Consider the following 71,516-nt stretch of genomic DNA (forward strand, 5'->3'; position numbering starts at 1 on the left):
ACCCACAAAATGAAACAAAAAGTAGAACTACACCAAGTCCACAGGATATAAGATCAATATAGAAAACTAATTGCATTTCTGTCCAAAAGCAACAAACAATCCAAAACTCAAATTAAGGATGCAATTTCATTTATAATAGTATCAAAATAATGAAATACATAGAAATAACTTTAATAAGCAAAGCAAAATCTTGTAAACTAATAATTTAAAAACTTTACTGAGGGAAGTTGAAAGGGATACAAATAAATGGACAAGCAGTCCATGTTCTTAGACTGGAAGACTCAATATTGTTAAGATAGTAATTTCCCCCAAATTGAAGTATAGATTCAACACAATTTCAGCAGGACTTTTGCAGAAACTGATGAAGAGGTCTCAGAGTTCATATGGAAATGGAAGAAATCCAGGATAGCTAACTCAATCTTAAAAAAAAAGAAAAAAAAAAGGTTGGCGGACTCTAACTTTCCAATTTCAAAAGTTACAAAAAACCTATATTTATCAAGAAAGATAGTGTGGGGGAAAAGAATGTTCACTAAATGATGTTGGGATAACTGGATATGCACATGTAACAAGATAATCTTAGACCCTTGTCTCACACCATACACAAAAATTTACTCTAAATTTTCCACTTATATATAAGAGCTAAAAACATAACACTTTTAGAAAAACATATAAAAGAATGTATGGAACCTTAGGTTAGGCTGAGATAGAACACCAAAATCATGGTCTACAAAAGAAGAAAATTGGATAAATGGAACCTCACCAAAATTCAAATTTTTGTATTTTAAAAGACACCATTAAGATATTGAAAGACAAAACTGGGAGAAAATATTTACTAAGCACACACCTGATAAAGGTCTTGTATCCAGAATACACAAAGAACTCTTATAAATTGATTTTAAAAAATAACCAAGCTTTTCAAAGGGGCAAAAGACATGAGCAGACTTTCCACCAAAGAAGATTTACAAATGCCTAAGAAGCACATGGAAATATGCTTAACATCAATCTTCAGTCATTAGGGAAATGCAAATTAAAGCCATAATGACATACAATTTTGTGCTCAGTAGAAGAGTGTAAGTAAGACAGACAATTTCAAATGTCAGTGAGAATATGGAGAAACAGGGACCTTTATTGGATGCTGATGGGAATGTAAAATGGCACTTTGAAAACAACTTGGCAGTTCATCAAAATGTTAAATATAAAACTACCATATAACCCAGCAATTCCACTCCTAGGTACTTATTCAAAAGAAATGAAAACACATGCCCACACAATGATGCATAGAAATATTCACTACAACATTGTCCAGAATGGCCAAAAATTGGAAACAACCAAAATGTCTACCAACTGGATAGACAAAGATGGTATATTTATACAATGGAATGTTATTCATCAATAAAAGGAAATGAACTACTGATATCATTAATGAACCTCCAAAACATTTCATAAAGCAAAATAAGCCAAGCACAAGAGCCCACATATTATATGATTCCAGTTAATATTAAATGTCTAGGAAAGCCAAATCTACAGAAACACAAAGTAAATTAGTGGTTGCCTAGGGTTAAGGTTAAGACCAGAGTTTACTATAAATGAGCATGAGTGACCTCATTGTGGGGATGAAAATGTTCATCATAGATTCAAATCATTGTGTTGTATACTTGAAATGGGGGAACTTTAGGATACATAAAATAGATCTCAATAAAGTTATTTTTTAAATTATAGCTAATATTTGTATAGCACTTAGTATGTACCATGCATTGTGTTGTGCTTAGCATGCAACATCTCATTTAATCTTTATAATAGCCTTATAAAATAGGCAATATTTATCCCTCCTTCATGAATTAAGAAACTGAGGCACAGAGAGATGAGGTAGCTTGCTAAAGAGCACGCAACCTGTATTAGTAGAGGTGGGATCCAAAGCCAGTTGGTCTGGCTCCACTGCCTATGATCTTAGCCATGGCTTCCATTTGTGGAAGAGAAAAAAAATATGCACATATACTTGTATATGGCAGTATGTGGAAGGATTCACAAGGAACTTTTATCAGTAATTAATTCCCTTTGGGAAGTGGGAATGAGGGTGGGTAGGAGAGGGAAGCAAATTTATTACATTACATCACTTTGAATTTCTTATACATTTTAGAATTCATGCCCTCATTTTGTAGATAAGAAACATCATTTTTAAATCAAAACATTGGATACCTTTGATTTGTCAGATTTTTGCATTTTTAATGTTTCCTAAACTTTCCAATATTTTCTAAATTCTTCGGGGTAAATCTTCAGGCCATGTTCCCAAATAATTACCATAACATGTTTTCTGTTACATTTCTCTCTGCCAATGTCAGAGCCCCAGGATGGGGTTGAGGCCAAGAAGGGTAGGGATGGGAGCTGAGGAAGACTTGATGAAAGAAGGGCCTGTGTTGCTTGCTTCCCTGTGAGGGCCAGGTTGTGACTGGGCTGGATTCCAGACTGCACTGAGCTGTGGTGTGTAGCTCTGAACTGCAGAGATCCACTGAGGCATACCCTGGGGACTGGCTGCTTCAGAAATTGCTGCTATCCTGTAAGGGATAGATTACCTGCATGCATACAAACCTATTCAACAAAAGCACTTGTTTGGATTTGTGCCTACAGGATGAGAGTGATTCTGCCTCAAGCCTATGTGTGTGTCTATGTAACAGAGGTTTGGTTTTTTTGGGGGGTGGTTTTCCACTCAATATTTAAAGATATTCACAAGAGATTACATTATGAAAACAGCTAAGTATTTGCGGATTATCTTTACTAACATAGGAAATATTAGCTTGTGAGGTTTAGGAAGGATTTACTGTGTGACAAGACACTTAAAAGAAAGTAGACAGTAAAGACTAATTAAAAGATATTTGAAGAGGAGGCGCCGGGGGGTGGGGGTAGGGAGGGGTTCAGTAGGTTAAGTGTCTTGCCCTTGATTTCAGCTCAGGTCATGATCTCACAGTTTGTGAGATGGAGCCCCGTGTCAGGCTCTGTCTGCTTGGAATTCTCTCTCTTTCTCTCTGCCCCTCCCCTGCTCACAAGTGCATGTTCTCTCCCTCTCAAAAACAAAACAAAACAAAACAAAACAAAACAAAACAAAAAAAACACACACATTTAAAAAAGATATTTGAAAAATAATATTTTTTTGTACTTCTCTTCTCTGGCTATGGACTAGAATCACATAATCCCCAGAGCCTTTTTGCTATTGAGACACAGAAAAATCCAATGAAAGAAGCATGGGGCATCAGAGTCAGACAGATTGAAGTTCAAATCACAAATCTGTCTATTACTTGCTTGTGTGATCTTGGGCAGGTTAATTAACCTATCTTTAGGTTTTTTTGTGATTTTTCTGAAAACATGGGATAACATTATCTCCCCACACAGGTTAGTCGATTGCAGCACCTTACACAGTGTCTGGCAATTAGTAAGTGTTCAATAAACATTAGTTCTCTTATCTCCCCTGAGTAGGAAAAAAAAATAAAGACTTTGTGCAAAAACTCTACCTTCTCGTATATACTATTTTCCTGCTAAGGAAGTGTATGACAGAGTGAAAATGTGTGGATACCGTCCCTCATCTCTCAAAATCTCTTATACCCCAGGTGTGTTTCCCTATGTCAACAGTGTAGCTACTCGTCCTTTCCAGCGATGATTCTGAGCAGTTGTGTCACCTACTTAGATGCTGCATACTCTCATTTGTGAACTGATCGTGTGTATCCAGCAAGTACCATCATGGTTTGTTTTGTTTTGAGGATGTTGCTACCACTTTCCCAGAAAAAGGTGGTGAGAAACTTATGGGAAGACAGAAAAGTCTTGACAAGTTACTACTTCAGTCATCTTTATTTTTTAAATAAAAATTTTGAGGACATGGTAATGAGAACACCACCAGATGGAGTATGACAATTTTACACAAAGAACTTCCATTCACGTGATAAATAAATCCATGCGGCAGAGACCATGATAATGAACTCTTAGAGCAACTGACTTATTTCCCCCAATTCCCATAAACCGTGTTATTCCTGGTGAAGGCAACATCAGTTGACGGCTTACTATGCATGGACTAGATGTTATAGGAGGAGTTTTTGACTTTTGAAGTGCTCTGAATGCTGAGCTTTTGGGTGTTGTAGCAGGGAGGAGGGTACAAACAAGCTGCTATGACCAGCACACAACTAAAGTACAATCAGAGGGGTGACTGGGTGGCTCAACTGGTCAAGCATTTGACTTCGGCTCAGGTCATGACATGATCTCACAGTCTGCGAGTTTGAGCCCAGCATTAGGCTCTGTGCTTACAGCTCAGATGGAGCTTCAGATTCTGTGGCTCTTTCTCTGGCCCTCCCTGGCTCATTTCTCTCTCTTCCTCTCTCTCATGCGTGCTCTTTCTCAAAAATAAACATTAAAAAATTAAAGTATACAACCAGAGAGCAAAGGGTTAGTTAGGTCTGATGACCCTCTATATTTAATCCCTCCAAGGTCAGCATAATCTAAGAGCAGAAACTTGAATGCAAGCCTTTGGGGGGAAGCCACACTTGAAAGCAGGAGGAAATTCAAACAGTAAAGTAAACTACAAAGAGTAATAAAAAGGAAAGATAGCAGGATATTACGAGTTCAAGCCAAATAACATAACAAGAATCTTCAGCAGCATTGAATGTAGCAACAAGTTCAAAAAAGAGAAGCAGCAAAAAGTGATTTGACCAAGAGGAAGTTAGCAGTGGTTTCCGAGGTTAAGCGGTTCCTGATGGGGCAGGCGATTTCTATTATATAAACAATGGTTTATATGGAGTGAGGTATTTAGATCAACTGGTTATTTCTCACAGAACATTAGAGGGCCATTAGAATTAGATTCAGTCACTCATTCATTTATTTCATTAACATTTGCTGTGCTCTTACTGAAGAACCAAACCAGCGCCATGACAGGCTTCAGAAGGCCCCAGAGATTAGAAGACCCAAGTCTCTGAGGCCTGACTCAGCAGGCTTGAGCCACCGCCCTTCCCTGTGTCCGAACCAATCACTGGAGGTTGGGAGGTACCGGACGTTCCGGCTACTATTCTGGCCCACCTTGCTCTAAACTCACCAATCCCTCTGTGCCATAACAACCTCTGCCGTCACCTTGTCCTATCACGTTGTAGTCCCTGTCCATCACCCCTTTCCTGCCCTAGAGTTAATAAAAACCCTACTCCTTCTTTGTTCGGGGCTCTCAACATGGATTCATTGCGTTGGTGAGGTCTGGGAGCCCGAGCTTAAGCCCGCAATAAAGCCCTCTGCCTTTGCATACGTTACTCGGACTCCTTGGTGGTCTTGGGATTTTTGGGGAGATCGCAATCTGGGCATAACATTACAAGTGCCTAATTCTACTAAACTCCATGGGGTAGGGGTACCTAATAGAAAAGCCATGATTAAATCATGATGGCTTTTCTCTCACAAGGAATCTGGGTGAAGTTTTAGACCTATGACTTAAAAATGAAAGTCTCATTTCCCATAACTGTTTCAGTTTATGCATTCTTTTCTGATATATTAGCCTTTTGTTTTCCTTTTTGATTTCAAAAAGTTTGGTTTGCCACATCAGAGGCAAAGTGTCAACCTTGAAGGCAGCAAGTGTAAAACAAAAATCAAATTTCAATGTATCTTTTTAAAAAAAATGTTTTTTAATGTTTATGTTTGAGAGAGACAAAGTGTTTTATGTTTGAGAGGGCAAAGAGAAAGGGAGACACAGATCTGAAGCACAGATCTTGTCAGCACGGACCCCAACGCAGGGCTTGAACTCACAAACCACGAGATCATAACCTGAGCTGAAGTCAAACGCTTAACAAAATGAGCCACCCGGGTGCCTCTCAAATTTCAGTGTATCTTATGTACACGGTGAGGAAAAGCAGAAATGGTATTTATACTTTGTGTTAGGTTTTTTTCTACAAATACAAAAGCCCTCACAAAGGAACCAAAGTTTTCTCAGTTTCACAAAAAATGCATAAATAGCTTTGCCTTTCATAGTTTAATCAGTTTTGTTGACTGTATCATTGGCGAAGGACCAACTTGGATTCTGACAAGAGGTTAAAAACATCAAGTCTCTGAGGCGCCTGGGTGGCTTAGTCGGTTAAGCGTCCGACTTTCGCTTAGGTCATGATCTCGCGGTTTGTGGGTTCGGCCCCGCGTCGGGCTCTGTGCTGACTGCCAGCTCAGAGCCTGGAGCCTATTTCAGAGTCTATGTCTCCCTCTCTCTCTGACCCTCCCCTGCTCGCACTCTCTCTCTCTCTCTCCTAGAAATAAATAAAAATATTAAAAAAAAAAAACTGAAAAAAAAATCAAGTCTCAAAGAATCCTGTGTGAGCTCTGAGGAGAAACAGAAATGGCATTTATACCTTGCATTAGGTATTTGTTTCCATAAAAATTTAATGCCTACAACATAAACCTAACCCCCCACAGGAACAGGCAAAAGTTGCCAGGCTTTACACACGTTCAGAAAATATGCCTGTAGAGCTTTGCTTCTCAAGGTGGAGTTCAGAGCCATTCTGCAGTAAGTAACCTGGTGCCTGGAAGTGAGACAACCCACAGGATGCCTTTGGCACATTGAAGCCAGAGGTGAATTTTACAGTCTGGTATGCGCAGGCACACATTAGCTATAAGGGACTTTTGTAACTGGCCATCCAAAATAAACCCACCTTAAAATAAATACACCAGCCCATCTACAGAGTGATGTGTGGTGTTTTTTCTTTCTACATTCTGTACCTCCTGTTTCTTTTTCTTTTTAACAATGAGGGGAAACTTTTAAGAAAAAACTACCTAGACAACTTGAGGTTCTTCTAGGCCATCTAGTGAAATACACCTATTTGAAAACTGCTTGGATTATCCTTTAAATATTTTCTTCTTTAGGTTCTCTGATTTCAATAGCCAAAAATCTGATCTACTACATTTGGAAAGCCACTATTTTTCAACTGTTTTATCATTCTTTTTTTTTTTTTTTTTTTTTAAAAGAGAGCATGCAAGTGAGGGGTAGAGGGAGAGGATCTTAAACAGGCTCCATACCTAGCATGGAGCCCAATGCTGAGCTTGATCCCACAACTCTTATCATGACCTAAGCCTAAATCAACAGTCAGATGTTCAATGACTGAGACACCCAGGTGCCCCTATCACTCCATCTTCCTATGTCAAAAGCCCTGTCAAGGGGCTCCTGGGTGGCTCAGTCAGTTAAGCAATCGACTTCAGATCAGGTCATGATCTCACAGTTCTTGGTTCTTGCCCTGCGTTGGGTTCTGTGCTGACAGTTCAGAGCCTCGAAAGTGCTTCAGATTCTATGCCTCCCTCTCTCTCTGCCCCTCCACCACTCACATTCTGTGTCTCTCTCTCTCAAAAATAAATAAACATTAAAAAAATTTTAAAGCCATGGCGCCTGGGTGGCTTAGTCGGTTAAGCCTCCGACTTTCGCTTAGGTCATGATCTCACGGTTCGTGGGTTCAAGCCCCGCGTTGGGCTCTGTGCTGACTGCCAGCTCAGAGCCTGGAGCCTGTTTCAGTCTGTGACTCCTTCTCTCTCTGACCCTCCCCTGCTCACGCTGTCTCTCTCTCTCTCTCCTAGAAATAAATAAAACATTTAAAAAAAATTTTAAAGCCCTGTCAAACGTTTTCATGGAGAATGTTCTTTGTGCAGTAACTCCAAGCATATAAAGACATGTACCCAAGACACTATGAATCTTAGCTAGTACTTTTTGTCAAACTTTTTGTCAAACTTATAACTGTCATTGACTCCCCCTTATATCAAATTCAAGAATAGTGTGGATGCATGGCATAGAAGAGCTACGTTCTACCAACGGATGTGTAAAGAAACAAAACCAAGGGAAGAATTTCCCCATATTAGCTCAAATTTTAATTATTAATTCCCTTATTAATCTGAAAGTACAGGTTACAACTGGCCCTAACTTCTTTTTTTTTTTATAGTTTATTGTCAAGTTGGTTTCCATATAACACCCAGTGCTCATCCCCACAAGTGCCCTCCTCCATGCCTATCACCCCCCTTCCCCTCTCCCCCCCATATCCATCAGTCCTCAGTTTGTTCTCAACATTCAAGAGAATGGTTTGCCTCCCTCCCTATCCCCCCTTATTTCCCCCCTTCTTCTCCCCCACGGTCCTCCGTTAAGTTCCTCCTAATCCTCCTATACATGCAAACATATGGTAGCTGTCCTTCTCTGCCTGACTTATTTCGCTCAGCATAACACCCTCAAGTTCCATCCATGTTGGCCCTAACTTCTTAATGTAAGCTCTACTGTCAAAATAGTCGATCTTCAGGAGAATGCTAAGCATATGCTATTTCATAATACAGAAGGTAATCCTTTCACAAAGAATACTTTTCGCAAGCAAATACTTTTATGAAAATGACCAGAGTCAAGACTGCAGTTTTAAATTTCATATCTGAAACCATACCCAAGTAGAAATGTGGGGCTTAGCTTTTTCAGCAAAAACAACATCCCGGGAGATTTTTAAAAAGTTAATTTAAAAATGATGGTTGTAGAGGAAAACAATATTTATCGTGTAAAAGATTTATATTTAGCCAAAGGCACAAACTGAAACTAAGACTATGAAAGGTGACCATAATGTTGACAATTAAGTCATATCAACCTGAAAAATACCAGCTAAAGCTAATAAAGATGAATTGCTTTAAATTCCTAAGGAAAATATAGTAATTCCAACACCATTAATAATTAGAACCTTTCAAACAGTAGGGGGAAATATAAAGACATCAGTATAAACACCTTAATTTGGAGGCAAAGAAATGTGAAGTGTAACATAACATTTGGTAGTGCTTTTAGTCTTGAATGCCTCAGGTTAGAGACGATTCCCAGCATCTGGCAACTCTGATGCTGAGTACTATCCAAATACTGGCCAGAATTAAATTATACAGTGTGACTCTCCATCAGCAAAACAGAGATTAATGAAAATATTTTAACTTGATACAAGTTGTACAATAATTTAAACTTGTCTGGGAAGTGGCCAGTTCAGAAGGGTCAATTTTCTATCACACTACATCAGTAAGCAAATTCAGATGGGTCACTCTAATGCTACATCAAAAAAAAAATTCACAGTATCTTTCAAAAGCCCCACATTGTGAGGCGCCTGGGTCCCTTGGTTTTGTTTCTTTACACATTCGTTGGTAGAACCTAGCTCTTCTATGCCGTGTCGTAAGCATACGACTCTTGATTTAGGTTCAGGTCATGATGTCACAGTCAGTAAGATTAAGCTCTAAGGCAGGCTCTGGAGCCTGCTTAAGATTCTCTCTCCTCCTGCCCCTTCCCTGTTCTCTCTCTCTAAAAATAAATAAATGGCCCCACATTGAGCAAAATAAAAGTCAAGAGGAACACAACATTAGTTCATTTACAATTTACTAGCTCTTCCAGTGTTTCACAGTGATACAGGGGTTTCAATGATCTAACATGAATGGGCCAGGTGAACCTATATTGAACAAATGTCTTGACTGAATCAGCCTATTGATGTAATTTTTTGGTCTATTTGGTAAGAAGTGTTAAACTGTCTTCCATCCAGGCAATCTCATAGTTCACAGGAGGGAATGTAAATGTCCTAAAATTGAAGAAAAAAAGTTAATTTACTTGTCACCCAAATTTCAATATCTGTATTCACTTGCACATGTTTAGTATCTACTCTGCTAATGAAGACCTTCATGTGTTCCCAGTCAGTGGTTCAATTAAAATGTGAAGGACACCTTAGGGGATTAATTCAGCCAGAAACAGTTCTCATGGTTTACCATTCAAATACTGAAGTTATTGAAACACATATTTCCCCCTAATCGGGTTCTAAGTTGGGCTAGGTCTGTTTATAGCTCTAAGAATAGTTCACCAGGGAAGTGTGATAAATGAAAACTCGATAAAAGACCAGGGAAAATGCCAATATTGGGTCAAGAGCAGAGTGTACTTGCCAGGGAACCTCACAACTAAGGTCATAACTGGGATTCTTCATTTCTTTTCTGTGTAGGTACAAATTTGTCAGAAAGGGGACCACTTAGGTTCCTTAGATTGATGTGTAGGTAAACTCCCAAAAGCCCTTCTGCCCTTTGTGGCCATGCCTTGTATTTAGAGACATGACCTGCCTATGTAGGGCTAACACAGTACCAACAAGACTTGAATGCACCACTCAACAAGACTTTGGCAAACTCAGTACATCCATCACACGAGCAGGCTGAAGGAAACACCAAGACAGAGCTGAGAACTAAAATGAACATACCTTAAAGTTGGAGAGGAGTAAGCCCATGATTTGCTGATTACACTATCTCATACTGGTTATTTGTTATGGCCCTAGAGAGGCAGTAGGCTAGAAAGATTCCAATCAGCTAAAAACAAAATAAGAACAAAATTAAACACACACACACACACACACACACACACACACACGAGTTTAAAGACCTCAGGATATAGGTTTATTTTCCTTTCTCTTCTAATTCACTAATAATTTCCTGAAGTTTTTCTCAACAGCTGTGTTTGATACTCGGCAGCATCTAAATCACACTCAAAGAATATAAGGGAAGTTTTACTACTACTATGACCTGGAATTTCACAACAGTCACTGACAAAAGTCCTAAATGTCATTAAGTTTTGGGGAAACTTAACAGATAACTTATCAGCTATCAGAACAAAAAGGATATGGTTTAGCATAAGCATCTCATCACATAAAATCTCCATCTGTGAAGGCTGTGCCATAAGCTAACCACTAGCCACACACAGGTGGCTTTTGAGCACTTCAAAGAGGGCTAGGCTAAATGAGGTGTTAAATTTTTTATTTTATTTAACTAGACCCTTTCTTTTTTTAAATGTTTATTCATTTTTGGAGAGAGAGACAGAGCATTAACAGAGGAAGGGCAGAGAGAGAGGGAGACACAGAATCTGAAGCAGGCTCCAGGCTCTGAGCTATCAGCACGAAGCCCAACACAGGGCTTAAACTCACGAACCATGAGATCATGATCTGAGCTGAAATTGGACGCTTAACCAACTGAGCCACCCAGGGGTCCCAAATTAGAACCTTTCAAACGTGCTAGTGGTTATTCTATTAATGCAGATTGAGACACAGTTACACCAGCTGCTTTAGAAATGCGTTAAGATTAGGCTTCCAAAACCAAGTGTATTGATTCTTTCAGTTTTGTCTCCACGATGTTTAATATAGGAAAAACTCCCATCCCCTAAAAAAATTGTTTAAAACCACAACACAGCCGGTACCCAACATAACAGGCACATATTGAATGTGGGGTCATATGATCTAAATTTTTTAAGTCAGACCTTACATGCAACTAATCAGGCAGTTGCAGCCCAGGAAAGAAAAATATGAATCACATTGTAGAATCTTGACTACACCGAAAAACACTGTTCTCATCTATCTGATGTTTTTGTTTAGTTAATAAACTATGATGCTGGAAAGCTGCCATTCCCAAAAGGGTGCCAGGTATGTACTACTAGGAGTTAATTCTAAGTCTTGCTTTTTGTAGTTTCAAGGCATGACAGGCTATGGGGTCAAAAGAGCTGGTAAATCAGGAATAAAATTTAGAGAATTCTAATTGTGGAAAACAGTGCAGGAAAACAGAAGATCCAAGGCATCAAAAACTGGAATGAAAATAGCAAAATATCCCTCCAAAATAAAACAAAGCTATTGTTTTATTTATTCGGTCTATTTAAGACCCAAATGCAAATAACTGACTACATAAGTTTCTAATACAAAATAAAAGTAGTTCAATACTGTGATGAGAAACTGAGACTCTGTGAAAACGTGACTTCTATGGAAGTGCCCTGACGCCTTCACAGCGGATAACTTCTAGTTTACACCTAACAAGAGTGATGAAATATTCCTAACTACAAGGACTTACCTGGAAGCAAGAAACTCCAAAGGAAATTCCCGCAACCACTCCCATTTCTGACTCTATAATGGTCATCACCTTTATAAAACAACCCTAATGGGAGCAGGGGAAAAAAATATTAAGTACAGCACAAGCAATAAGGAACACTTCTGCCAAGAGAGGAGCTTTAGCTACCACAGCCTTTGATTATCATTTTTATTAAAATTTACTCTTTTATATAACAAATCTTATCTCCTCTCAAGCACAATGCTCTCGACAGAAGTTTGAAGAGCAGAAGTTCCACCTCTTGGATTAGGCATTTAAAAGTGTTATTTGCTCGTGGTCTGAACTCAAGTCAAATTGTCTGAGCTTCAGTTTCCTCATTTACTCATTGAGACTAATAGTTGTCCTATTTCTGATTATATTTATTGTGACTAAAAATTAAAGATGGAGTCAACTCTGTATTCAGTTAATATTTTCAAATAAAAATATTGTAAAGACTCCTTACTTCATTGTTTACTTTATCAGCATCTCTCTGTGGAGAACAATTTTCAAGTTTGCAGCAACTCTTGGGAAATCCTTTTTCTGAGTAATAATTAGTATCCTTCCAATCTCTATAGTCGGTGACACCACAACAATGCAACTGAAAAAAAAAAAACATTTATAGTTTACATCATAACTTTGTAGTCAAACATTTAACCTATCATTTTAGAGTGCAATTTGTACTCAAAACAATATTATACTTAGTGATCCATATCCTAATATTTTTAAGTGGCTGTCCTCAATCGGCATTGTAATTCAACAGATTAGCACCTTTTTCCCCCTAATACTAAATGTAACATTTTTGCACTGGGCTTCCTTTCCTGCTGTAGTTGGTACTAACAGTACTTGGTCTGTGATGTGAGGACAATGATTAGGAGAAAATGGAGATCTATCACTTAGTATCATCCCACCCTTCTTTCCAGGGACATATTTTCTCCTGATCTAAGATTGTAACGAGAAAATCATACAAGTGGATAACATCTAGTAGCCAGGGGCCTATTCCTCTTCTCTAAGGGGATAAGAAATGTGTTCCCCTCTTGAGAAGCCACCACCTATGACTACTTACCGTATTTTGAATCTTGTCTACGGCATCACTTCTATAATCTCCCGTAGAGTTATACTGCTTTATAGTTTTCTCATAATTATTCTTAAAACTGTTCTTAATCTACAGCAAAGAAACACAATGCCAGTAAATAAAGATTCTAGAAAGTTTCTTTGGTTTCCAGGTCAGATAAAAAATCCCCACATCTGTCATGTCTTTGACAACAGCAACGTGTATGGTAATTATTTCTATGGTCCAATCCTGTCCTCTATGGGATATAGTCTAACTGAGAGGATTACTAAGCAAAACATTACAATAAAAGATAACCACTCAAGTTAAAGTGTTATGGGAGCATTTATTCAAGTGGTAGCTCTGTACTCTTATATCCCTCGCCCAGTTTTTCTCTACTTCAAGTACAAATTTGATGCTTATAGAATTTTTAAGCTACAAAACCTTACTTTGGTAGACTGTACTACCACACTTTGTAAAACACTCTCACTGAGGAACCTTCACTACTCACCAAATGATTTCCCAACCCCAGGTTTAACAGTGGAACCATGATTTCTAATTCAATATTAAAGTTTTGATGATTTCCACTAAGTATATCTAATCTCTTAAAAATGTGTGGCATAATGGGGCACCTGGGTGGCTCAGTTGGTTAAGTATCCGACTTCTGACTTTGGCTCAGGTCATGATCTCACAGTTCGTGAGTTCCAGCCCCACATCAGGCTCTGTACTGACAGCTGGAGCCTGCTTTGGATTCTGTGTCTCCCTCCTTCTCTGCCCCTCCCCTGCTCATGCTCTGTATCTTAATAAAAAATAAATAAATAAATAAATAAATAAATAAATAAAATGTGTGGCATAAGTGGAGAAGGTATTAAATTTGTGTTATCAATTTTGTGATTTAAATATTTTCCTATCAGTAAAGTTATAAATTGTACTATCTCCACTTTAGTAGGTATTTGCACACAGAAAAAGAACTGGAAATACATGTCATTATGGGTACCTGTAATTTCCTTCTGGTGATTGTCAGTCTTTACAATTTTCTAATTTTTTTTATTAAAAATGGGTTAGAATTTTTACAAGAAATCCATTATTGTCAGCTACAGGCTGAAAAAATTAGCATTAAACAAAAGTAAGCTTTAAGAGTGAATTTTGAACTTTTAAAAATTGCCTTTAACTCTTTTTTCCTCTGGAACAATAAATTTTAACATATTAATAGGTTCCCAAATTCAGGCTTACCTCATGTCTAAAAACAAATCCTACGATGGCAGCAATCAGTTCAACCAAAAAAATGAGAGTCAGAAACATTGCATACTATGGGATAAAAAGAAAGTCCAAGTCAGCATAAAGAAGATACATCACAGCCACAAAGGGAGTCAAAGAAAAATATAGTCTGCTCAATCAGTTCAGCATGTTTTTATTAAAAAGGAAGGGAAAACACAACAAAAGTGGGAACTGGCAGCTGAAATGTTACTTGGGAAGTAACGGAAAAAATCCTAAATGGCCATGGCCAGTTTTAAGAAACAAAGCCTACACCACATAAGACTATTCCAAAACCAAGAATCAATTCTAAGGAAAACAAGGACTCACCAGTTTTAGCATCCATGCAGAAGCTCGGCAGGTAGCAAAACAGCCAAAGGTGCCCAAAAGAATAATGACAGTGCCGGTGCCAATGAGCACGAAGGGGACATTGGTGGCCTTCTCATTTAAAAGGGAAAAATAATTCTCCAGGCTCACCTTGCCCCAAATGCCAATGGCAAGAAGGATAACACCAGTGATCTATGTGGGAAACCAGAGAATGGAAAGTTACACACTGTACACAGCAGCACCTTCAAACCACAAACTACTGGATATTTAAGATACAATAGGTGTACTAATTTAGCAGTCTGTGGCCACAGAGCTGTGGCTGGGATATGGGAGACAAGGGATAGGAAGGGGATCTGCACAAAAGGACAGGCCTTGATAAATCCACCCTGGATCACCAAGTAACCCAGGTAACCAGGGCGAAACCAGGGAGCAGCTGGAGAAGGCATCTTAACAAACTTCTTGAACTTTTTTTTTTTTTTTGGTATAAACAGAAATCCGTGGGATATCTGTCCTAGGGATCACAATTCCATAACTGCTTTACTCCCGCCATAGGAAGAACACCTTCCTGGAGGAGGGAAAAAAGTGTTTCTAGAGTTCCTGAAACTTCCCCCTCCCCCAAGCGCAGTTCAGAGTTGAGCGCTGCGTACAAAAGGATAGTACACAAAAGGAAGCCCGACGATAGGTTGGCGGGAGGGCAGCCATTACCATACTTACCGGTGAAATACTCCCCTTTTTCGAAGCAGTGAAAAGAAACAGACTATTATGCGAGTGAGCTCTTAGAGGGGCGGGGCAAGGCTTGCCTCTTGCAATGGTTCGGGGACACCCTCTGAGAGCTCTGGGGTGTTAACTCCATTCCTCGACTCTCGCCTCGAATTCGAACCCTAAGCGTGTCTGTGTCTTAACACAGCCTATTGGCTGCCACCATCCAGCACTCCGATGCCGGCGCAGGCAAGATGCCCGAGCAAGACCCCGGCAACTCATTGCCACCGTCGGGGTCCGGCGGCAACAGCCGGCCAAACCCTTCGGTCGCATCCCTCCCCACTTCAGACCTGAGCGCCCTCCGCTCAGCGTCACACCTCCCACCAAAGCCCGCGACCCCACCCGCCCCCGGGCTCCTAGGTTTCTCACCCAGAAGATGAAAGTGTAGATCAAGAGGACGCTCTTGAAACAAGTAATGACTGGTTTAGTCTGCAGTCTCCGAGAGGGGGACGCCATGACTAGCTCAGCACCCTGCCCCGCCGCACCAGGCGAGCGGAAAAGAGCGAGAGAGACGCAGAGTCCCCGAGTCTCCCCGGAAACTGCCGGAAACTTACGAGCTTCTACAACTGAGAAGAGCCGGAAACACTGTACAATTTCTAGAGGGTAAAGTCCGGGAGGCTATCCGAAAAATGTCGACAATTTCCGAGCGCCCCCTGCTGAAGGTTACCGAAAACTATATACAAAGTTCTATTGTCGGGAATTTCCTAGATCTGCAAGTGGAGCTTTCTTATTTTTTTTCCTCTCAAGGAATCTTTCCCGCCCCCCCCCCGCCCTTATAATTTGATCATATTGTTCTATCACCAACAGCGCCAGCAGCGCTCTGAGATTCGGCCTCGCCAGCCCCTGGTGCCCTAAAGGGAAAAAAAAGGAATGAAAAGAGGTTAAAAATGACCTAAGAATCTGTATTACATGACTAAATATCCTCAAGAAATATATTTCCAATGAAAAAGCATATTCCAAAGCGACACGTACAGTCATATGTTTTTAGACAAAAAATGAGGAAAAGTGACATTTTCCTGAGTGGTGGAATTAAGCTTATTTCTTTTTCACTTGTTCTGTGCTTTTCAATTTTTGAACATTGTTTCATGCAGTGGAGAGGGGGGCATTAAGAGTGAATAGATTGTGGGAAATAATCACTTGCTGAAAGAATTCCAAAGCTAGGTATGAGAGATTGTTAATGAATTTGACAATTTCCCTACAGACGTTTGCAAAATCCATTATCTTTCTCCTCTATTATCCTCTAAACAATTGGAAAGTTGAGGGAAAATGTTCTGAAGTGATTAATACTGAAATGTAAGTTGAACTATCAGCTACAAAGTTTTTTTTTTAATGTTTTTATTTATTTCTGAGAGAGAGAGACAGCATGAGCAAGGGAGGGTCAGAGAGAGAGAGAGACAGCATGAGCAGGGGAGGGTCAGAGAGAGAGACATAGAAGCTGAAACAGGCTCCAGGCTAGTGGTCCGCACAGAGCCAGACATGGGGCACGAACCGTGAGATCATGACGGGAGCCGTCAGACGCCTAACTGACTGAGCCACCCAGGCGCCCCATCAGCTGCAAAGTTTTAAAAAGGGAAAGTGCTATAGAGAATGTCAGGTAAATGTGACCTTCACTCCACATTTAAAATATTAAAACTGAATGGCACTGTATATTTCAGCACCCTGGGTTTTTCAGATCAAGAACCAGCTTATCACAAAGAGGCTGAAACACCCAAAGTCACACAACTAACAGTAAAGCTAAAACTAGAGCTCACTGTGCTTACAAAATGGGAATAAATCACCAGAGTTTTCTGTCCCATATGTCCAGAGGCAATCAATCTAACGGGTAAAGTGGAACAAAAACATAGCCCTCTTCAGGGTCTCCTGAACAAAATTTATTGTGCTCTATTGGTGACAAAAGCTGAGGCTCTTTTTGTTTGGGGCTTAAGTTCAGGAATGGCTAAATGTAAAGACAAGTCTCCAGATAGTTGAAAGGCCTAGAAAATTTGGATTATGCAAATCAGCAGAGCCCTAAAGGGTATTTAAAGTTCCTTGATACATCTGTGAAATGGGGAATGTCTCTGTTTCATAAAGGATACATATACATATGCTTTGCTCAGCACACAAGAATAAGTGCATATATTTGAGCTACAAATACAATGGGTTAATTCTATGCCTATAGTTACAGGGGAGAAAAGAAATGAGTCTAGACATTACAGATACTCACTGTTTCCTGCTTTCTGGTAACTTTTAGGCTTCAAGAGTGACTAGTGACTGAATGAGCCATTCAAATTGCCCTCAATTTAAATAGGTCATTTACTTTTCATGAGAAACTGAGAATAGGTAGGTCTTTTTTATCTAGTCAGGTTCAAAGCAATTCACAAAATGAGTTAAATACTAATGAATTAATTCAGTGCTATAGGCATCCTGGTCTCCCATTTTGTTCAGGAACATTAGTGCAGTCCCTAGCATTCATCTATCTAGAAATTCAGGACAGGTGTAATCAAGGAGAAAAGAAAGATTACTATTGGGTGTCAAGACTCAAGTTTCTGTTTAGTGGAAAATACATACTTTGTGAAACTTTCTCTGGCCTTCTTGCTCCCTCCATAAAAATATAAACTTGTGAGAAAAAAATAGTTACTTCTAAGAAATCTGAGTTGATACCTAACACCAACAATGCCATAGATCTGTATGCACCTTTAATCCATATGGTAAGACACAGAACATTGAAGTTTAAACCAAAAACAACTTAACTCTTAAGGGAAGTTTATAATTGTACATTCCTATTAAATCATGTATGCAGAAAGCTCCACATTTCCATGTTATGTATCATGAACCAGTTGATCTAATTATTGCACAGAGTTATGTATTAAGATCTGGTTTCTTAACTAAAGTGTAAGCTCTTCAAGGGCAAAGACTGAGTGCCCAGTGAGTGTGTGCTGTTTCTTGAAGGATGGGAGTAAAAGACAATATCAGTTCCCTATGCAATCCATGACATCATCTTGACACAAGCTTAACATCACAAAGTGGGCACTTACTGTAGTGCTATTATATTGTATAGTGAAAGGAGAGGTGATGCCCAAACTTTTATGCTTGAAAATTTGCTTTAAATATATACCACAGAACCAGAAAACAAGAAAGCTCCATTGACTTGGTCACACACAGCTTCCCTGTACTTTGAATATTGTCTTAGGACCAGCTCCTATAGCATCATGCCAGATGTCTGAGATCCAAGAGAGTGACTACTAAAGAACAAATATTGCACCAACGGTCTTTAGACTAAAATTTTAAAAGCCTAACATATAAACACATGGAGGGAATGGGTAAAGGATACATCTCTGCAGCTATAAACACTGAGAGAAGGTTATCAGGAAAGATAACAGATGTCAATTTTAAAAGAAACACGTGCCATAAGTACAGGAAATGAGGTTGAGGAGCTCTAAGTAAATGCAAAGCTTTCTCCCTAGGCCAAATAACGCTATGTGAGGAGTTCTCATATTGGAACAAACAAGTATCAAGGGAAGTCTTGCTAACTCCTTGTCATCTTAAATGGAAGCTTCCTCTGAAACTTAGGCTTGTACCACGTTCTGAAAAGGATTTTCATTTTGAGCCCCAACAGCAAAGAAACATTTTTGTGGCTGAAGAGAAAACAAAATAGTCAAAGCAAAATCCACACATTATTTCCAAGAATGTGTTGATTTTCCGCCTCTCCCTTCCTCTGCTGCTTACAACGCTGCGTTGTTTGAATAACAGTCGGTGCCAAGTTAAACCAAAGGCTGACACAGAATTTAATATTCCTATGGGCACAACACCTTGCACCATCGCGTCTCACTCTGCTACACCCTCTTACCCTGCTGCCATGCCACGAAACCCAGAAGTTCAGTTTACTTCAAATTTAGGCCTGGGTCTGGGCACAAACCCAGGCCAAAGGGACATCTAATCCCACCTAAGGCAATGTAAGTAGTAATTCTATAGGTCAGAAAATACATTTATTCTTTAAAGTATTAATATTGTAACACTTAATTGTATTAGTGATATTACATTCTATTATATATAGTATTATCAATATTATTCTATTATATATTATATATAGTAACTGTAATATTGAGCATTGACTATGTACCAACCACTGTTGCTAAGCGCTTGACAGGCAGTACCTCATGCATACATCACAAGAGCCCTTATTGTGAGGTAAAAACTACCACTGCCTTCATTTTACAGATGAGGAAACAGGTTCAAAGGGGCTAACTTGCCTAGGACTAAGCCCAATGAACTTCTGTTTCTCTCATCAGAAATAGGGTCCACTCTATGATGAGACATGGCTGCCATTGTATAAATAGCTGTCTTGGCTAGGAATAACCAAAGACTGCTATAATCAGACATTTAACCACAAACAAGGGCTCTTAGAAATCCCTGAAGCATAAAAACCTCAATGCCTTCCCCAATTCTGCCTTGTACTTGGGGTTATTGTTGAGTTTTACTTTTGCCTTCATTCCAATAGGGCAATCCCCTAAGGAACCCTTTGCCATCCCAGAGTGGCAAAGTACAGAGTTCAGTACATTTTCTGGCTCAATCTATCTTTCTCCCTCTTTCTGACCACAAAAACACATGTTTGATGCTGAAAATGTAGGAAAAAGGCAAATATTTCCTTTAAGTATTGTTGCTGTTTGTTTTACATTCCATATTCAGTAGGGATTTGTGTCCCTTTCCTATTAACTTCCTGTAACCTTCAAGATTAAGTTTAAGTGTTGTTCTTTGGCATTTAAAATATGTCTCCACCAGCAAATATGGTATCAGCTTATTTCCTACTGCGTTTTCAACGTGAATTTTCTGTTCCACAATAAGACAATATGATTATCTCCCAATAAACAATATCTGTTCCCTGTTCCCTTCCCATTCTCCAACCTCACTCAAAATTCCTACTCCCTACTTAAGGTATATCCCAACCCCACTCGATGAGAATGTTAATCTGCCCCCTTTATCCATCCCCTCACCCCTGCCCACACACACCTCTTTTTCTAGCATCAGAGCTCATAGTCTGAGCACTCACATTAACTCAGATCCTTAGTCAATTACTACAGTACCTGCTTGCTTCTCTACTGACCTGTCTTATATCCTGCTGTCTACATGTTCAGAAACTACTGAAGAGCCAGTGTGTCAGGGCTCTTGCACCCCCTTTTATTCTCTCCCCAGCACCCTAGGACACAATGCTCAATTGATGACCTCATTTGGTTTCAGCCAATCTCTGTTGAGCCCTTTGGTCACAGCTGGTCTCTGAGACTAACCACTTAGTAGTGACTTAAGGTTTGATCAATTAAATTAAATAAACTAAATAAATGCCTAAGCCATCCTAGTATCACACTATCACAAGCAAAACAATTAAGTTGAGCTGCTGGATAATGTCTTGGAACAATACTACCCTTTATCTTAGGAACCAGTAAAAAGATATCAACTGTTTCACTCAGAATACATCTTATCTCTTATTCACATAATGACCTTACCATTTTCATTTTCTAATACCTTTTATAAAATTCCTTCAAATACCTTTGGCTAAGTGCCCATCATAAAAATTAAAAAGCACCTCCTGGGGGCGCCTGGGGGGCTCAGTTGCTTAAGCATCTGACTTTGGCTCAGGTCATAATCTCATGGTTCGTGGGTTCGAGCCCCTCATTGGGCTCTATGCTGACAGCTAGCTCAGAGCCGGGGGCCTGTCTTCAGATTCTGTATCTCCCTCTCTCTCTGACTCTCCCCTGCTCATGCTCTCTCTCTCAACAATAAAAATAAAAAACATTTAAAAAAAAAGCACCTCCTGTTTATTTTCTTAAAATCTCATGTTACACATTACAGCCATCAGATAAACATCATTTAAACAAGTAAAGTGAACATTATCATTTAAATGGATAATTCATATGTACAGTTTTAAAAATCAGTTTCCGGAATGGGAATATCTTTATTCCTATTATGTCATGTGTATTCTTATCATTTCTTCTCTGAAATTCTTTTCTTTGTCTGTTTTTCATTCACTTTTCTTTTCCATCTACTCCTTTCAGATTCTCCATGAATCATTCCCTCCCTTTGCAGTCTAGATCTTGCCTTCTTTTAAAAAGTTCATAATATACAATTTGGGACACATAGAAATGAGAAATAATATTGAATGATATTAAAATTCACAATTTCATATCAATTTACCTTAGTCAGTGTTCTAATAAAGTTGTTTCTAGGTTAGTTTTGTTATGCTTTGCTGAGATTTTATCTATACAAGTCAGTTTCCATATCTAACATTTCTTAAAATAATACCTTATTGACTGCTGAGGAACTTCATATTAAATGTCTTGATGTTGAAAATGGTACTGAACTTTAAGAACTTTACATTTCTATGTATAGATATTGTCAGTCTCTTTGTGTCTTTGTCTCATTTTCCCAACCAAATCATACAGAGAGGTGATTTATTTAACCTGACACCCAAAGTGTCTGACACAGTGTTATCCACACATAATGGATGTTGAAGAAATGCTGGGTTTTTAAAATGAGCACCCCCCCTTATTTTGCATAAGCTTTTCATATTGCCCATCTTGGTGCTTCACAGAACTGCTGTCTGTCTCTATATACCCTTACATTGATCTCCCTATGCATTCCATATTCTCCTCCTTCACATTCTTCTTTAATTTCTCTCTGCCACCATTCTGTCCTGCTCCCTCGAGCTGTGAGTGGGACATGAGGCCTTACACAGCATCCTCAGCCTAGCATGTGCTAGGCTCTGTGTTGGGTGCTGGGGAAATGAAGGAGACTAAGGCAAGGTTATTGCACCCTAGGCTCTCATGGTCTGGGAGGGGACAAAGATGAGTCTGAGGTGAACAAACTAGTAAGTAGGGAACAGTGATTGTCACGGGTGAACAATGACAATAATTGTGATAAGCCTGTAATTAAGATATTTACAAAGTGATGCGATAGAAAAAGAAGGCAACCCGATCTCTCTGGGATGGGCTAAGGCAAACTTCTCAGCAGCAAAGATGGATACAGTTTCAACAGTCCAGGAAAGGAAGTAAAGGAATACAAGGTAGAGTAAGTATGCCTGGGCAAAGGCACCAAAGTATGAAAGGAAGAGGAAGTAGTTCAGTACAACCTGATTAGGTGAATGTTTAAAACTAGGCTGAGGACATAGATGGGGTTTGCTTGTGAAGGGTATGAATGCTCTACTACTGTACTCTTTGCCAAGAGGGGGGCCAGTAAAAGGTTTTTTTTTTTTTTAGAAAGAAAGAAAACAACCCTAGTAGAATTTATTACTCTGCACTTGCTCGCTCTCTTGCTCTCTCTCTCTCTCTTTCTGTCTCTCTCTGTCTCTCTCTTTCTCATACACACACACACACACTCATACACACACACACACAAACACACTTAATAGATTTACTATATCCTAACACCTGACTTTAGAGTAAATTTTTATATCTGATTTCAAAAACCTCACAATCTGGCCCTACCCTATTTATTCAGTTTTGTTCCCTATCACTCTCTTGATCCCTCTAACCAGTTTGCCCATCCCTCTCTGACCTAACAGTGAGCTATTATTTATTTCCCTTGCCTCAGAACATACCAAGGCCTACCTCTCCCCACAGAGTGTTCACACAGTTCTCAAAGTCTATACCATAACTTTTAGAATTTTATATGGTTTTGTATCATTGTCTAATTGTTTATGTCCCCCTTCTCTCCCCTCCTAAATATAAATCCTCTGGAGTTTATAATTCCAGATTGAAAGATCAAGCACTTCATACTCACCACTGTTCTTTGTTCTTAGCTTACAGTAGATGTCCAATGAAGGCTAATTCCCTAAACACACACAATTGTAATCAAGAACATTTTTGTTGAATGCCTTCTACATTCTATGAGGGCAAGGGTTTTTTTCAGTGTTTATTTGAACATTGAACATTTGAAGGGGGGAACCCTGAGATCACAACCTGAACCAAAGTCAAGAGTCAGTCACTTACCCTACTGAGCCACCAAGGGGCCCCAACGGCAAGGATTTTTGTCTCTTTTGTTCACTGATGTTGCTCAAGTACTTAGAACAGTGTGTGGCACATAATAGATGCTCAGTAAATACTGTTGAACTAATTATGCATTAGGATGTTAGGGATTTTATCTCTCCACCATCCTTAATACAGTAGAAGCATGATAAATTTATTGAATAAATAAGGCCAAGATATCTTCAGTTTTTAAAATTTATTTAATGTTTGTTTATTTTTGAGAGAGAGAGAGCACAAGTTGGGGAGGGGCACAGAGAGAGGGAGACGCAGAATCTAAAGCAGGCTCCAGACTTTGAGCTGTCAGCACAGAGCCTGACAGGGGCCTCGAACCCACTAACTATGAGATCATGACCTGAGCTGAAGTCAGAGGCTTAACCATCTGAGCTTCCCAGACGCCTCTGTCTTCAGTTTTTTTTTTTTTTATACCACTATCACATTGTTGAACACATAGTAGACAGTCAATACATACTTCTGAATGGTGGATTGGAAATGAAACAGGCTTACTATTGAACATTTTATTATCAGAAGCACAATTCTTCCCTTTATAACTGAGAAGAGTTTACTAATTTGCTTGCACACATAAGGAAGAGACCCTTTCTATGGAAGCTAAAAAAAATTCTTCTACAGTCACTTATTTTTCAAGGATGGAAATGTCCACGAGAATGTGTGAAGCTGGTCTGCACTATGTTAGAATACTCTCATTACCAGATACTAAAAAGAAAGTTTGCTTAGTGAAGCATATCCCTTCATCAGAGGCCGCTAGGAAACAGCTTAGCAAGGGCTATAACCTTGCCATGCACACATCATTTGGTGTGCTTGAACAGGCTCCCCCTAAAGCCTCTCTAAGCATGCTTTCCCTGCACTCTTATTACAGGAAATCAGTCTTGATTCTTCAGGCAAAAAGTGCATGGTATTTTTTGTAAACAACATAATCTTATCAGAAACTAAAGTCCAAAGAAGTTAGGTCATCAGTGGGAGAGTTTCAACATGTGTTTGACCTTGTATATATGGATGGCAAGGCAACTGAAGAGCTGGGAAGTCCTCAGGAATTGCAGGGGAAATCTCTAGGGAAAGTCAAAGTCAGCTACACTCTTCCCCTCTCCTTGGAGTTTGTGAAATTCCTTTTCACTCAATCCTCATGTCATGCTGAGTCATAAAAAGAAATGTTCTTCCTACACCACATCTCTGGAGGCCCTTTAGCCAGCCTCTGTTAGTCATTACTATACTCATCGGCTCAGGGCCAGCACCATTCACACTTTCCCCCTGTTCTGTGGCAGATGGACTGTGTTCCTCTATTCCCTGCGTTCTTTCTCTCCCATCTCTCTAAAATCCTTCTCTGAGGGAGGAATAGCTTATAGCTCTGGGGATAATATAGCTTTAAGGAAACTTTTGGCAGATGCAGATATCCTAACATCTGGGCAGTGTTAACAGAATCCCGGAGGCCTGGACAGACCAAGAGTCACTCGTTCTAGGAATGTTAAAATAGAAGTTTTTCTGACTGATGAGAGGAGCAGAGAGGAAGGAGAAAGAGAAGAAGAAAGCAGAAAAAATTTATAAAATAGGTAAGTAAGATCTGCTGCTTAACCCCTCCACATTATACTACCTCATTTCACAACCATGGTGGGTAATGAGACCCAGGACATGGACAACATGGCTGTTGGCGGCGGGTCGGGGGGTGTCTTTTATGAAACTGGATTATATGCTACTTGCCATTTCAACCATGACCCGGCTGCAGATACAGGTTCCCACTACCTTCCTGGCCCACAGCGGAGGGTGGCTGACTCCCGGTAAGTCAGTTTTTCAGTCTCCAATCTGGGAGGAGATGGGCAGGGAGCAGTCACAGATGCAGAAAAGTGGGTTGAAAAGGAAACCCTGTGCTCCAGGACCATGGAACTGGATTGAGACAGCATATGTGAGGGGTTGGTGATTAGTTTATCTAGCCGTTCATTTTCCTAGATCTCTCTTGAATCTTCCCTTCCTTGTCCTTTTGTTCCCTCTTTCTGCTTTTATCTCTTTCTTTCAGCCCTAACAGATTTTCTTTTTCTAGCTTCCTTCCCTCATCTTTCCACTTTCCTTGCCTCCCTCGCTTGTTCTCAATTTTTTTTCTATTCTGCTTCCTTGCCAGTGTCTAGACAAAATCTGAAGCCAAGTAGCAATGAATTGGAAAATGAATTTTTGCTATTCTTGGACTTTTCACGTTCCTTAGGGACTCTGGCCAGAATCTGCCATCTTTTTGTTTCTCCATTTCTGGAACTGACTCCTCCCCTGAGCATAGCATTTCATTGAGAACATGTGGGTGAATGGGTGCCTGCTGAAAAGTTCAGTGACCAGTTTATACCAATAGGCAACAAGTTTTAATACTGTTTTGGATGAAATTTTTGCCAACTGGGAACCCCAATACTCTCATCCCACTAATGTGAGGGCAGGACAGGAAGTGAGAGGGCAATTGAAGCTTGCTCACCCTCTCCTCATGTACCTCAATAGGTTCTTCCCAACCTCACAGACTTCCTGCTGGCTCAGCAGAATAAAACTAGAAGGTTAGGCTGGACTTAAAAGCCAAAAGCCATTACCAAACCACTAAGTCTCAAAACTCAAAACTAAGAAAAGAGCCAGGCCATAGGTAACATATGAGAGACTGGAGAAAGGAAACATCTAGTCCTGTCTAATACAAAGTGGGGAATAATAATATCTAATATATATTGATTGCTTCCCTATGTGCTAGGCAATAATCTATTCTATAATGTAGATACTATTATTATTACTACCATTTTATAGATGAGGAAACTGAGTCTCAGGGAAGTTAAGGAAGTTGTCCAAGACCATATAGCTAATATGGACAGAATTGGATACACATACAGATCTGTGTAACTCCAGAATTCAAGCTCTTAGTCTAATGCTAATGCTTTCCCAGATTAGTGGTTAGGAAATACTAGTTAAATGGATGAAACCATCAACTGGCAGCTTTTAGATCGTAGGATTCCCTCTTGGTTCCATATGACTTTATGTTGCCCCTTCCTGATCTTGGTTCCTCAGTGTCCCTCTCTATAACTTGGACAATGAAACACTTGTATCTGATCTCACCACAGTTAATTGAGAATTGATTCTTTTATACCATCCTCCTCCTGGGAGGAAAAGAGATCAGAAATAACAAATAGAGTCTTGCTATTCTATAAAATGGAAGGTCCTTACAAGGGGGACAATATAACAGGCATTCAATAATCTAAAAATTTCTCTTCTTCCTCACAGATCCTGCATTTCTGCTTCTTCTCACTTTGGGAAGTTCACTGATGGCTGATTTCTGAAAGATATTTTTCTTTTCCCTGGTACTTCTGGTTGCATATCTCTATTCTTGTCTCCCTAACCTCCCCTCAGCCCGACTCCTTTTAAGGATGGCTGGTCAACTAACCCAAAGAGGAGCTCTATCTCTCCTGCTCTTCTTCACTTCAGCAGTGACACCAACATGGTATGCAGGTAAGTTTTAGGATCTGTTGCCCATTATTTCCATGGAAGGCAGGACCTAGGCTAAATCTTGGAGAAGAGAAAGTTAGACTGCAATAAGAGATACTTAAATAAAGAAAAACTGGGGCTCCTGAGTGGCTCAGTTGGTGGAGCATCTGACTTTGGCTCGGGTCATGATCTCGCAGTCTGTGGGTTCAAGCCCTGCTCAGAGACTGGAGCCTGCTTCAAATTTTGTGTCACCCTCTCAGCCCCTTCTCCACTTATGTGCTCTCTGTCTCAAAAATGAATAAATGTTAAAAAAAATTAAAAAATAAAGAAAAACAAATAAACATTCCAAAAGCTACCAAGGGAGGCTTTTGAGGCAAACTAACAAGGGATATTTGAAAACAGGCTGCATCAGCATAAAAATGTGAGGATTGGACAACATGGCTTTTGAGGCCATTGTTTCACCTGCTTCAGTAGTCAGTTTCCTCTCTCTTTCCCTCCCTTTCTCTCTCTCTCTCTTTCTCTCTCCATTTCTGTCTATATCTCTCTCTCCTTGTGTGTGTGTGTGTGCGTGTGTGTGTGTATTTGTGTGTGTGTCAGTCTCTCCCTCCCTCTCTCTCCCCTAGATCTTATATGATCAGATTTTTATAGCCCCCTTCTGCCAAAAATGTTAATAACAATATAGATCACATTCTCTTAAACAGAGATTCCCCAGTCTCTTCTGGCTTGTTCCTTACTTCAGAAAGGATGGAGATTTCTGGATTCCTAAATGTTTCATCCTTTGCCTCTGGAGACATAGAGAGCTGAAAAGAACAGACTCAGTGAGGAGAAGTAAAGAGGAAGAGAGAGAAATGAAGGAAGGATAATGAGGTGGCAGACAGAGGTTTTTGATGGGGGCCAACTGGCATTCCAAGTGCTAAGAATATTCTGTGGCCTGCAATGTCTGCCTTCATAGGCACTGGGGGATGTGGGGGAAGAAGTCAGACCAAACCAATAAAGTTAGGAAAATATCCAGAGATGAGTAAATAACAAACTGCTTCCACCACAGCCACACTCATTGCAGCTAAAATTTTCCACATGCCCTTAGCTCCTGGTGGAGTTTGGCAGTAGCACTGTTTGTCTGGAACAGCTGCATCAAGCTTTCAAACAAATATGCAAACTTCTTCCCCTCTTTGGCTTAACCTGGCTTTGTAGGGGGTGAGGTACAAGGGCTGACTTTGAGAAGAAGAAATTCAAGTCAAGTCCTTGGCAGAGTACACACTCTTTGGGGTTAAAGAAGCCCTAAGTCTCCAGGAGATAATATGTTTAGCCATCCTCCCCAACCTCCCCCTAGCCAGCTCAAGTATATAAGACCAAAATCCAGACAAAGACCAGAGGACTAAGGAATGGAGACTAGATGGCTCAAAGCCCAGTTTTGAACACCTGTAAGAAACCTCACGGAGGGGGTGGCTCAGTGGCTCAGTTGGTTAAGCATCCAACTTCAGCTGAGGTCAGGATCTCATGGTTTGTGGGTTCAAGCCCCACATCGGCCTCTGCATTGTTGGTGCAGAGCCTGCTTTAGATTCTCTCTCCCTGTCTCTCTGCCCCTTGCACTCTTGCACTCTCTCTCAAAAATAAATAAACTTAAAAAAAAAAAGAAATCTCATGGAGTGCAAGGGACTTTACCTTTTCTAGAGTGGAAGTCCAAGCTATTGGAGTCTTGAGGGCAGAGCGGTTTATTTTTTTTTCCCCATGGTCTCTTTCTTTTTGTTTTGTTTTAATATAATTTATTGTCAAATTGGTTTCCATACAACACCCAGTGTTCATCCCAACATGTGCCCTCCTCAATGCCCATCACCCGCTTTCCCCTCTTCCCCACCACCCATCAACCCTCAGTTTGTTCTCATTATTTGAGAGTCTTTTATGGTTTGTCTCCCTCCATCTAGACAGAGCAGTTTAAAAAAAACTTAGACTCATTTAACCTTTCAAAAGGCCATTTGCAAAGGTGGCACTCTCTACTTCCATAAGAATCACCAGGCTCCTTCTTGGAAGCCCAGGTTGGTGAGGTCTCTAACAACCCTCATTCTGCCCTCTTCTGTTCTTGGGAGGCTACATGGTGAGAGAAATTCAGAAATTTTTAAATAATCCTCCCCTATATCACTAGCTCAGCTGTCTGAGCTTGCTCTACTCATTCATTCATTCAACAGATATTTATTGACCATTCCTTGTGCATCCATCATTGTTTATTCATGGCTATAGCTTTGTTCTCAAATGGGAATAGCACAAGGAAAGCAACCAAGTGTGGATTAAGGGCTGATCAGAACAAGGATACAGGAATAATCAGCAGGTGTTAGGAAGGGCTGAGAATATTAATAAAGTGAACAGTGGATTAAAAGTATGGATTGGCATATCTGTGCAGTTCAGGAAGTCAGACTATACCTGTTACTATAAGCCAAGTGTTAGTGTGGATCTTAAAATAGTTCTCAACTATCAGTTACATCTTCAACCATACCTTTGTGAAGGGCAGTGCTTGGAAGGTCTGACTGTACTATGGAATTTGGAGGGACCCTAGTAATCAGGTAACCTCTGATTGATGTAAAAGAACTGAGGCAGGCTGTGCAAACCTCTCTTCCTCAGTGCTGAGAAGAGGCAAGCAGATAGAACAATGTGGGGAGGAAGTCCCTCTATTTTCTTATATCTCATCTCAGTATCATAATATTTGCAAAATAAAATACCCGACGACAGGCAAAGAGACGGACATGGAAAGGCTTAAAGTGCTAAGGTGGGCTAAGCCCATTCCCATTGCAGTGCAAACTTGGCACTGGTCCAGCTACCTCTGCACCCTGCTGGAAACTGTAATTATCTGACTGTGTCTTCCCCTCATCTTTCCCACATCCCCTGTAATTCTGGAATGATAGAAATTGCATTGTGGCCTTTGATCGCACACCCAGAGTTAAAAAGCTGGATGGCAAGAGACATTTTGGGTTTTTCTCTCTGCTGGATATCATCCAAAGCTTTCTCCTACTGCCATCTTTAGTGGTATATCTGAGTTTGGTATCATGGGGTCAAAGCATCCTTGGCTGGAATGCCCATTCTGCTCCTTCTGAGGTAGGAGAAATTGGGCTACTCTCTTAACTCCTCTGAGTCTGTTTCTTCATCTGTATATCGGCAAACAATAAGAGTGTCTATGTCACGAGATGTTAGGGTGACATAATAAGATAACATATGTAATGGGCTGAACAGAGGACTAGTACATGCTGAGTGATGTTAGTCATGCTACTGCTGCTACCACCACTGTTGTCATTATTGCTCTCCAGCCATAGGCTTCTAACACTCCGGTTTGCTCTTCTGGTAAACAGGGGCTTTCTCCCTTCTGGGCATTTCTTCACAAGTAAGCTCTGGAACAAGAGTGCTGGGACTAATCCTTTAGGGGATCACAAACATCTGGCCTCCTGTTTACAGAAGTTGTAAGGCTCTGAGGCTAATACTAAACTGAAACAGCTGACAAGAATTCTGTGCCCCACAAAGAACCCTCCCATGTAGAAAGGGAGACAGCAGGGAGAGGAGGCCTAAAGAGAACTAAAGGAAAGCCAAGAAAAGAATGGAACTGGGAAAACAGAAAAAAAATAAATGGCAAGAAAAAAATAAACTCTTTCCTTTGGAATGAGGGCAAACCAATGAAGACATGATTTCAGAAAGCAAACTTTCAGTTTGAGTCATTTCCTTGTTCATTAAGATGGAATGGTTTCCCAATACCCCCAACCCCAGTGTGAGGTTGTAGGGAATGGAGGAGCTCCATAATCTAGCCCTTTGCTCCACCCTTTAGTGCAGGGGGCCCTGTGCTTCTTCCCAGAGAGGAGGCAGACAAGCTTGTGGTCTGAATGTTGACACAGGCCAAAGGCCTCCAGCACTAAAACTCAGCCCTGTCCTGAAAGCACATCCTCTCCTGGAAATGAGGAATTGTTTTCTGACTCCAGCATGACTGGCTGTTTTATTCCTGTGCGTACATTAGGGCTCAGAGAGGCTGGAAAGAGAGCCTCCAGAAACTTCACTCCGGAAAGGACTAAGTTGTATTCCAATTAGTTTGTATTCAAGACTGATTTCCTGCTGTCTGGTGAAACACACTGTTTAGTCTCCCAGACAGCCACAGACTTGCCTCCACCAGTGACTGGGCCACTTAACAGAATGGGGGTGGATTTGGAATGTTCTCCTGGCTCAGCAGCTCCCTGCTAAAGCTTCTGATGATTAGAGGAACAGGAAATTTCTCCAAAGGACTCTGCCTTCCTTTTCCTGCAAACCAGGACAAACGGCTCAGGACATGAAACCATGCTCATTTCTTCTTGCCTTTTGTTGTTGTTGTTTAATTTTTTTTTTATTTATTTCTGAGAGAGAGAGAGCATGAGCAGGGGAGGGTCAGAGAGAGAGGGAGACACAGAATCTGAAACAGGCTCCAGGCTCTGAGCTGGCTGTCAGCACAGAGCCCGACACGGGGCTCGAACCCACGAACCGTGAGATCATGACCTGAGCTGAAGCCGGACGCTCAACCGACTGAGCCACCCAGGTGGCCCTCTTCTTGCCTTTTGAACTCTCCCTCTCTGCCTTGGCATGCCACCCCTAGCAATGGCAACCAAGTGGCAAAAGGGTGGTGCCCTGTGGGCTAGTGAGGGCTCAAGGAACTGTTTCTCTTTGAGGACCATGAGCAGGTCTGTCACTAGTGGCAAGGCAATTACTCAGACTCTATTTTTTAACTCCTACCTAAGACAACAGTCCATCCTCATAATTTGGTCATTATCCATATCTCACCAAGACCTTGTGTGTTGCATCAAAGAAATGGGTCAGTTATAGTCCAGATTGGCGGGATTGATGGATAGTCAAGAAGTTCAAATTTGTTTCTTTTGAATGGAAGTTTCTTATGCTACCAGTAAGTCCCCTCACCCCCCACCATGATCATGAGCTCACTTTCTATGCACCTGAGATGTTGAGATTTATTTACAATAGTTCTACTGCTTTACAAGGCAGAACTTTCCACACGAAATATCTACTTGGCTCCCTACCCAAGGAGTGTCATCTCCTCAAGAAGGGACCAGGTTGGATACGGAAAAAAGTTGAGAAGACTTAAGTAAGAAATTAATATGTCATCTTGGTATTATCTTCTTCATTGCAGGTTCGGGCTACTACCCAGATGAAAGCTACAATGAAGTATATGCTAAAGAGGTTCCAAAAGCCCCTGCCCTAGACTACCGAGGTAAACCTCACTGCTTCTCAGGCTCGGGGAGGGTCTTTTCTGGAGTAAGGCCTAGATCTTCCCTGAAGCATCCTCTTCTAGCTTGGCTCATATGTGCCAAAACTGCAGCTCAGGGAATCGGGGGCTGTGATTTCCAATCATGAACTTGGTCACTAACTTGCTCTATGACATCCCCTCTCTAGTACTAAGGTTATCCATCTATTATTAATCATTAAGTATTGACTGAATACCTGCTGTACACCTAATCCCATGCAGGGTAGGCCTGTGGATGATACAAAATCTGACATAGGGTCTTGTCCCCCTCAAGGAGCTCACATTCTTCTGGGGGCAGGGATGGGTGAGAGGGCAATAAAATTAACAAATGTAGAGAAAGTTAGTATGAATCTATGTGGTAGCAGTAAATGCAATAGGACTTAAAGAAAACGAAGTCAGGGCAAGGATCATGAAAGATAACATATGTCAGGCCTTGAGTGATAGGTGGATTTTGAGAACTGGAGAAGGGAGAGGAGGGTATTCAGCAAAGCATTTGGCCATAGATATAGAGGTAAGAACAAAGCTGTTAGAGGAAGGATCTAAGGAGAAACCAGACTGACTAGAGGAGATGGGATGTGGAGGGAGTAGGAGAAAAATAAAGTTGAGGGGCACCTGGGTGGCTCAGTCGGTTGGGCGGCCGACTTCGGCTCCGGTCATGATCTCACAGTTCGTGGGTTCCGGCCCCGCATCGGGCTCTGTGCTGACAGCTCAGAGCCTGCAGCCTGTTTCGGGTTCTGTGTCTCCCTCTCTCTCTGACCCTCTCCTGCTCACACTCTGTGTGTGTCTCTCTCAAAACTAAATAAACATTAAAAAATAAAAAGAAAAAGTTGAATATAAAGAGTAAGACAAAATTAGGAAAGGCTCTGTAATCTAGGGACTCTTCTTAGGCAATGCAGGAGGATTATCTGTGAAGAATGCTGAATAGGGACTCCTGCATTAGAAAGAAATTTAGAAGGGTACCTGAGTGGCTCAGTCATTTAGGCATTGACTTTGGCTCAGGTCGTGATCTCACATTTCATGAGTTCAAGCGCTGTGTTGAGCTCTGTGCTGACAGCTCAGAGCCTGGTGCCTGCTGTGGATACTGTGTCCCCATCTCTCTCTGCCCCTCCCCCGCTCGTGCGCACACTCTCTAAAAAATAAATAAACGTTAAAAAAAAAAAAAGAGGGGCGTCTGGATGGCTCAGTTGGTTAAGCGTCCGACTTTGGCTCAGGTCATGATCTCACGGTTTGTGGATTCAAGCCCCGCGTCGGGCTCTGTGCTAACAGCTCAGAGCCTGGAGCCTGTTTCAGATTCTGTGTCTCCCTCTCTCTCTGACCTTCCCCTGTTCATGCTGTCTTTCTCTCTCAGAAATAAATAAAAAGCATTTAAAAAAAAGAAAAAAGAAAGGAAGACCAGGCACTATCTAGTATCTCTTCCATTTCTAAGAGTCTTGTTTCTATGCTGTACAAGCCATGCAGAGGAGTTTAGCTGTTGTGCTAGAAGTTATAAGAAGCCATCATATGTCTTCGCACAGGGGGTGGCATGGTTAGATAATTTCACCATATCAGCCTTGTTTTTGTGTTCAGAAGTAGGGGGTCAGGAAGGGTAGAGCCTGGGTCAGGGAGACTCTCCACGAATTAGCGACAGTAATGTTGGTTAGAGATGATTGAGAGTATGGCAAAGAAATAGAGAGTAAGGATGAATCCCGTGGGGCACCTAGGTGGCTCAGTCAGTTAAGTGTCCAACTTCGGCTCAGGTCATGATACCATGATCTGTGAGTTCAAGCCCTGCGTTGGGCTCTGTGCTGACAGCTCAGAGCCTGGAGCCTGCTTCAGATTCTGTGTCTCCTATTCTCTCTGCTCCTTCCCCACTCGCACTCTGTCTCTCTCTGTCTTTCTCAAAAATAAATAAACGTTAAAAATTAAAAAAAAAAAAGATGAATCCCAGAGACGTTTCAAAGAAAGAGGTCACAGGATTTGGTCCACATGTGATATACCAAGAGGCTAAGAAACAGATACCTGAAAGCAGTTTGTCTGAAAAACTGGAAGGACTGTGAGACACCTCTCAGAAAAAGTTAGAAAAGAAAATTGGTATGGGGAAGGTGCCCTACGGGCAGTGGGAAGTAAGAAGATGCAGCTTAGCTGAATGGGCTGTCTGAAAGACCAGAGGGCCAAAGTCAGAGCTTTAGAAAATATATACAGGGGTGCCTGGGTGGCCCAGTCAGTTAAGTGTCTGACTTCAACCCAGGTCATGATCTCACGATTTGTGAGTTCTAGCCCTGCATCGGACTCTGTGCTGACAGCTCAGATTTGGCGCCTGCTTCGGTTTCTGTGTCTTCTTCTCTCTCTACCCCTCTCCTGCTCATGCGCTGACTCTCTGTCTCTCAAAAATAAAAATAAATGTTAAAAAATTAATAAAAAAAGAAAACATATACAGATATGAATATGAGAAGAGAAGCCAACAAGGGAAAAAGAGATAGAAGTCAGCCATGTAGAAGGAGATCAGGGTACTATCATATCACAGAAGCCACGTGAGAAGAGAGTTTTGGAAAGGGGAAAGAATGAGAAATCTACTGTGTCAAATATTGCAGAGAAAAGTTGAGGTTTTTGCGAACAGTATATTTGGCAAGAAGAAGGTAAATAGTGACTTTTGAGAGAAGAGTTTCAATCGAGAAATGATCAGAGCTTTGTGTTTCTCTATGCTTCTTTCTAGCTGCCTTCTACCTATTTTCTTGCTGCCAAAGAGTCCACACCCACTGGCTCTCTGCCTAAGCACCAACTAACTCCTAAACTCCCTACAGTCTGTTTCTTATTCACCCACAAATCTCCATGTCGAAACAACATTTTTTGAAGATCACAATTCTCTCCCAGTGCCTCAATCATATGGCCCTTCCTTGAACTTCAATCTCTCTAGTCTCTCAGCAGCAATGAGCAAGCCTCTCTCTTCTTACCACCACTTGGGCTCCATGGCATTTCACTATTCTGGTCATAGCTCAAGCCAAGAAATGAGATTGGCTCTCTAGTGGTGACAAGAGAGAATGAAGCATGGATCTGAACTTTAGGCAACCCTGACAAGTCTCCTGAGCTCCCAAATAAGATGTCCAACAGCCGCTGAACATTTCCATTTGGAGGTATATAAAACTAAGTTCTTTCATCCTCCCCAAGAAAGGCTCTACCAGCTGACCTTCCTCCTTTTGATAATTGTGCCATTATTCTCCTTAAAATATGCCTTAGTGCAAAATATGCCTTAGTGGCATTTTTGTTTGTTTCAAGTTTTTATCTAAATTCCAATTAGTTAACATATAGTGTAATATTAGTTCCAGTTGTAGAATTCAGTGGTTCATCACTTACAACACCCAGTGCTCATCACAAGTGGCCTCCTTAATGGCCATCACCCATCTAGCCCATCCCTCCCACCACCACCCCTTGAGCAACCCTCAGTTTGTTCTCTGTCTTTAAGAGTCTGTTTCTTGGTTTGCTTCTCCCCCCCCCCCATTATCATTTGTCTTGTTTCTTAAATTCTACATATGAATGAAATTATATGGTATTTGTCTTTCTCTGACTGATTTATCTCACTTAGCATAGTACACTCTAGCTCCATCCATGTCATTCCAAATGGCAAGAGTTCATTCTTTTTTATGGCTAATATTCAATTACATACACACACACACACACACACACACACACATCTTTATCCATTTATCAATTGATGGACATTTGGGCTCTTTCCATAATTTGGCTATTGTTGATAATGCTGCTATAAACATCAGGGTGCATGTGTCCCTTCAAATCAGTATTTTTGTATCCTTTTGGGTAAATACTTAGTAGTGTGATTGCTGGATCACAGGGTAGTTCTATTTTGAACTTTTGAGGAACCTACATACTGTTTTCCAGAGTGGCTGCACCAATTTGCACTTCCACCGACAATGCAAGATGGCTCCTCTTTCTCCATCAGTGGCATTTTTAATAGCCTCTTTTCCTCATCACCTCTCACCGGTCATTCATCAAGAACTGTCATTTCTTTATTACTCCTTGGGATCAAAACTTTTATCACCTCACACATGGATAATGACAGTTGCCCTCTAATTGGATTCTCGGAATCATGTTTCTCCTTTCCCCAAACCTAATGGCCCAATGTGACCATTTCTAACAGAATTTGGCCTCAGTTCAGCTGCCCAAGCTAACAACTCATTACCCCTTCTCCCCACATCAAATCTTTGCTTCAGACAGATTAGTAGAATTCTACTCTGTTCCCTCACTGGTTTAGCGCACACTGAGTTTTTCCTCATTCATTCCCTCATTCCCTTCCACTTGTTTATTTAATAAATATTTATTGAGTATCTACTATGGACCACTTCTGAAATAAATATTTATTATCTGGGTCACTCATTTGGCATTCATTATGTACTACCCCTTTGGTTTACTTTTTATTGTCCTCAACAAAATACTTAACCTGTTTAACAGAAGGAGCCATTTGTGATATCTCCGCCGAGCTACGTAAAAAGTAATGCTCAAGAAACGTTTACTAGGTTGTTTTGCATCCTGGGAGCAGAATCCAGATTGTAGAAAACTGTAAATAGGATAAGTGGATAGGAAAAAGTAACAGATGCAGAAAGATAGTTTCAGGGGAGTCCAGCAGCCCAATGATTAATATTAGCCTGCCTCATTGGTTATTTTTTTTGTTATAATATGCTGTTTATTTTTAATGGAACACTAAAACTTGATTCTTGTTTAAATTTTAAGAAAGATTTTTGTCTTCAAACTCAAATGCCAAATTGCCATACTGAAAATAGCATAAATAAGGAATTAAAAAAAAAAAACCTTTTTGTGTTTTTTTTTTTTTACAAATAGTTTATTGTCAAATTAGTTTCTACATAACACTCAGTGCTCATCCCCAAAGTGCCCTCCTCCATGCCCATCCCCCCTCCCCCCCACATCCATCAGTCCTCAGTTTTTGTCAGCATTCAAGAATCTCTCATGGTTTGCCTCTCTCCCTTTCCCCCACCATTTCCCCCCTTCTTCTCCCCCTTGTTCCTCCGTCAAGTTCCTCCTAATCCTCCTATACGTGCAAACATATGATATTTGTCATTGGTTATTTTTAAATGTCATAAAGCTCCTTAGAAAAGTGTAAGCCACATGGTGGCCTTTGGCCTTGGAGTCAAAGAGTCTCATGGCTCTGTTTTGGAACTTGGTCTCCAGACACAAAACTAATTGAGTGAAGTTGTCAGTGTGAAGTGGAGAGGAGGTGGCTGGGAAAGTACAACTTGAGATCCGAGACTCCTCTGTAAGGTCTCTGTGTTTTCACAATAGCTCTGCAATTGTAGTGCCTGAGACTTTCTGTAATTTGGGGATGATGTCTCCAAATGGCAGCAGCATGTTGTTGCTTGATGCCAAATGAGCTGTGGCTCAAACCCAGACATTGATTTAGGGAATATCATTCCCAGGGCTAGATATATTTTACACATGCAATTTCATATGATTCTCAGACCAGCCTTATGAAACTAGTTTATTATCCCCATTTTACAGATCAGGAAACGTGGCTCAGAGAAGAAATTTAGAGTTGCAGAGCTCAGAGGTGGCATAGCAGGAATTTACACCCAGGTCCCTCTGTCTGACTCCAAAGCCATGCTCATTCCATCTCTTCATCAAAAACGTAACCTGTCATGGGGTGCCTGGGTGGCTCAGTCGGTTGAGCCTCCAGCTTCGGCTCAGGTCATGATCTCACGGTTTGTCAGTTAGAGCCCCATTTGGTGCTCTCAGGCTCTCTGCTGTCAGCATAGAGCCCACTTTGGATCCTCTGTCCTCCTCTCTCTCTGCCTCTCCACTGCTCATGCTCTCTCTCTCCCTCTCTCAAAAATAAACATCAAAAATTTTTGAGAAATGTAACCTGTTACTAAAAGTAAAAAAAAAGATTAAAAAAAGAAAAAGATAACTGGTAAAAACCCAGATCATTATTTTAGAGCAAGCTAACCATGTAGTTTGGTACCATTTTCACTAATCTTGAACTTTATTTCATTCCCTTTAACCTAGCTTGGAGTCAGAAATCCTTCTCTGAGGTATGCCTTAAGTCCTTTGGGGGCACTGCTTTCCCAGCATATTGCTTCAGCCCTGAGCTAGCTGGTAACTTTGCCTAGGTTATCTGAAGATAATCACAGACAAGGTCATTTCAACTCTGTTGTCAGCATTTTGTTTTCTTATAATCCCCCAAAAGAGATAGGTGGACAGTTACATAGAGAAGAGGCCACAGGTCTGAGTTTCAAGTCCTAGCGCCTCCATCTTCCAGCAATTTCAGGAATTTACACCCAATATGTGGACAAACACATATTGTGTGCCAATCATTGTGCTATGCATTTTATAAATGTTATTTCATTTAAATAAATTGCATCTTGGTATTTAGTAATATGGAAAGATATGGAAAGATCTCTAAAACACATGGTTAAGTTTATTTTTTAAAGCATTGGTGGGAATAATGGGTATAATATACTACTCTGTGTGTTAAAAGGAGGTAAAAAGAATCTATAGCAAGATTTGCTTTATATGCTTAAAGAAACAGTTAACAGTGGTTCTTTATGGGGGGATAAAAGGGGGGTAGATAAGGGAGCAGGGGTTGGAGGGAGACTTTTTACTCTGTAACTTTTTATACTTTTTGTGTTTTGAATCAAGTGGCTATATTACCTATTTAAGAATGTAAATTTATACTTCAAAATGGCAGCCTAACATACTGCAGTGGCAGATACCGTGATTAGGAAAAATAGGCTTTAGGGACACCTAGGTGGCTCAGTCAGTTGAGCGTCCAACTCTTCATTTCAGTTCAGGTCATGATTACAAGATTATGGGATTGAGCCCCAAATAGGGCTCTGTGCTGAATGTGGAGGCTGCTTAAGAGTCTCTTTCTCTTGATGGGGGACCTGGGTGGCTCAGTCAGTTAAGTGTCCTACTTTGGCTCAGGTCATGATCTCACAGTTCATGAGTTTGAGCCCTGTGTTGGGCTCTGTGCTGACAGCTTAGAGCCTGGAGCCTGCTTCAGATTCTGTCTCCCTCTCTCTCTGTCCCTCCCTCGTTCCCTCTCTCTCTCTCTCTCTTTCAAATAAACATTAAAACATTTAAGATTCTCTCTCTCTCTCTCTCTCTTTGCCCCTCTCCCCTTCTCTCATGCTGTCTCTCAAATTAAAAAAAAAAACAAAAGAAAAGAAAAATTGGGTTTTAGAGCCAAAGCTCAGGCTCAAACTCTAGCTCTACCCCGTACTTGCTAAGGGACTCTGGGTAAGTTAATTCCCCCTCTGTAAAATAGGGATAAACATCTATTCCCAGGGTTTTTGGGAACTATATGAGATGATGGATGTGAAAATTTAAAAACATAAAGCTTTGTGCTTAGCACATGGTAGCTGCTCAATAATGACTAACACATTTCCTGCTAGACATTTTTGCCAAGCAATATCTGGCCACATTCTTAGTTTCAGTTTCCCATCAGCATTCTTTTAGGTACAGTTGTTCAACCGGTTCTAAATCTCCATAGCTGTACCATCATCTCTTCTGAATGTCTTCATCTAATCCACATCAATGGCCTGAAAAGCATTGTCACATTTCTCACTTCCATATAATGTACCCATCATTTACCTTGCTCTACCAGTCTGGTGACCATACCCAAAAAGGAAATGAGGTCGTTCTGGAATTACTCGTTCTTTAGGGCACCTGGAGATAACCACTTCTCTTTCTAACTGCTCCTGGCCTATGTTTAAATATTCTAGAACCTTTTACTATCAGTGCTGTCAGCCTCACCAGGCTGTAGCTCCCAGAGGCCGCCTTCTTCCATCTGGGGACATAATGTAAAACACCATGACCGTAGTTGATAATACTGTGTTGCATACTTGAAATTTGCTAGGAGACTACATCTTAAGAGTGGTCACTACAAAAAAAAAAAAAAAAAAAAAAGGCAGCTATGTGAAATTATGGTGTGTTAATTAACTTTATTTCAGTAATCACTTCACAGTGTATATGAATATTAAAGCATCACATTGTACACCTTAAATATAAACAATTTTATGTGTCAATTGTACCTTTTTTAAAATTTTAATGTTTTATTTATTTCTGAGAGAGAGAGAGACAGCGCGAGCAGGGGAGGATCAGAGAGAGAGGGAGACACAGAATCTGAAGCAGGCTTCAGGCTCTGAGCTAGCTGTCAGCACAGAGCCCGATGGGGGCTTGAACCCAGGAACCGTGAGACCATGACCTGAGGCGAAGTCGGACACTTAACCAATTGAGCCACCCAGGCGCCCCATTTGTCTATTGTACCTTAATAAAGCTGGGTAAAAAAGAGCATTGGAATAGTGTTTTTCCTTTTTTCTAGCCTTCCAATGTGTTTTCTTTGTGCCAGGATTCCTCGGGGCCAGCAAATTTGAACTTATTTGCAATAACTAAGCCCTCTCATACTGTCTCAGCATTTATCCAGAACTTTATATTTCCCTGTGCTATGCTTGTTTATCCTATTCATTCCAATCTTATGTGTATTTTCCTTGACAGAATATGGGTGAGCAATAGAACGGGAGTGATTGTTGGGGTCCCAACCTCCCATGTAAAGTCCTTGTGTTGTGACATATAATCAACAGCTCTGCAACTATTGTACTTCAGAGACTTTCTGTAATTTGGAGCTGGTGTCCCCAGATGGCAGTCGTGTATCACAGGTGCTGGCTTGAAACTAAACTGGAAGTCACACGCATAATATTGCTTTAAGGATAATTCTCCCACTATCATCTGTCTTCATTCTCCAGCTGCCCTCAAGCAGAGGGTCCTAGCCTTTCTTTGTTCCTTTTGCTCCTCATGTGCTTTAAAAAACCCTCCCTTTTTTGTCTCTTAGGATTTGGGAGCCGAATGAGCTCTTATGGGGCTTTAGCCTTCCCAACCCCAAGCTAACAGATCTGGGTCATCCTATGTATGCATTCTTGGGTATGTGGCCTTTTGCAAGTTTATATGTGTGCCTTTAAAATCTGAAGCCGGGGCGCCTGGGTGGCTCAGTCAGTTGAGCCTCCGGCTTCGGCTCAGGTCATGGTCTCACGGTTAGTGGGTTCGAGCCCCACATGGGGCTCTGGGCTGACAGCCAGCTCAGAGCCTGGAGCCTGTTTTGTAGTCTGTATCTCCCTCTCTCTCTGACCCTCCCCTGCTCACGCTGTCTCTCTCTCTCAAATAAATTTAAAAAACCGAAACATTAAAAAAACTTAAAAAAAAAAAAATCTGAAGCCACTGAAGAGTCATTTATTTTGTGTAGCCAATGAGACATCTTTCTAATGTCTTTATAATTTAATGGCTCGATTACCTTTTGTCCTCAGTACTGAACTGGAATCTGACTTCTATTCCTTTTTATAAAATTATTTTTTATTTTATTTTTTTCTTTTGTTAGTTGACTTTTTATTTAACAGTATGTTATAAACACGAGTTTATTTTATTACACTTTCATTCACACCATAATTGTTAAAAGCTGCACAGCAGTAATTTATTTTAGAGACATAATCTATCTACCTAATAAACCTTCGACTTATTGTTTGGAGCTCAGGTTGTTTTCAATTTTTGTTCTTATAAACACACTAAGACAAATGTTTTTATAGACACATTTTTGTGTGTGTATATGGTTATTCCCTTTGGATGAATTCTTTTCAGATCAATGTGATCCTCTTTATGGGTTGAAGATCATGCATATTTTCAAGACTTTAAAAAAAATGTTTTTATTTATTTCTGAGAGAGAGAGAGAGACAGCGTGAGCAGGGGAGGGTCAGAGAGAGAGGGAGATACAGAATCTGAAGCAGGCTCCAGGTTCTGAGCTGTCATCACAGAGCCTGATGCGGGGCTCAAACCCACGAACCATGAAATCATGACCTGAGCCGAAGTCGACGCTTAACCGACTGAGGCACCCAGGCGTCCTTTTCAAGACTTTTGATGATTACCAAATAATGCTCCAGAATGATGTATACAAGCTTATATTTTTAAAAGCAGTTTATGATGTGTCTTCCCATACCCTCAACAACATTAGGTATTTATTATTAAATTTTTAAATGAATTTGTAGGTGAACATTGATTTCTTGTTTTATTTTTTTTCTTAGTTTATTGTCAAGTTGGTTTCCATATAATACGCAGTGCTCATTCCAACAAGTGCCCTCCTCCATGCCCATCATCCCCCTTCCCTTCTCCCCCACCCCCATCAGCCCTCAGTTTGTTCTCAGCATTCAAAAGCCTCTCATGGTTTTCCTCCCTCCCTCTCCGCAACTATTTTTCCCCTTCTTCTCCCCCATGGTCCTCCGATAAGTTCCCTCTAACCCACCTATATGTGCAAACATATGGTAACAGTGTGGAGGTTTCTCAAAAAATTAACAGTAGAACTCCCCTATGACCCAGCAATAGCACTGCTAAGAATTTACCCAAGGGATACAGGAGTGCTGATGCATAGGAGCACATGTACCCCATTGTTCATAGCAGCACTCTCAACAATAACCAAAACATGGAAAGAGCCTAAGTGTCCATCAACTGATGAATGGATCAAGAAGATGTGGTTCGTTTATATGATGGAATACTACATGGCAATGAGAAAGAATGAAATCTGGCCATTTGTAGCAACATGGATGGAAGTTGAGGGTGTTATGCTGAGCCAAATAAGTCAGATAGAGAAGGATTGACTTTTATTCCTAAGCAGCCTTCTTTGGTTATCGCACTCCCTTCCTCTCTCTAGTTTGTGTTATTTTTTTAAAGTCATTTTAAATTTACATACTGTAGGGGCTCCTGGGTGGCTCCGTCAGTTAAGCTTCTGACTTCAATTCAGGTCATGATCTCACAGTTGGTGAGTTCAAGCCCCAAATCGGGTTCTGCACTGGCAGTGTGGGGCCTGCTTGGGATTTTCTCTCTCCTTCTCTCTTCTCCCTGCCTATTTTCTTTCTCTCTCTCAAAAAATAAAATTAAAAACCTTAAAAAATAAATTTATATACTAAAATTCACTCTTTTGGTGTACAGTTCTATGAGTTTTGACAAATGAATATAGTCAGGTAACCACCACCACAGTACCATCACCTCAAAATTTTGCCCAGGGCTGCCCCTTTCAAGTTATCCCCAACCTTTACTCCTGATTTCTGGCAATCATTGATCTGTCCCTATATTTTTGCCTAATTCAGAATATCATATTAATGGACTCCTACAGTATGCAGACTTGTGAGTCTGCCTTCTTTCATGTCACAAACTGCATTGAAGATCCATCTATGTTGTTGCATGTTGTCAGCATTTCCTTCTTTTGCATGGATAAACCACAGTTAGTTTAACAATTCACCCATAGGATGTTTGAACTATTTCCAGCTTTTGGTAATTGTGAACTGAGATACTGTAAACATTTGCGTACAGCGTTTTGTATGAACACAGGTTTTTCTTTCGCTTGAGTAAATACTTAAAGTGGAACTGCAGAGTCACACAGCAAGTGTATATTTACCTTTATAAGAAACCATCAAAATATTTTCCAAAGTGGAAGTATCATTTTGTATTTCACCCTGCAATGTGTGAGAGTCCCAATTTCTCTCCATCCTCACCAACACCTGATATTACCAGGTTTCTTTTTTTTAAGTTTAGACATTCTAATGGGTGTATAATGGTATCTTGTGGTTTTAATTTGCATTTCTCTAATGACTAATGATGCTGAACATCTTTTCATGTACTTAGTTTGCTATCCATATATCCTTTTCAGTGACATGTCTGTTCGTGTCTTTTGCCCATGTTCTAATTGGATTGTTTCCTTTTTTACTGTTGAGTTTTGAGAGCTCTTTATATATTCTAGATACTAGTCCTTTGGCAGATATGTGGTTTGCAAATATTTTCTCCCAGTTTCTCATTTGTCTTGTCTATTACAGTGTTTTTCACAGAACAAACGTTTTCAATTTTGACAAGTTAAATTTTGTGATTTTTTTTCTTTTATGAATTGAGCTTTTGGTGTCATGTCTAAGATCTCTTTACTTAGTTCTAGATCTCAGAGATTTTCTCCTATGTTTTTTTCTAAAAGTATTATATTTTTATTTTATTTTTTTAATGTTTATTTTTGACAAAGAGAGAGAGAGAGAGAGAGAGAGAGAGAGAATATGAGCTGGGGAAGAGCAGAGAGAGAGGGAGACACAGAATCCGAGGCAGGCTCCAGGCTCTGAGCTGTCAGTACAGAGCCTGACATGGGGCTTGAACCCGCAAACCATGAGATCATGACCTGAGCTGAAGTCAGATGCTTAACCGACTGAGCCACCCAGGTGCCCCTATAATTTGATTTTTTACATTTAAGTCCATGATCCACTTTGAGTTAACTTTTGTATAAGTAATGAGACTTAGGCAGAAGTTTTGTTTTATTTTGTTTTGTTTCATTGGCCTATGGAAGTTTGATTGCTCCAGCACCATTTGTTCTAAAGTTTTGAACTTTTAGTTCAATAGCTTTTCCTCATTGAATTGCTTTGGTGCCTTTGTCAAAAATCATTTTGACAGACTTACTTGTATAGGTCGATTTCTGGGCTCTCAATTCTGATCCACTGATCTATGTGTCTGTCCTTTCACCAATACCACATTGTTTTGATTCTTACACTTCTAGCTTACTTTTCTTCTATTGCTACAGTTCCCCGATGGTGTTATACATTAAATATCCAGGATGGAGAAGCCACATGCTACTCACCAAGGGGAGGAAATTATCACAGCAGTCTAGGTACTCGTTGTGAGCTCTCCTGTGACCGGGGATTTCGACTGATTGGACGAAGGTCGGTGCAATGTCTGCCAAGCCGCCGTTGGTCTGGAATTGCCTACTGCAGGCGTAAGTGGTGTGTGTGCATATACTGACATGTGTATGTGAGAGAGGCCAGCCAGCCAGTCAGCCACTTGAGGGTATATGCCCGGAGGTGTTACTATGCCCTCTGTCAAGTGCAAATTGAGAATTTTCCACAGGTGTCCTGCAGGACGTATCCACATCCTAACATTCTAATCATTTTCTCTTTCTGTGGTTTTTGCCCAAGCAATATGGGCATTTATGTAACAACCAGTCCTGGCTCAGAGAGCCCAGGAATACATATAAAGTTTGGGCTGGGGGCCTAATGCAAACCTGGGCCTTTCTCTGGAGCTCTCAAGGATGTGTGCGGTCTCATACTTTTTCCCAGTCATGGTCAGCTGCTGTATTTCCTGGCCTAAAGGCCTTAGAGGGCCTTAGCAGTGAAGGCACAAGACATCTGCTGTACTTCATTTTCTTCTGAACATCAGGAAAAATCCTTAAAGCTAGAATGTGGGAATACTAATACACACATTGTAAATCATGTCCCCTGCAGCTCCCAAATCCCTACCTCTTATTCAAGCTCTACAGCTTACCCACTTTTAGTAACTGAACTTTGCCTGCCCATATGTCCATCGCTGAATGCCATTTGTAGCACACCCATGTTGGGGGTGGGGGTGGGCTGAATTGGTCTCTTCAGGAGCTCACTCAATTCCTCAACTACCCCTTAGCTGCTTATAAGACTTATGGGATAGAAACACAAATGTGTGCACATGAATGCCATGTGAGTAGATGCACAGCAGTGAACATTTAGAGACAAATAGGATTGGTCAGCGAAGATGCTGTGGAGGAAAAGGGAAGCTTGATAGCCACAAAGAAGGAAGCCACCACACCCCTCTAGGTGACTGTAAGTAATTTGTTTTAAGACTTGGATGCCATCATTTCCAAAATGAATTTGAATTGGGCTTACAAAATTAAAATAATATGTCTAGGGGTGCCTAGGTGGCTCAGTTGGTTAAGCATCCAGCTTCAGCTCAGGTCATGATCTCATGATCTGTGAGTTTGAGCCCCATGTCGGGCTCTGTGCTGACAGCTTGGAGCCTGGAGCCTGCTTCAGATTCTGTGTCTTCCTCCTCTTTCTCTGCACCTCCCCACTTGCTCTCTCTCTCTCTTTCTCTCTCTCAAAAATAAACATTAAAAAATTAAGAAAAATAAAAAATAAAAATAAAATAATGTGCCTATAAATGAACATAAAATCAGTTAAAAGAATGGAGAGATACATATTTCCAGGTGTTTAGGATGGGCTAATAACAATGTTTGAACACTGAATCTGGTTTTGTCCTTCCTTGTAAGAGATAAAAGGGCAAACATCTTGGATCATTTTCAATGTCATATAATACTAAGAAAACAAATTCATCTGAAAAGACAACCTTTTTTTCTTGGCCCTGATGTCAAGGAAGTAATTTTTCTATAGGTCTTTAAATAAAGGATATTAGAAAACATAAAAGGCAATCATCTTCAAGTCTGATTTGGCCAAGAAGCCAAATGAACATAGCTTATATATGCAAAGCTCCAATAATTGAACATACACAAGGCTAGAACTTAGATAGCCGAAAGTATAACTTGCCTACTTCTCTCGAGTATCAGGCATCTCAAACCAGACTTTGGCAATCTCACAATCAGGCTCACAATCAATTCATGGAAGCAGCTGCCACTTCTAACACGTGTCTAAAGCCCATGGATTCCTCTTTAATCAAATACCACCGAGTCTGGATGTCCAGGCACTGGTCTGACTTGTGTTCTCACCCAAGTATAAGATGAGACTGCTTCCACAATAAAGCCTCAGCTGAGGGCTGTGGTAGTTAATGCCAAAACTATACTCAAAAGGGAGCTTTGAATTTGCTAAAGGGCAAATAGGATTTGAGGAACAAGATCTGAAAGGAGCTGCTGAGGTCCTAAATGAGTTCTGAGGTTTATATGCATTGTCTCTATTAACCTGCACAACAATCCTATGAAATATCTACATTTTACTGATAAAAAAAGTGAGACTCAGAGAGAGATGAGGTAATTTGCTCAGGTCACAGAGCTAGGTAAGAAGTGAAGCTGGGATCCAAACTTGAGTGTGATTCTGAAGTCCATGCACTTGGATAAGTAATTTAGTTCTTTTAGAACCACTCCCCCTATGCTTCATAATATGAAAATAAAAAGGCAAGGACAGTTTAGGGTAGGGTTTTCTGTTTTGTTCTGCTGTCTCTGATATGGTTCTTCCTGTGGTAGATGCCCAGGCGTCACCTCCGGATAGTCCTACAGGCCATTGACCTTGCCACTTGGTTCTCTCTTAGAGATGAGATGCCACGCACTGCCACTCATCACTAGTGGCACTTACACCTGCACAAATGGCGTGCTTCTTGACTCCTGCTGTGACTACAGCTGTTCCAATGGCTACCACCTTGAAGGTGACCGCAGCCGAATCTGCATGGAAGATGGGCGATGGAGTGGAGGAGAGCCTGTATGTGTAGGTAAATGGTGGTCACTCCCAGTTGTCCTGTTGCAAAGAGCCACCCTGGCATTGTATCCACAAAGGATGTATAATTCTCACCACAGAAGGTATTCCTGCTCGCTACGAGGTTGGCACCCTGGGCACAGTCTTAACAAAGTGGTCACTTCCCCCGGAGCTGGGCTTCCTTCCCCAGTTTCATTGAACATTTTGAACTGAGTGTGCATCTTTTTCCTATCCAGTAGTGTAGTGCTGCTTCTATGGGTTCCCTCCAGGGAAGATATGGGGACCATGAGTCAGCACTTGATTTCTGACATTGACAGACATAGATCCCCCCAAGATTCGTTGTCCCCACTCACGTGAGAAAATGGCAGAGCCGGAGAAACTGACTGCCCGAGTATATTGGGACCCACCCTTGGTGAAGGATTCTGCTGATGGTACTATCACCAGGTGAGTAATGGATTCCCCTTATCCCTCCCAGGAGTTTCTCAGGATGCTCACACTGAAGTGCACAGGCTGATACCGCAGTGGTGATGCACCCCAGAACCCAATTCTAAGAGTCTCTTTCCTCAGTGGCTCTTACTCTGTCCCATGCAGGGTGACACTTCGAGGCCCTGAGCCTGGCTCTCACTTTCCTGAAGGAGAGCATGTGATTCGTTACACCGCTTATGATCAAGCCTATAACCGGGCCAGCTGCAAGTTCATTGTGAAAGTACAAGGTCAGAAAGAAGTCTTCCATTTCTATATTGTTCATTATTCTTGCGCTACCCTGACGCTCTACATGCCCACTCAAACCCTCTCCTCTCTAAGCTTGAAACAGATGCCTCCTTTATATTGGGAGAGGGAAAAAAACAAGTTCACTTAAACAGGGTCATTCAGGAAGCTGCATTACACGTATTACATGTATCAGAAACCCCTACTCCCCAACAAGACTTTCTCACTCTCCTAAATCTAGTTAACATTCATGAAGATACTCTGTATTTGTTTCTTTTCTTAGTCTTCTAATGATCAAATCTAATCAGCCTTCATTCTCAGTCTTCCCCTCTGCTGAAATTGGTGGTGTTGGCCTCCTGATTCTTGCTCTTTGTTTTGTGATGTATTGTGTTGATTTGGTTTTTATATTATAAAGATAATTCATGCTCATTGTTGAACATTTTGGAAATAAATATACAAAGGGAAAAAATCCATTACCCCATCATCCAGAAGCAATCATTGTTAATCTTTTGATATTTTCCTTCCAGTCTTTTATCTACATATACTTTTAAAAAGTATATAGCTGAAATCAAACTTATATACAATCTTAGATCACCCTTTTTCACTTTCATTACAACAGTAATTTTCTCATATCCTTTAAAAATTCTTTAGAAATATTTTGATTTGCTTAACAGTCTACCACTGATGGATATTTAAGTCTTCTCCAATTTATTTTTGATATTAAAATTAATTTTTAAGGTAGCCACCTTTGCACAGGGTGTCCACAAAGTCTGAAAACAAACATTTTTTTCACAGATTAATAGCTTTTTTCATGACAATATGTATACTCACCTGTACCTCCAGATTTTATGAACAACTTTTTCTGCATTCCAGATTTAATTCCTTAAGAGGAAAATTCTGGCTCCACTCAGTCACTGGAAACACAAAGAAAGCCATTCATTCTGATCATCCTAGGTCTCCTGATCTAGAAAACACAACATGGGCACCCTCTTAACACTTTTTTCCTAAAAGAGATACCATAGCCCCTAACTTGAAATTCTCCCTGACAGTGAGACGCTGCCCAACTCTCAAACCACCACAGCATGGCTACCTCACCTGCACCTCAGCAGGGGACAACTATGGTGCCACCTGTGAATACCACTGTGATGGAGGTTATGAACGCCAAGGAACCCCCTCCCGGGTCTGCCAGTCCAGCCGCCAGTGGTCAGGATCACCACCCATCTGTGCTCGTGAGTGAAAATAGGGGATGGGAAGAGTGAACATATTGATCAGGACTACTTTTCAGTATCTTTCCTTATGTATGGCACAATGGTCCAACTGCAAGATGCGGGAATGGGGGTTTCTTACATGTGTTTAAGGGCTAATGTTCCCCCATACAATACTCTTACCCCAATAAGAAGGGTTCAAACTCTCCAAGTGTTATTTCAGAATTTCCCCCAAGGAAAGGCAGAAACAACCAAAAAGGGTTAACCTGAAAGATTGAAACTCAAGGTGTTGTTATCTGCACTACAAGTAATGATAAGGCCATACTCTGACTGACCATCTGCTTTTGCCCTAGCTATGAAGATTAATGTCAATGTCAACTCAGCTGCTGGCCTTCTGGATCAGTTCTTTGAGAAACAGCGGCTCCTCATTATCTCAGCTCCTGACCCCTCCAATCGATATTATAAAATGCAGATCTCTATGCTGCAGGTGAGACCCACCCACTAATGAGGGCTTAGCTCTTATACATACTCCCAAACCCTGCCCCATTACTCCCTTACCTCTTTCGAATCAAAGAGTTGCTCTTTCTGTAGCACAAACCCCACTTGCTCAAACTTTTTGTGAGGAACATTTGATCTGTTTTACTGTAGACAAATTTAGCACATTTTTAAAAGTGCTGTGTTTTTACTGAAAAGGCAGTGAGGGCACTGGAATGGTGGGTCTGACTTGCAGGGGGCATGGTGAAAGATGGCAAGGGAGCATGGCAAAGCACTTTGGAGAGACTGGTAAGGCAGGTGTGAGCAAATGTAAATGTTGGGAATTAATTATGTTTATGTTTTCAAGTAATAATAGCATTAACACTTAGATGGTAAGTGCTATTTAAATACTAGGTATAGAAGTGCATGCTTTACACCTATTCATTTAATTCTCACAACAACCTTTATAACGTAAGTACAATTACTATTTCCATTCCATAAGTGAGGAAACTGAGGCATAGAGAGGTTAAGGGATTTGCCCAAGATTACTAGATAGTAAGTAGGCATGCTGGGATTGAACCAAGGCAGTCTAACTCCAGGATCTGTGCTCTTCACCACTATAGTAGCAGAAGAGAAGGAAAAGTGTTGTGATATTTCAAAGTAAAGTGAGGGAGTTGCATGACAACGCTAACATATTGTAACATTAAGTACTGCATGACAGTACTTAACATACTAAGAGTTACCTAACCAAAACCACTTGTGGAGGGTGGGGGGGAGTCAATAAGACACAATAGATATACCCATTGAGTCTTTTAAAAAGATTCTTGAAGAGAATGCAGGGTGTACTGACAGGACTAAGAGAAATGGCTCTGAGGAGCTACAAGGGACTGGATACCCAGGTAAGAGAAAATGCTATTTATGTGGATTTCTAAAGGTTAAATCTTAGAAGTTGCTAAGTCAATATTCAGAGGTCCATGATGACAGCAGCTTTATCAAAAGGATGACCTTGGGTGTCTAGACCAAAAAGGACCCAGTTCCTCCAGCAATCCAAAGAAAATGGGGGCAGACAAAGGCAATACCTCAGCTTGAACAAAAAGCAAGAAAAGGAACAGGAACCAGCGAGTAAGGACAGTGATTCTGAGGGTCAGATTGCTTTAAAGTTTGCTCTCCATAACTGGCTAAGAGGCGACCCTGCAGGACAAAGTAGGACAAAAAGGCAGAGTAGGGTTACAGGGTGTCCTGCACAGTGTGAAGAAGGCAACGAAAGGCAATAAAAAGAGCACTGGCACTACTTTGGAGAAATCTCGGAGACAGGGAAAGGCCATGGCCATGTTGCCCCGTGGTAAGGATCATACACCTGGGGAGGCAGCATCATCCCTCAGTTTGGCTCAGCATCTTATTGTCATGCAAATTTGGGCAAGTTACTTTCTCCTCTACAGAATAAGAATGATACCACTTACCTTGTTAGGGATGTTGTAAGGATTAGCTTATTCCTGCAAAGCATTAGGTATGTGTGTTCAATAAATTATAGCCATTATAATCATATCACCATAGCCATCTTCAGAATATATGTAGTTTAAAGCCAATGTAATACTAACCAAGGAGAGATTATGTTCCTGAAGTTTATCAATTACATTTCATTTTTTCTATCCCACGTGGTTTGACAGTTTTGGTACACTTCATTAGAATAAAAGAAACACTATTAGGGCAAATGCTTCAGGAATGACAGAGGAAAAGAGGTTGTCAAACCCTATGGTATGATGATTTCCTTATGGAAAGGAAAGCCCCTCCTTTCCCACACTGCCTCAACATGGTCCCAGGAGGAATCGGCTAGGTAGCCTTAGATTTGAGTCTGAGAGCCTATTCCATAATCCCTTCTCTTCCCTCCCAGCAATCCACCTGTGGACTGGACCTGCGCCATGTGACCATCATTGAACTGGTGGGACAGACACCTCAGGAGGTGGGGCGCATCCGGGAGCAACAGCTGTCAGCCAACATAATCGAGGAGCTCAGGTCCAGTCTGGGAGGCCACAGGGAAGGGGTTGGCAACAACCCTAGGCAGGACACTGGCAACAAGAGGGTTGGGGGAAATCAACAGACACTACTATCTTGAGGCATGCTTTGTGTTTGAACACTTGGGATACATTAGGTAAAACTAGAGAGTTGTAGAACATCAAAATCAAATGGGTAGAGGGAGAGCATAAAAGACAGATGACCAGGCTCCACCCTAAACCACCTCACGACTATGCTTTTATTAGGTACCTCATGTGACTCTGAAGCACAGTAAGGACTGAGATACAGACTCAAATATGACTCAGAGAAGCCTCTGATTCTGTTGCCTCATAGCCTCACCTGTCTTCAGTCTCCAAAGGAACAAAAGGCATCTGTAGGCTTTAAAATCTGAATCATACCCCTCTGCCCCTGGGCAAAGAGTGGGTGGCAGGTAGTAGAAGTTGACTTTTCTCATTACCTGTCCATTACTGCCCCTCCAATGCTTCCACATACACTCAGTGCCAATAAAGCCATCATTGCTCTCTGTTCTATAAACAATACCTGCCTATAGAGCTCAGTCTCAGTGAGGACAGAAGGATTCAGTCCCAGGTAGGGGAGAGACTGGGAAACACACAGAGGAAAGAGACTGCAAACTTTCAGGTACAGATAGATGAGTTGACCAGATGATATTAATCAACCTCATGGCTGCCATATATACTTGTGCACATTATGCCCAGCCCAACTCTAGAAAACACTAGTCACATCATAGTGCATATGATTTGTGCTCCCTGGAGTTATTCTGTGCAGCCTGTATAGCTATATGTGATAACCCTGCTTAAGGGGGGCTATGAGGGAAGCCTAGCTGGCTATCAATAAAGTTGCTCCATCTGAGGTAAGGAAGAGACAGCTTAGCAGAGTTAGATGCATAGGGACAGCAAGACTATGGTCTGAGCAGAGAAAAACAAAGGGGCTTGAGATAGGTAGTAGAGGGGGTGCGGACAGGGAGGGAAGGAATTAGTCCATAGGTAGAGCTGTGGAAGGTGAGGGTAGTAGAGCCTGGTGGGATGAAGTGCAGACAATGTCTCACACCTCCTGGGATCCTCTCTCTAGGCAATTTCAGCGTCTCACTCCCTCCTACTTCAACATGGTGTTGATTGACAAGCAGGGAATTGACCGGGAACGCTACATGGAACCTGTCACCCCCGAGGAAATCTTCACATTCATTGATGACTACCTACTGAACAATCAGGAGCTGACCCAGCGCCGGGAGCAAAGGGACATATGCGAGTGAACTTGAGCCAGGGCATAATTGAGGTCAAGGGGAAAAAAAGGTCCCCTAGTCAGTTGAAACTTGAGGCCTAATAAATGGAGGAAATGGTTTTCCCACAGTTCTAAGGATAGGACTCTGAAGTGGGTGAGATTCACCAATCTTGGGACATTCCCAAGGCCCCTTTTTAGGGCTGTGTAATAGTTTCCCCAAGCAAGTTTCTGCTTTCAGTAGCACTCGAGGAACATAAGAAGCTAGGCAGGAACTGATGACAGGTCCTGGATAACGGGCTGGGAGTGACAGTCTTCTTTTCCTAACCTGGGCCTCTGCACAGCTCTCCAAAGTAAATTCTGAATTCATTCACTAACTGGCTGTTTTAAATGGTTCCTCTATCCTGAGGTGACAGCAGAGAGCAGCACCATCACAACAACCAGGAAACTCAAGCAAATGTAGCTGGATTTTCCCACAGACTAACTGTATCCTTGGAGGTGGTGGGAGCATCAAAACATTCTCGAACTTGTCATTTCCTTTTAGGGTTTGGGTTACAAATGTTATGTTAAACATTGCTTCATCTAAGAATAAGGAAAATGCTGCAATGGGAGGCAGCTTGGGAAGAAAGAGCAGGCCAGAGCAGAATCTCTTGTCCTGGCTCTTCCAGCTGACTCATGGGCAACAATCTCTTCTACTGAGCCTCCAGTTTCATAGCAAAAGGTACCAGTTCTGTCCCTTCTTCAGGGAAGCTCCCAGCTCATGATCTAGGGAACTTTGAAAACACCACTCCAAGCCTCTGTAAAACTAAAGAGTAGAGAAGGAAAAAAGACAGATTCAGCCACATATATTAACTTAGCTAATCACTTTTAAGAGAGGACTACAGGGCACCTGGGTGAATCAGTCAGTTAAGCATCTGACTGTTGATTTCGGCTCAGGTCATGATCTCATGGCTTCGTGGGTTTGAGCCCTGCATCAGGTTCTGTGCTGGCAGTATGGGCCTGCTTAGGATTCTCTCTCTCTCCCTCTCTCTGCCCCTCCTCAACTTACCCTGACCTCTGACTCTCTCAAAATAAATAAATAAAGTTAAGAAAAAGAGAGAGCTGAGCACAGAGCAGGTGGGAGCTACTGTGGCACAAAGTCAAGCCTTAAGAGCCACACCTGAAAGTAAATTTGAGCCTGGGCTCTTGTGAAATGGAGCAACATTCTATGGTGCACCAGTGTTTGAAAGAAAGGTGTTCTTCCTATGCTGCTGAGAACTTTCTTTTCTATACTCATGGAGCCTGATGTCATGGTTAAGACTCAGCAGCCTTTCTCCTTCAGCGTTGTGTAGGAGTCACCAGTGGAAAATTAGAGAAGCAGGCTGAATGGAGAGGCAGAGCTAATGCCTGAGCACTTACTATATGCCAGGTGCCATTCCAAACTGTCTATCATTTGACTCTGAAATCTTTACAAGAACTTTATAAGGCAAGTCTCATTTCACAGATGAGGAATTTGAAGCACAGAGAGGTTAGGCAACTTGCCTAAGATCAGACAGCTAGTAAGTGCCACAGTTGGGATTTAAACACCAGCAGTCTGGTTCCAGAGTCACTGTTCCTAAATATTATGCTGTACTGCCTCTATTTTTTTCTACTTTTTACTTATAGACAGGTGACTACTCCAAGAAAAGGCAAAGGTTTCAGTTTCTATATACAATCCTACTCAGACACAAGACTCAGGAATGGGTCCTGGAGGTAAAAGAGAAATGGAAGTCTTTCAACCCAATGAAGAGGAATGGGGCATAAATCATGAGCCCAGAACATATGGAGGTAGTAGTGAGTCAGAGAGAAGCTGTTTTCACTGCAGGCTCTGTGGAAATCTCATTTTTTTTAATGAAAAATAAAAAGCTAGGTAATTGCTGAGTGGAACAGGACATGGAGTAAATGACGAAACTTGGAGCAAAAAAGTCCCTTCTTCCTCTTCCTTCCAAGGAAATACAGGAGCTTGAAAGTCAAAAGACAAGTTATGGGCAGCAGATGAAATCCAATGAGCTAATGTGGGAAATCTCCTGTCAGACAGGTCTGTGGTTACAAAGGCAAAGACTGCACATTAGTCAAAATAAATGCCCTTCCTTGTGTTTATCACTTACACCTCAAGTGGCAAGCCAGGGCATGCTAGCAGGTCAAAGGCCCAAATGATAACATGAAGAGGCCCACCGCCTTTTGAACCAAGTTTCTTTCTGGGCCTGACTTTCACATCAAAATGCTCCTCTAGTTTAAAAAAATTGAGAAGCTTTTGTTTTGTTTTATTTTATTGAGTAGTCAGGCAAGTCAATCTTGCTTTCTTTAGGTAAAGTTTTACTGTAATTTCTTTTGCATTATGATGCAAGAAATTCCAGCTGCTAAAGGAATGGAAGCAGGTATCAGCAGAATCAGGTTCATAGCCAGACTATCCTTACCCCCAACCTTATACATATCTGCTTCTGTTTTCCTCTCTCTGCCTTCCATCTCCCCCAAGATCTGTCTCTCTGTCTCTGTCTCTGTCTCTGTCACACACACACACACACACACACACACACACACACACACACACACACAGTTATTGAATCGGTCAGCTGGTTAGGTAACATCCAAAGCATTCTGGTTTTTTACTTTGCAAAATAAACCAACTTCTTTGAGATATTTTAAAAGAAAGGACTCATCTATTCCTCTGAGCCTTTGCCCATAATGCAAGTAACATCCTCGCAGGAAGCAGCATGGTAGAGTCAGATCTTAATTCAAATTGTAACTCTGTTGCATAAGAGTGGGCTTGACTTTCCTAATCTGTAAAATGGGAAATTTTCCTACTTCATAAGGTGCTTGGAGAAATTAAAAAATAATACACAATGTGTCTAGCATAAAGGTTTGAGGACATCAGAGAGAAAAGGTGTTTGATATATATTAATGCCTTTTTGCACAAGAGGTCAAGAGTCACTTGGGCTCTACCTCGAAACCCAGGTTTCTCAACCCAGGGCCTTGTTCCTGAGATGGGTTTGCTTACTATATGTGTTAATCATTTCTCAAGACTAAATAATGGTAGTAGGAGCAAAGGGGTCAGGGGAAGGCCCTACCTCCTAGAGATACTGAAGGATCCAGAAAGAAACACAGCAGAGAACATCTTCCTTCCCCTGTGCACATGTCTCTCCTTCCTTGTGGTAGGGGACTACAGAGCTAAAGGAAGAGTTCCCTTGGTAGTTTAGAGAGGGGAAAAAAAGTGGTGCAACTTTTAAAATGGATTCCCAGTTCTCTCTGTAGATACCAAACACAAAGGTCAATGGATCAGAGCTCAGCAGAGGTATCAGGCAGCAATGTAGGGAAAGGGAAATTTTATTTGAATCCACACAAAATGGTTAGGGAAGGGCATCTGTCACTTTGGTTCTTCTCTTTCAAGCCACTGAGCAGCAACAACAGTAAGTGAGCACATCAGAGAGAAAAGCATCTATAGAACTAACAAAGGCAAACATTTAACAGGTGAAAAAGCTTTATTGAAACACACATACATTATAGGGGGTAGAGAACAAAGGAGCAAGTTACAGCTCAGGATCCCAAATGATGCTTTCCATTACAATATTAATCCATACCAAACAAACGTTTTAAAAACACTCCTCCATTCAGTTCACACGTACAATAGAAACCACTGCAGCCATCCCCAGTCCAGTAGCCTTATAGGAGAGTCAACAAGCAGACTCTACCAAAAGGAATTTCTTCTCCGGTGTAGACTCCTTTCACAAACAACTCGGTGTAGGTAACGTTGCAAGAATAACAAGGTCAGTTTGGTCCAGGGAGTTTCAGAAAATGAACCTTAGATCACCAGACCCTTCTTAGAAAGGTCTCAATGTTACATCTAGGTCAAGTATAGGACAGAATAGAAAAGATATAAAGTGAAACCACTTCAAGAAGGAAGTCAGAACAACTGGAAGATTCTCTGAACACATTCTCTTGGAGCCCTAACAGTGCTCAGTCTGAAGAAACACTGGGCCAATTTAGACAGTAGTTGGCTATTCTGGCTGGTGTAATGGAATGTCGACCATATTCTGTGTGGTACCACACCACAAACACAAATGCTAAGAAAGATGTGGTATATGAAGGTGATGATGTCTTGTCTTTTATTAGAGAAATGAGGAGCTCTCAGACAACAGGTTTATCTGTATAAAATTCAAGGATCCAGCATGGGCTGGGAGACATTTTACTCTCAGTCACTCTGGTCCTATGAGACCACTGAAAAGCCATTATGGGCATGTCCATGACTCAGTCAAAAGGCCACTATCTAATTAAAGTGTTTTTTCTAAAGTAGTTACATTATAAGGGTCCCCTAAAGCTCTAGGGAAGGTGTATGGAGCTCCAAGGAACTTATGAGTTCTCTTAGCATTTCAAATAAGACCATTAGACCAAAGCAATATGGAAATTGCTTAAAAACAAGAAGAGTTAAAATCCAAGTTCCAGAAACTTATCAAGGTAAAAATAGAGTTCAAAACATAAATTGGAAAGGAAAGGGCAGACCTACTCCCTTCTCTCCCATCTTCTCCTGGCTTTAGTAATCCAACCCTGCTTTCCAGAGTCTTGGCCTCGGACCTAGACACATGCCAAAAGTAGCCAGGGCTTCCTGGGAAAGTAGGAAAAGAATTGTAAGACAGGAGATAAAAACTTGTTTTACAAGATTTTTTAAATTAATTGAACATCATAAAGATAAAAGAATGGACTCTGGAAATATACTAGATTATGAAAAATAAAAACATTTTGAACAGACCCGTATTCTTGAGCCTGCTTTACAAAGAGGAACAAATCTTCATCACTCTAGCATAATGAGATTTGTAGAAATATGTGTTTATACACACACACATATAAAACACACACACACACACACACACACACACACAATAAATCTTTGCTCTTGGTTTCTTCGCTTCCTCTGACTTGCCCTGGACAGGGCTGGACCTGCAGAAAAGGACAGGGACTCATAAGCCCAGCTTCTGCTTGGCCATCGAGGAACGGAGCTGCAGAGTCCCTTCTGCCCAAGACCCTGGGTACTGTCGCATCTTCTGCCACAGGCTCACTTCTTCCCCAGTCGAGTCCATCCAGTCCACCACTTCCCCATTACTGATCCCTGAGGAGAAACACCAGAGGAAGCTGAACAAGGAACCCACTCCATAGCCTACCGGAAAAGATGGGTTATACAGCAAGGGTAGCCATCCCATAAAAGTGTGCTACAAAGATGGGTTGATGGGATGACAGCCTGCAAACCGCTCCTTGTGACCCTCCAAAGCTATTACTGTGCTCCTGAGACTCTATCAGGAGACTTCAGTTTGATGAAATGAGACTCCAAACAGCACATAGGAGCCTCGGAACTCTTATTCTGGGGCCATTACAGGGCTCTCGTGTCTGACACCTCATACCAGAGCTACTGCTCTTCTGTTATTGCCAACTTAACTGAAAATTTAAAAAAAAAGAAAGAAAGAAAAAGAAAAAAAAAAAGGAAGTAGCAGCAGCATCTGAACACCTTTTTCTCCAACTGTAGACTCTAGGCCTAGATTTCAGAGTGTATGTCCTAATCTCTTGTACATTCATTCTTTCAACAAACATTTACTGATTGCCTACTATGTACCAGGCACTCTTCTGGGCTCTGGAGATACAGTGATGACAAAAAAGTTCTGCCTTGCAGGCAGCTTACATTTGGACAGGGAAAGCAGGAAATATACAAGTAAGTGAAAAGTACTTCAGATAGTGAGTGAGATATGTGTTATGAAATAAATAAGCAGGATGATCTGTAGTGCCTAGATTAGGACCTCATTTACATGGAGTGGTCTGAGGGCCTCTCCAAGGGGACATTTGGGTCAAGCTCTGAAAGATGGGAAGGAGCCTTCCTATAGAGCCTCCCTATAGAGGTTAACTATAATTGCAAAGGTTATGAAGTTGGAATAAGGTTGGTATGTTTGGAGACAGGAAAGAATCATTGTGTTTGGAGCATAGCTGAACAAATAAGAGAGGGATATAGGATGGATCATAAATGAACAAAGGGTCCAGAATCTATAGGGGCCTATCAGAATGACAAGAACTTTGGACTGTCTTCTAAAGTACAGTAGTAAGCCACTGAAGGGTCTTAAGCAGGGGACTCATATGACCTGGCTTACATTTGTAAAAACATCATTATAGACACTTTGTATTAAATGCTTTGTATGATTTATTAATACACAAGTAGTATTAAAGGCTGCAGGCATGTAGACACTGTAGAAAGGAAAAAGAGGGTTCAAGGCTAAGCCTTGAAAAGCACCAATATTTAGAGTGGGTAGACAATGGGAAACACACAAAGAAAGGTGTATATCAGTAGAAGCTAAGTAGTTCAAAAAAGGGGAATGATCAGGGTGCCTGGGTGGCTCAGTCAGTTAAGTGTCCGACTTCAGTTCAGGTCATGATCTCACAGTTCATGGGTTCGAGCCCCATGTCAGGCTCTGTGCTGACAGCTCTGAGTCTGGAGCCTGATTCAGATTCTGTGTCTCCCTCTCTTCTGTCCCTCCCCTGCTCACACACTCTCTCGTTTAAAAATAAACTTGGGGTGCCTGGGGGGCTCACTCGGTTGGGTGTCTAACTTTGGCTCAGGTCATGATCTCACGGTTTGTGGGTTTGAGCCCCGTGTCAGGCTCTGTGCTGACAGTTAGCTCAGAGCCTGGAGCCTGCTTCAGATTGTGTATCACCATCTCTCTCTGACCCTCCCCTGCTCATGCTGCCCCTCTCTCTCTCTCAGAAATAAATAAAAACATAAACAAATAAAATAAAAATAAACTTTAAAAAATTTTTTAAAAGGGGGCAGTGATCAGCTATGCTAATAAATAGCACAAAAATTCTAGTAAGATGAAAACAAAATTTTGTCATGAGCAATTGCTTAGTGGACTGGTAAGACAGAAGCCAGATGACAGTGGATTGAGGACTAAAAGAGATGTGAGGAAGTAGAGACAATTTAAGAAATTAGAAGGGGGATGTGGGATCAAGAAAAGGTTTATTTCTGTTTCTTAATATTGGAAATACCAGAGCTTATCTGTTTTCATCTCCAGGACGGTGGCAGAAAGAATAAAAGTGATCAGACAGAAGAGAGAAGAGATTCCAGAAGTAAGGTTAGGAAGCTGAGGGTGTGATCCAAAACACTTGGAAAGAGCTTGGCCTTTGCTAGAAAGGACTCTTCTTTCACTATAACAGGATGGAAGATGGAAATTATAGGTGCAGATACAGGTAGGTTTTTAGATTTTGGGGGTGGTAAGATGATGGCATTCTTGGCAATCAGGGTCACATTTATCTGTACACATAACAGTGCATGTGCTCAGCCTTCCCCTGGGTCTGCACATAGAAGGCACTCAGTAATATTGGCCAAATGTTAACTGAAAGGAAAGAAGAGAAGTCTTGCCATAGAGGAGCTTTGAAGGAAAGGGGTTGGGTATAGTAGGAGTGAAATACACAAGAAGCCTTTAAAATAGTCAGGATTGGGGAGAGGCTCTCACCAGTGCCAACACCCAGCCTGACCCCTCCCAGGAAGTCATTGCTGGCCAGGGGCTCCCGGTCCCACACAGTCAGTTCCAGGCACATGTGTTGTAGATCTTCCAGCCTCACACCATTGTAGACAAATGTATGGTTGTAGTGGGGATTCAGGGTCTTCTTCATCACAGGAGTTTTACGCTTACTGGCCTTGTTCCTCATGGGAAGGAGGTATCTGGCAGAGGTGGGAAGTAATCAACAACCTACTCAAAACTGGCAAGTATCTATCTATCTAAATTACCCTTCCCTAGCTAGCCCAGGAAGGTAACTCAACATTCAGATCCAAGTACACACACTCCCTCCTTTCAATATGCTGAAGCAGAGTTCCCACTACTTCCACTAGACCATTCACCTGATTCAATTCCTTTAACCTGGAGAGAAAATTAATATAATGGCATTAGTAAATTATTATCTACACTCTACCAGACATGGGTGTTAAATACTGGATCCCATTTCTTTCTTTCTTTTTTATTTATTTTTTGCATTCTTTAATTTAAATTCAAGTTAGTTAACATACTGTGTAGTATTGGCTTCAGGAGTAGAACACAGTGATTCATCACTTACATATAATACCTTGCTCATAATTCTATTTCTATTGGACGAGGTGCTCTTTAAATAAAACCAATAGTAATAACCATAGGCCTAGTCAAACATGATGTGCCAGAGACCTTAGAAGTCAGTAGGGTGATCTATAATTTGGGGAAAGATGGCACTGTTTAAATATTGTGGCGAACAAAGTCCTGAGTGCCTAAATCTTAACAGTCAGGGGACAGAGATTTTTATTCAGGATTAATTAAAAGCATAAATGTATAACAGAGGAAAATTCCAGCCTATCTGTCTACCACCCTCATCTTTGGAAATCCACACTAAGTCACAGTCCAAACTGGGCTCAGAGCAGTACAAAGGTGGTTGTGGAGACTTTGCTATTACCTATTTTCAGAAGCAAAGTTGGTTGCTGGAGGTGATAGTATATACAAGGATAATATCCACAAAGAAAGGTTAAATTGGGTTCCTCTCTTAGCTCTCTTGTCCTGAAACTGGTTACTTTGGTGCTGGTCCAGGGACTCACCCCTTCACAAAGCTGTCTGAAGTCCCTCCTGATTTGGCAGCCGTCAGGTTCTTGGCTTCTTTGATCCACACCTGGAGCTCTCCCCCTTCCCCATCTTTACCTGTAAGGGATGTCACCCATAGCAAGTGAGCCTCTACACCTTCAGACTTGTCTTGATCTTTATCTACAAAGGACCTACCATCCCTTGCCCCTAAAGGCAGCAAGCTCCATGACAATTGGACCACACCTGACTTGTAGTCTCAGGACCTAACACAGTGCCTGACAGTAAGCAACAGGTGCTCAATTAATAAGAACAATAGCAACAAATGCTTTTAGAAAACTGGCTATGTGCCAGATCCTACATTAAGCATTTAATTCTCAATGCAACCATATAAGATAGGTACTATTATTCCTATTTTATAGATGAGAAAATGGGGGCTTAGAGAAATAAAGTTGCCTAATATTTGTTGAATGATTTTTAAAAAGGGAATTCCTCTACCTGTGTTCTTGATCACATGCCCACTTCACAGGACTCATCAGGCATCATCAATTTCAACCCCCACTTCCCATTTTTAATATCTTTCTCTACCAGTCCTATCCCCTCAGTCTAAATATATGCTAATCTCACCTCTTCTCTTAAAAATCCTTTTAAAAGAAAATCTTCCTTTACCCTTATCACCTTCTCAAACTATCCTCCACGTGTCTCCTTTCTTTCACCATCAAAAATCCTGAAAGAGGGGCGCCTGGGTAGCTCAGTTGGTTAAGCGTCCGACTTCAGCTCAGGTCATGATCTCACGGTTCGTGGGTTCGAGCCCCACATCAGGCTCTGTGCTGACAGCTAGTTCAGAGGCTGGAGCCTGTTTAGGATTCTGTGTCTCCCTCTCTCTCTGACCTCTCCCCTGCTCATGCTGTCTCTCTCTCTCTCTCTCTCTCTCTCTCTTTCTCTCTCTCTCTCAGAAATAAATAAAAAAACATTAGTTTTTTTTTTTTTAATCCTGAAAGAAAGAGTCCACGTTCACTACTTCTACTTCTTTGCTTCATTCACTCAGGCTAGTTTCTGGTGAAATCTGGCTTCTGCTTCTACTTATCCACTAAAAATACAACCTAATGCCAATGTGCCATGTCTTCTCAATCGTTATCGGCCTGATATCCAGTAGTATTTCAATACCATTGATGACCTCCACTCTTTTCTTCTTCAAGATCTTTCTTAATAACCCTCTACCTGACTGGATTTTCTTCCTCTCTTCATCCTTTAAAATGTTGTCCTTGCTTCTCTTGTCTAGTTATTCTGTTTTCCCCTTCTTGAGAATCTCATTGATTCCCCAAATCCTATAAATTAGACCTTGCTACAGGTATCTTTCTAAGAACTTTGGCTTCCCATTGCACCAATGGATCAAATTCAACTCCTTAACATTATGTTCAAAGCCCTTTTTAGTCAGGCACTAGCCTCATCAACAATTCCAGCCCCACTCCCACATATACAAACTGTAACCCCAGTGCCACTGAAATAAGGAGTTCACTACCTCACCACTTACACACAGTCCCACATCTACCATGCCTTTTTATAACCTTTGCTCATGCTTTCTCTTCTGGAACTGCTCTTCTCACCCCATCTTCTTTCTTTGCTTCCTGGTAAAATCTTAAGTCCAGTTTCATCATTACGTCCTCTTTGAAGCTCTCCCACATGTAACCGGAGAGAATTCAGCACTCCCGTTATCTGTGGTCTTTTAGCATCTGATTGTCTTACTTGCTAAACTAAGCTCTTCAAGGGAAGGCAAATATGTCTTATTCATCTACATATCCACAGTCACTAGCACAGTGTCTGGTGTGTTGATTCACTCTTCTCAACGTTGACCTTCCTGTCCCTCATACTTCACTACTCCTTGCAACCGACCTTTCTCACCCCCAAAGTTTCTGTTCTATTCTGCCCTCTTAAAAACTTGCCACAGCTGGACCAAGTTCAAGTCAATTTGATGGCCTAAAAAATGAGTGCCAAGACTAAGATATTCCCTTCTGGCTGAAAACAATGCAGAAAAGGCTTACTTAGTAGAGAAATCTTCCCTAGAAGATGATCCAGGGAGCCTCTCAATCTGGTCTCTCCAGCAGTGCTAGCCACCAGCTACACTATCTCACAGACACCCCGTACAGAACACTAAGGGCTAAATCCAGCACCCCCACCCCCCAAACTCACTCTTTTTCCGGTCACCTCCAACAGGGAGTTTGGAGGCTGGGATGTATTTCAATGAAACCACCAACTCGCCTTTGTGTGATGGCAAGCCAGTCGGGGACTCAGCACTGATCTGAAACACAGGGAAACCCGACAGGTCAAGCTGAGCTTCTCAGGACTTGTTGGGACCTCTCGCTGAGGAGATTCTAAAATTAATCCCAAGGACAGCTTCATGATGTAAGAGAATCCACCTTGTGAATACAATCCAGGGTCCCAAGGCCATGGCAGCCACAAGTTTCCAAAGCAGTTCCTTCAGAAGGAGCTGCGGAAGAACCAACAAAGTCTTCTGCAATTTCCACTATTTTGCTACTTTAGGGATATGGTTACTAGATTCCAAATACCCTCAGAAGTCTTCCAGCAAAGTTGCCACACAAACTTACAGGGACTGACACCATGATGAAGAGCCTTGCTATCAACATTATTAGTAAGAGCCAAAAAGTGGGGACAACCTAAATGGCGATCAACATAGGAAAAGTTAAATGAGTGAGTTTAATGCCACGTATGGCATATGGATTATGGCATGCAATCATCAAAAAGAATGCAGGGAATCCATACATGCTGACTCGGAAAGATAGCCAAGAAAGGCAAATGCAGAAAAAAGTAGCCCACTTTTATTAAAATATGTTCCTGTTTGTACATGTAATATATATGTATATAAATAATGATTACCACTTATATACTAGTTACTATGTGCCAGGCACTGTTATAAGTACTTTAAGTATATCATTTTGTATAATTCTCAAGATCGTCCCTATGAGATAGGTACTATTATCCCCATTTTACAGACTGTGAAACAGAGAGGTTAAGTAATTTGCCAAAGATCACACAGTTAGCAATTGGCAGAAACAGGATTCAAATTCAGACAGATTGGCTCCAGAGTCCATGGTTTTAACCACTATACTACACTGTATAGAAAAACCCAGAAAGATACATACAAACTTAACATCTGTTTATTCTACAGAGAGGAGTGGATTGGGAAAAGGAAAGAGGGCTTTCACATTTTAATGTGTGTATATCTACAGTATCTTTTTAAGGAGAAAGGTATGCTCATCCCCACAAGTGCCCTCCTCCATGTCCATCACCCTGCTTCCCCTCCCCACTTGTGGGGATGAGCACTGGGTGTTATATGGAAACCAACTTGACAAAAACTTTTAAAATAAATAAATAAATAAATAAATAAATAAATAAATAAAGAGAAAGGTATGTATCACTTGTATGATTTTCAAAGATAAAGCATATTTTTTCTAAAGACAGCTTGCACAGATTTGAGGACTAGGTAGAGGGAGCTCTGTTGCAAGGATTTGAATATGCCACAATTTATAATTTTATATTTATTTATGTTACTTTTGATTGATGGCTGTCTCCTACCACTAGAACCTAAATGCCAGGACAGAAATCACCCTAGCTTTGCTCAGCCTAGTATGCCTGACACTTAGCAAAGTACCTGGCATACAGTAGATGCTCCAGAAATATTTACTGAATGAATGTAAGAGTGTGTGAGTGAGTGAGTGAGTGAGTGAGTGAGTGAGTGAGTGAATGGAATGAGCAGTAAGTGGCCTATTATCTTTGGCTGTTGGTAGTGGAATTACTTCCCTCTATTGGCTCTCTCGGCACGGTTCTGTTCTTTATGCTTCAGTATCCAGAATATAAGCTGGTATAGACTAGACGTACCCTGTCACCTGCCTGTGTTCACTGGGGCTCCACTAACCTAGGTCCTCAGCATGGAGTATACCAATGCCAGGAAGGCATAATCTCCACTGGTTTGGAAAAATGTACCACATACCCAGAGTGCACAGTTTAATGTATGGGAGAGATACAAAAGAATAGGGAGGTGGATGCCAGGAAGAGAAAACTGAATGGAAGCAAATGGATTGCTAGGAGACACCCACACACATACATACACACACACACACACACACACATGCACGCACACACATGCACACACCCAAAGATAGATCAGAGACAATAAATGTAAAATGTTTTAAGTTAAAATAGATATGTAATACTGGAGTGGTCTATTTTTTGTTTATAAATGTCTACACAATTTAGGAATTCCTAGATCGTGAACTTCAGTAGACTCTTAAAAACTGGAGTTTAGCCTTAGCTAAAATTGGTGTACTTTTTCAGTGGCATATTTCCATTCAAGAGCAAATGCCTCCATTTTAAAGTAGTTTTTTCTTTTGATGTAAGACACTTTAATTGGCAGTGCTTCATAATGGTTTATAGTGGCATTTCCAATATAATTATTATCAACTGCAGGCCCCTGAGAGAATTATTTGTGTGCCAAATATTTAAGAAATTCTAAATGTCTAACAATGTGGATAGTTTGGTGATCATTGCTCTCCTGTTTTTATTAGTAAAGGGGAAGATTTAACATTGTTAATATTTTCTAAGGAGGGCAGGAGCTATCGAAATAGTGCATGTGTTTCCTTTGACTCAGAAATTCCACCACCAGAAATTTCTTCTACAGTTACATTCACATAAGATGGCCAAGATATAGTACTGTATAGTTTTTTTTTTTTTACAAATAGTTTACTGTCAAATTAGTTTCCACATAACACTCAGTGCTCATCCCCACAAGTGTCCTCCTCCATGCCCCTCCCCCCCTCCCCCCCACATCCATCAGTCCTCAGTTTTTGTCAGCATTCAAGAGTCTCTCATGGTTTGCCTCTCTCCCTTTCCCCCACCATTTCCGCCCTTCTTCTCCCCCTTGTTCCTCCGTCAAGTTCCTCCTAAGCCTCCTATACGTGCAAACATATGATATTTGTCCTTCTCTGCCTGACTTATTTCGCTCAGCATAACACCCTCAAGATCCATCCATGTTGCTACACATGGCCAGATTTCATTGTTTCTCATTGCCATGTAGTATTCCATGGTATAGATAAACCACATCTTCTTGATCCATTAATCAATTGATGGACACTTAGGCTCTTTCCATGTTTTAGCTATTGTAGAGAGTGCTGCAATGAACATTGGGGTACATGTGCTCCTATGCATCAGCATTTCTGTATCCCTTGGGTAAATTCCTAGCAGTGCTATTGCTGGGCCATAGGGGAGTTCTTTTGTTAGTTTCCTGAGGAACCTCCACACTGTTTTCCAGAGGGGTTGTACCAGTTTACATTCCCTACTACTGTATAGTTTTAATAGCAAAGAAAGCAAACAATTTATAATACAGGTACATGAAAGAATACTATACAGCAATGAAAATGAGATAGATATGTAAGTGATGGCATAGAAAGAGGCCCATGATAAATAATAAATTGTTAAATGAAGACACTCAAAACATGTACACAATGAGGATCATATAAGCCTATTTGTATAAAAAGGAAAAAAAATAAATCCCTAAGTGTATATCTATGCTGCTTAATCAAAAATCTCTATGAAGATATCCAAGTAGTTGATAACAGTGGTTATTTCCAGGGAATGAAATGTACTTTTCTTTTTATACAATTCTATGTTGTTTTAATTTTTAACCATGTGCACAAAAATCCTTTTATTCTTAATTTTTTAATAACCAATATATGCAGACATGGTAAAAAGCTCAAACTTTATGGAAGGGCATACAGAGAAAACTAAATTGCTCTTTCACCTCAGTCTCTCTTCCCAGAGGCAGCCACTATTACTAGCTTCTTGTCTGTCTTTCCAAAAAATAGTCTCTGTACCACCTACTATTTTTAGCATTTAAAATGCTGGTGTAAAAAAAAATGTTACCAAGGAATCTTGCCATTGAACAGTTCATATCATCAAGAAATCCTAACTCTGTTTTAGCGATTTTCTCTTAACCGCAATGAGAGTAACCTACTGAATGTTCATTATATGTCACACACTGTTTGGTACTTTGCATACAATCCTGTGAAAAGTGAATATTATTGTTAATTCTGTAGATGAGTAAACTAAGACTCACAGAAGCTAAATGATTTACCTAAGTTACTTTGTAAGAGAGGTGACTTAACTAGCTGGCAAATAACAGAACCAGGATTCAAATCCAGGTCTGCACTCAGATCCCAGGCACTACAATGTATACTGCTACACTCTCACCTGAGATGCCATCTCCAAAGTAAAATTGTTCCTGGCTTGTGTGACAAAAAACACAATAATTAGATCTCTATGAATTGCTGTATTTCCCACTGCTTTAGTGAAAAACTTAGCTTGGAAAAGGAGTATAGATTAGGATACACCCAAAAGGCTAGCTTGGAGAAGAGATGCAAGTTAGGATGTTAGGATATGCCCAAACTCTGGAATGTTATGACACAAACCTTGGCACACACACATCAAAGACTTTTCAAAGGAAAACCATGGCTTTGTCCTTTGCCTGGCCTGCATAAAAGAGATAACACACTTGTCATGCAAGTGCATTTGAAATTACTGTCCAACTCAGAAGCCCCAGCAGGGTGCGCTAGAACTCTAGAGATTACATTCAAAGACGCTACCAATATGTAACAGCAGAGGTCACTGCAGACAATGCTACCTCAGCACCAAAATGTGTAACTTATTAAAGCAGACTACCTTCCCATGTAAAGGCAGGCAGTGATCCAGTTTCTTATCAATTTTCCAGGAATCCATCTGGACCTCTGCCTCTCCAAGGAAAGTGTTTCTGCCAAAACGACCGTGATGCCAAACTGAGAACTGCAACGTCCTCTGGGCCAGGAGAGATTCTGGGATCTCATACTGCAAACAAAAGGAAAAGCCCAGGATGATTAGTTCGTGGTAATTCCTCAGAAAAGACTATTCCAAAATCTGAGCAACCATACTCAAAGTCCATAATCCTGAATACCAAATTACTTTAGTCCCTAAGAACTTTGAGTTTCCTTCATCAAACCCTCCACTTACCACTTTTCACAAAAACCTACCCTATTCCATGGAAGGAGCTGGAAAATTAATTTTTCCTTGACTGGGTGAAAGAATAATGGAACATTCAAAAAGGATTGACACAGAAACTCCTGATCCCAAATAACTTTTTAAAATGATATTTGTGGGGCGCCTGGGTGGCTTAGTCGGTTAAGCGTCCGACTTTCGCTTAGGTCATGATCTCGCGGTTCGTGGGTTCGAGCCCCGCGTCGGGCTCTGTGCTGACTGCCAGCTCAGAGCCTGGAGCCTGTTTCAGTCTGTGACTCCCTCTCTCTCTGACCCTCCCCTGCTCAAGCTGTCTCTCTCTCTCTCCTAGAAATAAATAAAACATTAAAAAAAATAAAATAAAATGATATTTGTGGTCACATGAATTACCAACCAATTTCACAACAATCTAAGCCAGATCACCTTTGTTCTCTTCTCTGGGAAGTTAGTATGTGAACAGATGCCCATGGTGCACCTTCAGAAACAGACATGGCCACTGAAAGCTATGTCAACAAGCCGTGTAACAGAGGCATTGGTATAGCTCTTAGCACATTAGACAGGACAAGTTCTACTCTCAGGGTCTAGATACTTACTCTGAGGGTCTCGTCATATAGCGGATTGATGGTGTCCCGCTTGATGCTCGTTTTTCTTTTTCCCTGGCGGGACTTGTCAGGCAGAAGATAAGTCTTTACATATCTAGAGACCAAGGAGAGAACTCAGTCATTTGTTGTCTTTTCTCAAGCCCAGTCTTCACTTCTCTGCTTTCCATATACATATGCCATGATGAAATAAAAATGCCACATCAAGCTCTCTTAGACATGTCCTTCTTGTATTTTCCCAATCCTGGTCCATCTAGGATATCTCTTCTAATCACTCTCAGTCACACCTCCCTGTCTGCCCAGGAAGTGATAACCTCAGTTCAAGAATGCCCACATAGATGCCAGGATCTGAGCTTTCAACTCAGAGCATCAGTCAGGTTCCAGAAGCACTCACGGGTTAGAGCGCTTCTTGGCTTCATCAGCATAGGCCAGCTGGTAGCACTCCTTCACATGGATGACCAGAGTCTGTGTTTGCTGCTCATACTTCAAGGAAAAGACAATCTTGCCAGTCACAAAGATGTTTCCAAAATCGCCAGCTTCACTATAGATGCTCATCATGCTGCCAATTGTACTCTGAAGATAAAGCACCCACAAACATCTGGTAAAGGCATACTCCCCCTCCCACATTGTTCACATCCTCCTTCAAAATAAAGCCACAGTCATGGAACAAAACAAAAGCTTCAGAAGCCCCTGCTGTAAGCCTGTGCTGCCAACAGGCTCGCACTCAGAGCATGAGACAGCCTAGTAGCACATTTACAATTGTTGAGGTTAATAATCAGTTCATGGCTCACCTATGCTTAGTTTCTCTTTTCCCCTTCTTTTTAAAAATTTTATTTTTAGTTTTCACCTGTCCCAGAAGGTAGACAAGGAGTACGGGTAGGATGAAACTATGGTTTTGGTGTATGTTATATATGCTAAAATGTTGGTTAGAGGGGGTCAGTTGCTCATTAAAACAAGGTGCCTCAATTATCTTTGGGTTTCTTTTATCCACCGTATCTCTATCAAGACCTATAGAAAAAGTGATTCTGTAAGAAATGGGGCGGGGCGGGGGTTGCAGTGAATCCCACCAGAGTTGAAAAGACCTCTTCTTCTCAGGTAGTAGTTGGCTCTGTAATAGAATAGAATAGAATAGAAGCCTACCATTCTATTCCTGTGTGTGAGTAGGAACAAACCCTAATCACTCTGGCTCCTGACTCTGTAACCCTTAAACACCAATCTTCATACCTCTGACAGAACTAGGCCCTACTTCTTTTTTTAATTTTTTAATGTTTTATTTATTCCTGAGAGAGAGAGAGAGAGAGCAGGGGAGGGTCAGAGAGAGAGGGAGATACAGAATCTGAAACGGGCTCCAGGCTCTGACCTGGAAGTCAGCACAGAGCCCAAGGCGGGGCTGGAACCCACGAACCGTGAGATCATGACCTGAGCCGAAGTCAGATGCTTAAACGACTGAGCCACCCAGGCGCCTCAGCCCTAATTCTTAACTATCTCTTTAACTTCATGATTCTGATTGGTATTGCTGCTCCTTAGTCATACCCTGATTCCAACTAACCCTGCCAGGGCCCCCCTCATGACAGTGTTCTTTTTCTTTTAAATGTTAACTTATTTATTTTGAGAGAGGGGGAGACAGGTAATCCCAAGCAGGCTCCAAACTGTCAGCACAGGGCTCCCTCTCACGAAGCAGGAGATCATGACCTGAGCCGAAATCAAGAGTCAGATGCTTAACTGACTGAGCCACCCGGGTGCTCCAACAACGCTTTAGAATGTGAGATTTGGAGTGGACTCTGATAAAGAAATATTACCTTGCCCACTTCATGGCCCGCCACCTTTTTAGAGGAGAAGCTATGGTTTACTCTTCACAAAGCTGTGATAAAGAATGTCTCAAGGCCTAATTACTGAATTACCTAACTACTTCCAGGGCAGAGGCTGAGGGAAATCACCTAGCTGTGCACTAAGCAACTATTATCTCAACTGCAGATATGAATAAACAAATGCATCTCACTTACCTGGAAAGAGTGACTAGGATGATTTCCCCCCGTCTTGACTCTGATTAAGAGAGATACTTCCTTCATTCCTGGTACCCAAACATGTCTGTAGCTACAGAACCAATAGAACTTACCATGGATGAACCACTTCGCATGCTGCTTCTGGCTAGCTTCTGGCGATGAAGCTTCACCAGATGGTCAATGTCTTCTTCTTCCTCTTCCTCTTCCTGTAGCAATAAATATAGATTCAGAGTTAACAAAATAAGAAAAAGTTCAAAAACTAATGAACTTCCTTTAGTGGGAGCCATAATTATTGCTAAACTCTGAGGTGTCATTGTGCACATGTATGCACATATCCTTATTTTGTGTCTCCCATTTCAGGTTTCCAAAATATATAAACTATATTCCAACCATCTTTCTCAAATCTCAAGGGACTAAGATAAGAATACCTCTTTCCTATTTGACTGCCCCAACCCA

At 41.2% G+C, this 71,516-nt stretch overlaps 3 protein-coding genes across 5 annotated transcripts in view; 1 reads left to right on the forward strand and 2 right to left on the reverse strand.

Moving 5' to 3' along the window:
* Window positions 1-9,344: 9,344 nt before the first annotated feature.
* On the reverse strand, window positions 9,345-15,803 carry TSPAN6 (tetraspanin 6). The gene is made up of 8 exons (XM_039218084.1): window positions 15,617-15,803; window positions 14,492-14,680; window positions 14,141-14,215; window positions 12,923-13,021; window positions 12,323-12,457; window positions 11,845-11,928; window positions 10,218-10,323; window positions 9,345-9,557 (listed from the first exon to the last, which is right to left on the reverse strand). The coding sequence occupies exons 1-7, from the start codon at window positions 15,701-15,703 to the stop codon at window positions 10,255-10,257; spliced, it is 738 nt and encodes a 245-aa protein (XP_039074015.1). The 5' UTR covers window positions 15,704-15,803; the 3' UTR covers window positions 9,345-9,557; window positions 10,218-10,254.
* An 8,677-nt stretch (window positions 15,804-24,480) lies between these two features.
* Window positions 24,481-53,191, forward strand: SRPX2 (sushi repeat containing protein X-linked 2). 3 transcript variants are annotated; one of them, XM_039218073.1, is made up of 11 exons: window positions 24,481-24,803; window positions 26,614-26,712; window positions 31,829-31,909; window positions 44,535-44,726; window positions 47,018-47,194; window positions 47,496-47,622; window positions 47,770-47,891; window positions 48,936-49,115; window positions 49,445-49,578; window positions 51,457-51,578; window positions 52,668-53,191. In XM_039218073.1, exons 1-11 carry the CDS (start codon window positions 24,743-24,745, stop codon window positions 52,846-52,848), a joined length of 1,476 nt encoding a protein of 491 aa, XP_039074004.1. In that variant the 5' UTR covers window positions 24,481-24,742; the 3' UTR covers window positions 52,849-53,191. The 3 variants fall into 3 exon arrangements, with proteins under 3 accessions (XP_039074004.1, XP_039074007.1, XP_039074005.1); XM_039218074.1 differs by having other exon boundaries at window positions 24,773-24,803; window positions 26,488-26,712; XM_039218076.1 differs by lacking the exon at window positions 26,614-26,712.
* Window positions 53,192-57,704: 4,513 nt separating this feature from the next.
* SYTL4 (synaptotagmin like 4) overlaps window positions 57,705-71,516 on the reverse strand; it is a 32,714-nt gene continuing 18,902 nt past the window's right edge. Inside the window, exons 9-16 of the mRNA XM_039218098.1 lie at window positions 71,174-71,266; window positions 69,452-69,630; window positions 69,052-69,154; window positions 68,132-68,293; window positions 63,590-63,698; window positions 61,420-61,519; window positions 60,317-60,525; window positions 57,705-57,933 (exon numbers count right to left, since the gene is read on the reverse strand). Of these exons, the coding sequence (XP_039074029.1) occupies window positions 57,785-57,933; window positions 60,317-60,525; window positions 61,420-61,519; window positions 63,590-63,698; window positions 68,132-68,293; window positions 69,052-69,154; window positions 69,452-69,630; window positions 71,174-71,266 (1,104 nt within the window). The 3' untranslated portion in view covers window positions 57,705-57,784. The remainder of the gene's footprint in view (window positions 57,934-60,316; window positions 60,526-61,419; window positions 61,520-63,589; window positions 63,699-68,131; window positions 68,294-69,051; window positions 69,155-69,451; window positions 69,631-71,173; window positions 71,267-71,516) is intronic.

The sequence above is a fragment of the Hyaena hyaena genome, unplaced genomic scaffold (genome assembly GCF_003009895.1).
Source record: "Hyaena hyaena isolate Hyena2069 unplaced genomic scaffold, ASM300989v1 scaffold_744, whole genome shotgun sequence".
Lineage (NCBI taxonomy): Eukaryota > Metazoa > Chordata > Mammalia > Carnivora > Hyaenidae > Hyaena > Hyaena hyaena.

Coding starts and splice junctions, on each gene's coding strand:
- SRPX2 (XM_039218073.1), top strand. CDS start 24,743: ATGAGAGGAGCAGAGAGGAAGGAGAAAGAGAAGAAGAAAGCAGAAAAA. Junction 44,727..47,017: donor TGGAATTGCCTACTGCAGGC/GTAAGTGGTGTG, acceptor GTTCTCTCTTAG/AGATGAGATGCCACGCACTG. Junction 49,116..49,444: donor ATCACCACCCATCTGTGCTC/GTGAGTGAAAAT, acceptor CTTTTGCCCTAG/CTATGAAGATTAATGTCAAT.
- TSPAN6 (XM_039218084.1), bottom strand. CDS start 15,703: ATGGCGTCCCCCTCTCGGAGACTGCAGACTAAACCAGTCATTACTTGT. Junction 14,216..14,491: donor CTGCATGGATGCTAAAACTG/GTGAGTCCTTGT, acceptor TTTATCCCATAG/TATGCAATGTTTCTGACTCT. Junction 12,458..12,922: donor TAGACAAGATTCAAAATACG/GTAAGTAGTCAT, acceptor TTTTTTTTTCAG/TTGCATTGTTGTGGTGTCAC.